Source organism: Lemur catta, chromosome 7 (assembly GCF_020740605.2).
Source record: "Lemur catta isolate mLemCat1 chromosome 7, mLemCat1.pri, whole genome shotgun sequence".
NCBI lineage: Eukaryota > Metazoa > Chordata > Mammalia > Primates > Lemuridae > Lemur > Lemur catta.
In genome coordinates this window covers 95,195,084-95,267,172 of record NC_059134.1, presented here as the reverse complement: position 1 = coordinate 95,267,172, position 72,089 = coordinate 95,195,084, and the positions used below count along the sequence as shown (strand labels likewise).

The 72,089-nt window shown below is 36.7% G+C and overlaps 4 protein-coding genes across 4 annotated transcripts; 3 read left to right on the top strand and 1 right to left on the bottom strand.

Moving 5' to 3' along the window:
• The first annotated feature begins 13,361 nt into the window (after positions 1–13,361).
• On the top strand, positions 13,362–14,297 carry LOC123641795 (olfactory receptor 4C15-like). Its single transcript, XM_045556732.1, has one exon. The coding sequence runs from the start codon at positions 13,362–13,364 to the stop codon at positions 14,295–14,297; it is 936 nt and encodes a 311-aa protein (XP_045412688.1).
• Positions 14,298–38,626: 24,329 nt separating this feature from the next.
• LOC123641794 (olfactory receptor 4C15-like) lies at positions 38,627–39,562 on the top strand. The gene has a single exon (XM_045556731.1). The coding sequence runs from the start codon at positions 38,627–38,629 to the stop codon at positions 39,560–39,562; it is 936 nt and encodes a 311-aa protein (XP_045412687.1).
• An 11,175-nt stretch (positions 39,563–50,737) lies between these two features.
• LOC123641793 (olfactory receptor 4C15-like) lies at positions 50,738–51,673 on the bottom strand. The gene has a single exon (XM_045556730.1). The coding sequence runs from the start codon at positions 51,671–51,673 to the stop codon at positions 50,738–50,740; it is 936 nt and encodes a 311-aa protein (XP_045412686.1).
• A 15,982-nt stretch (positions 51,674–67,655) lies between these two features.
• LOC123641792 (olfactory receptor 4C15-like) lies at positions 67,656–68,591 on the top strand. The gene has a single exon (XM_045556729.1). The coding sequence runs from the start codon at positions 67,656–67,658 to the stop codon at positions 68,589–68,591; it is 936 nt and encodes a 311-aa protein (XP_045412685.1).
• The last annotated feature ends 3,498 nt before the right edge of the window (positions 68,592–72,089 follow it).

The window sequence follows — 72,089 nt, the reverse complement described above, 5'->3', positions numbered from 1 at the left end:
GTAAGGTATATGGAAAGAAATTGGGAATCATTACTCCATGGTAAACCAAAGGAAATATTTCTCAAGTAAACCACTTATGTGACTTATAATATTTCTAAATTGAAAACATGTTATTTAAGTATCATGGAGTGAGAAGTAATTTAGTTTTTATTTTTTTCTGGCTGAGGTCCATTTTTTAATCCTTAGTAACGGCAGCTACCCTGTAGCTGGATGACACGATTTTTGATAATCCTCTGAAAGGTGAAGGGAGCACCAGACTACATGTCAGAAAAACTCAGTACTGATATTTCTAGGTGGCCAAAATGAGTACCAGTCCCTTTTCTTCCTCTGTGTGATCAGGCAGTGGGATCATGTGTCACTGAAGAACAGAGCTTAGCTGTGCAACAAATCTTTGAATGGATAAGACCATGATCTGGATTTGTGCTTGTGGTGCATCAGCTTGGCCTGGCTCCAGTGGAGCTCTGCCCCTGGGAAAACCCAATCACTGCAGGGTGGATGGGAATTCCATGGTACTGTGATGAGCTCCTCAGTCATTAGAGACACAGCCTCAAAGGGATGCGGTTGGAATGATGTAAGTCTGCACATTGTGGAATTCTGTGCTGTTTGAAAAGGGCGCTTTGCCCTCTTATAGCCCAGGTCCATTACCCAAAGGAGAACATCTTATTAACGATGTTTCTTCTAAAAGGTGGAATTTAAGCTCAAAATACAGCCAAATGGCAGGCACAGTCCCATGAATGATTTTGTAAACAGCTTAGTTGGCTATCATTTTACGCAACTTTTCCTATGGAAATGAAATTTAAGTTCCTCTGCCAACCACAAAGGTTGTTTCTTATTTAAGTCCTGAGACATTTGGCACATGTGTTTTCAATGTTTTGTTAAAATCATTAGAAACTCTAACATTCATCGGGGATCAAGGAGGTGAGGGGTTGGAGGGGATCGGTAAATTCACACCTAATGGGTGCAGTGTGCATTGTCTGGGGAATGGGCATATTTGTAGCTTTGATTCGGGTGGTGCACAATATTCTGAAATTAAAAAAATAAATACATAAAAGAAGCCAAAATATATACTTTTTATGAATTATATAAACCGGTAATACTAGGAAAGATTTTTAAAATTATCATTACCATGATATGGATAACTGTATATAGGCATATTTCTATATAGATCTTATTCTGATTTTAATTTAGATTTATCTTAAGATCGATAATACACATATTGTTTCTGCTATCACACAATTTTATGAATAACTGAATTAAGGTAAATTAAAATTTTTCACCTTATCATTTGGTACATATAATCAAGACTGATAATATTTAGTATTAGTAAGTCTGTGTGGACAATTACTCTTTAATATACTACAGATGGGAATAAAATCTGGTACAGATTTTTGTTTTTATTAAGCATGTGAATTGTTTTTACTTCATGATGACATTTCTAGGAATTTCTCCAACAAATATTTAAATCAGTGCAAAGACATTGAAACAACCCAATTTCCTCTCAATACATGAGTGGATTAATAAAATGTGGTATAGGTATACCATACTATGGTATACTGCTCAGCTATAAAAAGTGATGAACTAATACCTCTTGTACTAATCTGGATGGAACTGGAACCCATTCTTCTAAATGAAGTATCAAAAGAATGGAAAAACAAAGACAAGTGCTCACCATTATATTGTAACTGATGGATCAACACTTATGTGCACATATAGAAATAACATTCATCTGGGATGGGGCAGGTGGGAGTGGGGAGGAGGGGATGGGTAAATTCATACCTAACAGGTATGGTATGTGCTGTCTAGACAATGGACACCCTTGTAGCTTTGTCTGGGCCAGTGCAAAGGCAATTTATGTGACCAAAATGTTTGTACCCCCATAATATTCTGAAATTAAAAAAAAAAATCTGTGAGTAAAGATGTCTGTAAAGTAATGTGCATTGCAGCATCATTTTGTATGGCAGCATATTGGAAACAGCATAAATGTCAAGCAAAAATAGGCTGGTTAAAGGAATTATGATGCAACCATAAAATGGTATAATATGTGGCAATTCAAAAGAAAGAAATTTATAAATTCTCTCATGAGATAATGCCCATGAAACTATTAGATTAGAATTTCAGACTGGTTGCAGTGGCTCAGGCCAATAATTCCAGCATTTTGGGAGGCCAAGGAGAAAGGATCACTTGAGCCCAGGAGTTTGTTACCAGCCTGGACAACACAGCAATACCCCATCTCTGCAAAAAAAATAAAAAGAAAGAAAGAAAAGAAAAGAAGAAAATAATGAGACAGGTGTGGTGGCATGTGCCTATAGTCCTAGCTGCTGAGGGGGCTGAGGTAGGAGGATTGTTTGAGCCCAGTGAGCTATGATCATGCCACTGCAATCCAGCCTGGGTGACACAGTGAGACCCTGTCACTGAAAGAAATAAAAATGAAATTTTATTCATCATATTTTCTATACTTTTATATAAAGTAAAATACATAAATGACTGTACATATAAAATATATATACAAATGACCTTCTAAAGACTATGTGCTAAAGTGTTTTTTATTTTTTAATTTTTAATTGACAATATTTATATATATGTATGGGCTACAGTGTGATGTTTTCAGGTATGTATAATTGCATAATGATTAAATCAAGCTAATTTTATCCATCACTAGTGCTTATGGTTGGCAGCAATCCTTTGACTTTAACTTTTTGTCACTATATATATGAAATTTTTCATGGGCTGTGCTTTACTTTCCTAATTTATAAAAATAACAGTGAAAATCCTTATGTTTTATTTAGCCGATTTTGCTTTTGGTTAGAACTGCAGGCTGTTCTAGGAAATGGTTTTGGAAGACTTGTCTTTTAAAGTCAATTCAAAATGTTACATCCTGCTGTGTGTTGCGGAGTATTAAGCTGATATCCTGCTGACCAGGTGAGCACTTAGTAGCAGTGTTCATAAGCACATGTCTGTGGGATCCATGCAAAGGTCGGGGGCCGGTTTGAAGGTAGTTTGTGCTCAGTATCATTCTCCACGTCCTGGGAAAAGAAATGGGGATACTGATCTAAGCCTTTTACATTGATAAAACCATTTAATCCTTACAAAAACATTTGGAGATAGGTAACATTAGTTTTGCATTTTGTAGAAAATGAAACTGGGCACAGAAAGGTTGTCTGTCATGTAATCGCTACTCAGACGTAAGAACTCACTGTAATGTGGAAAATCAGGAATATTACCCGGGTAAAGATATCTCTTATTGCCAGTCTACTTGGGTGCATGTACACAAGGCATCTTGCACATAGAGCCAGTAGGGGTGTATGTGACTAACTTTATGAGATATAAGCAACATGAAAAACATTACAATGTTTAATAAATATTTAAATATAATTTAAGTTACTATATTATTATATTTTAATATCTATGAGTTTAAACATTAAAATTTAAACCATAATGCTAGGCATTTAATATGTTTAATATGTACTCTGAGAAAAGCAACTGAGATTACGAGAGTGTCTATCCTCTAGTTAATTACATCCTGGGAAGATCTGTCACATAATCTAAGTTTTTGTGATGTCAAAGTCCATAGGTTTCAACTATGTACACCTTGCTTTTCTGTCTTCATGCCTTGCTAATGCTGTTGCCCTTCTTGCTCATTTTATATGTAGCAAATTTATAAATTTAGAATTTTCTAAACTCTCTCTCATGTCCAGATCTAGCTAATTTCATATTCTTTGAAATCTGTGGAGCATACTGATATTTTTCCATGCTGGAACTTGTATCATAAATGCATTGTTTCATATGTGCTCATTTTGTCTCCTTGATTATGGATAGGGAACTTCCTTACACACCACACATTCTCAGACATGTTATTAAACTAGTAAATTGCTGTCTAGGACACCAATGACCCCTGTATCGTTAAATTCTATACTCATTGATTGTTTCTCATTTTATGAAATCCAGTAGCAAGTTTTAACCCAGTTTTCATGGACATACTCTCCTAACATGACCAAGATTCTCAAATTAATATCTCCAGCCCAGATTTTTTTGAGGTTAAGATCTGGAAATCCAAATTCTTTCACGCCACTGCCACCTGAATGACTAATAAATTTCTTATACCAAACAAGTCTAAACATATACTCTTGGTTCTGCCCCCGTTTCCAAACCTACTCTCTCACAACACTTGCTAGCTCAGCTGATGACACATTTGATCTCTGTATCTCATACCCCATATCCAGTCTATTAGGAAATCCTACTGACTCAACCTTCATGTATATCCCAAATTCAATCACTTCTAGTCACTCTAGAGTTGTCACCTAGTTCCAAGCTGCCATCATCTTTCACCTGGATTATTTTGGTTGCCTCTCACCTACTTTCCCTACTTTTATCTCGGTATCCCCTGCTCCAATATTTGATCCTAATTGGCATTCTCTCTTAATTCCATTGGATATGGTAACACTTTGTGCTTCTGTGTTGGTCTTAAGCCATCTGTGACAAGGGACATGACTTGCATGAGTCGAATCACTTTTCTTTATCCTCAGTCTGATGTTTCATCTATCCTCCCTCCTGGTGGTGAGTGGAAGAGAGATTTGACATGAACAAGAAAAGAATTACTCACATTTTCCTGTATACTTTATTCATCAGATTTGTCTCTGTGATCATTATTAAGAGAGTATCTTTGAGAGAGTCACTAGAAGCCAGTATTCATGGGAAGCCCAATAAAAAATAAAGCATTATGACTAATGAAGGAAAATACCATTAAATGAATAGTACTAAGGAATTGCAGAGTCATTATTTCAACAGAAGCAGAATCTGAGGACAACAAGGAGAGATAGTTTCTGGACCTGAATAGAAAGACAGATTGGACACCACACAAATGCCTAGGTGCCTCCTTTCTGCTCACAGTTGTAAATCTCAATCAATAAATCACTACATCTGAAACTGACTCATTACTCTTCAAATTGTTTATTTTTTACATCAAATTGATTATGTAAACAGAACTACAGTAAAAAAATATTAGACAGACTCTGCATACCCCAGGAGAGGTCTTAATATTACAGATAATAATTTTGTGATGAATTAATACCTGCCCATCCCTTCCTCCCCAATGACAAAACACTTTTTCACATAAATTGATAAGCCAATGCTCAAATGTACGTGGATGTGGGCCTGTGTTGAATACTAGCCTTTGGTAATTAGAGAATATGAGAAGCATAAAGATGGCAGACTAGACCCAATGGATAGCAGAACATTTCTTAAGACTTCAGTTTGTAAAAGTTTTGGTAAGGGCTGAGTAACAAAAAATTATAAGTTACAGAAGAATTTGCCCAGAAATTGAGACATCTATCTTTGGAAACTTAGTATAAATTTTGTAATTTAATAAATGTTGAAAATGGAATTTTAATCAGTAGGATGAGTAGAATATTGGATAAATTCTGGAAGGGCAAATTACTAAGCCCCTACCAGCTGATTCTCCTCCTTGGCTCTGGCTCTCTCTGTCTCTTTCTGTTTTCTGATGTAAATTTGAAAAAAAAATTAAGCCTATTTTTTTCACAATAATACAAAAATAATATTTCTTCTATTATCTGCCCTACTTTGTCTTTTTTGTGTGTCTTTTATTTTTATTCTTTTTTTATATTTCAGAATATTATGCGGCACAAAAGTTTTGGTTACATAAATTCCTTTAGTACTGTTTGAGTCAAAGTTATAAGTGTTCCCATCCCCAAGATAGTGTGCATTGTACCCATTAGGTGGGAATTTACCCATCCCCTCCCCCTTCCTCCCTCCTGCTTTGTTTCTGATGCATGTTATTTCCATATGTGCACATAAGTGTTAATCAATTAGTTCCAATTTAATGGTGAATACATGTGCTGTTTGTTTTTTCCACTCTTGATACCTCACTTACAAGAATGGACCCAAGTTCCATCCAAGTTAATACAAGAAGTATTAGTCCATTACTTTTTATGGCTGAGTAGTACTCCATGGTATACTTATACCACGCTTTATTAATCCACTCATGTATGGATGGGCACTTGGGTTATTTCTGCATCTTTACAATTGTGAATTGTGCTGCTATAAACATATAAGTACAGTTGTCTTTTAACAGAAACAAATAATAAGCCAAAAAAGGCATAGAATGAAATAGAAGATGCTAACTGTGGCTTGAAATGAGAACCAGGGTCCCCAAATGAATTTCTGAAGTCTTGTTGCTGAGTGATATTTATAAAATACCACCCTGACTAGGACTGTGGTCCATATAAGGTGATCTTTCTGTGTCAGGACACACATATACAATTTCATTTAAAAGAAAATAACACATTTGTCTTAATTCCACAGACAATTGATGTGATGGTGTTTCTGGGCTTTAACTCACTTCAATTTTGCATTTTTCTGTGGGATATAAATAGACATATAAATAGGTGGGGTAAAATGTTTGAAGACTGTATATGGCAATAAATTGGTGTGGTTCCTGGGACAGATGAGCTAAGTTAAAGTTGTCCTTCAGGTTTCAGTCTCAATGCTACATTTTTTTCTTAAACAGACATGACATATCTTCTTCTCAAATAAAATAAATAGAGAAAAAATCCATTAATCTCTACAAATGGTGCTTTTAGTTTTAAAGTCTTGGAATCTCAAGATCAGTTTCTGAGAGGAAAAAAGAAAATTTTGATTAACCTATGAATCTTTGCATACTTACACATAAACTGTTCCTCTTAAATAAACAGTCATTGCTACCCTAGTCCCAAAACAATGTACATTGTCCTTATGGATTGATGCTGTCTTATCCCAGAACTCGGCTCTTTTATTTAGTAAGTACAATTGCCCTAACTCTGCAGAGACACTACATATTCCATCACAGTATACACAGTGACCTAGTCCTGAACATCAAGGAAAATGAAAGCATCTTCAAAAAGAAACCCAGGAGAACTTAAAAAAGAAAAAAGGAAAAAAAAACTCTCTAATTCATCAGAGACATAAAAGTTTTCCAACCACTTGAGCAAGACAATCCACATAAAATTGTATTTGGAAAATCATACTCATGGGAAATTTCCAAACCCTGTGGGAGAAGCTGAGCAGCAATTCTACAGACTCCTGACCTCTCAGGGAAAAGTCTTTCAATTGCAATGGGAAACCACGGTGAAACTTTTGTTTATTTATTTTTCCTTAAACCATGTAGAAGATGGCACTTAGTAATCAGCAAGGGACATTCTCTACCTCCTCTGGCAGAGATGCTCTTCCTGTCTCTCTTAGATGTAGAAGGAAGGGTTGGAAACAACCTTCATGTCTTGGCCAGCCATGAAATGCATTTTTCTCCATGGAAAATGGGAGATGACCGTCACCAAAGTTTTCAATGAACGGATAAATGGTGAGTTTATAATTCACATTTTTGCATTTTCAGAGAGGATTTCAAATTGTGACATAATGCTTCAAAGTGTGGGTGTTGTAATCTGGCTATAAAGTGTAATGTAATCCATGAGCCTATCACTTAAGAACTATGCACACTTGGGCTAGTTACATAACATTTCTGGCTCTTAGACTTAAGGAGGATAATAACATTACCAAGCTGAAAGGATGTGGAAACAAATAAAATAATACATGTGGAGTCCATAGAACAGCACTTGATACATAAGGTGTCCAATGAACAACAGCTGTTAGAATGCAAATTCTTGTTTGCTTAATGGGGGAGGGTGGCAGGAGCTCCTAATTACTTCAAGTCTAATGAAATTAGACCTATCATATCTTCAGATCTATCTTCAGCCTTTCATATTCAAGTTAAATCTGAATAACTTAGAAATGCAACAAGTGCGTATTTTTGTCCTTCTTCCCCAATAGCATTTTATTTATTCTTGCTGAAATATTATCATTTATCATTTATCCTCTGTTGCTCTCCCCATCCTGATGTTTCAGATTAAAAAGAAGAATTTTCTGAGGCTACTTAAACACTGATGTAACATGGTAAGTTCAAGTGCTGCCATTTACAGAGTTATTGATATAGAATACAGCAGAGTGGTCTCCAGTTCCATTCAGGTTAGTAAAAAAGTATTAGTTCAGTATTTTTTTTTTTATGACTGGGGAGTACTGTATAGTACACATATACCACATTTTATTAATCCACTCATGTATTGGTGGGCATTTGGGTTATTTCCACATCTTTGAGATTGTGAATTCTGCTGCTGTAAACATTCAAGTGCAAGTGTCTTATAACCAAAATGTTTGTACCCCTGTAATGCTCTGAAATAAAAAAAAAAAAGAATACAGCATTTACTATTTCCACAATGACACCCTAACAAATAGCACAGGCAAGGACATTAAGTATAAGAAATCATGACTCTTATCACAGAGTGCAGTCTTCTGATACTAAATATGTCCACTTTGTTTTCCCTAAGCACATTTGAGGTTACAGATAGATTAGGTACCTGCCTCAACATTGTTCAGGAAAAATGAAAGTAAGTTAGGGATAGTTGTCATGTCTTTGGCCCTTCCTTAAAATGAGCTCAATCACTGAGACAGTGCAAAAAAAAAGAAGGTCCAGGCATCCATCAGGAAGGACACCAGTGGAGCAGAGAAAGTTTTTTATTTCCAAATTCTAGAAACTGTAAGACTATAAAAGTTGAAAGATTTAGGTAAATTTATAGAGCAACATTGAGGGGACAGAAAGGATCCGAAAATCTGAAATTGGAGGAGAACATATTTCTCAGATTTCCAGGGAAAGGAATATACTTTGCTAGATAGGCATGGAATAAATCTTTTATTGCTGAATAATAATCCTGGATCAAAAATATGGTGGATTTAAGGGACTTAACAGGGAGGATAATTACAATAGGATTTTCATTTATTCTTTTTCTTTGTAATAACAATATTTATTCCAAAAAAAAGTATGCAAATGTGACTGAAATGCTCACATATGTACATAAAATACATCTAAAATTTACTGCTTGAAATATAACATAAACATTACTACTTATTCCTGTTATAATTCTGAATGTTATGTCTATTTCAACCTTGAAATAGATTCCATTGTTTTGGGAATGAATGATGCTAGATTTAGTTTTGTTGCAGAAACTGATTGGAAGGAAATAGTAGGCAATGTGGATAGTGGGCATGAGGAGGTCAACTTCCCAAGGTCACAGCTGTAAAAGATGCTTTGAGTGGACCTGAGCAATCTGAGCTGCAGCCTCAGCTTATTGAGGGTGTGGCTGTCAGGAAAGGAAAGACCATGGTAGGTTCTAGGAGAAATATGGGCAGAATAAGCTGCTAACTATAGAACAATTTGAATTTAACATCAATATCACAATGAGTACATAAAGGACAGGGAGAGCTGACCACATGGTATGGCTGTTTATGAACAGTACACAAGGATTTATAATTTTAATGTAAGATTTTGTGTAATGTTAGCACATTCGTTCCATCTTTGCAAATGAATTATCGCCAATCTCCACCTCCATGTTCTAAACTATGTAGATGGTAAAAAATATGCCATTGTGTGTTTTAAACTTGTTTAATTTTAAATATCCTAATAATAATATATACATTGGAAATAAAAAGTCACTATAATTTTTATGTTTCCTTCTAGATTATAAAATTATATTTAAAATATCTGTATAAATGAGCAGAGTTATTACAATTTTTATTCTGTTTTTCTCACTCATATTGCAAAGATGCTTCATCTTCTATATCCTCATATTATTAGTGTTTCATTTAAACCACCATGTGATATTAATTTCTAATAGCCTCATTTAGATAAACTTCCTATCATTGAATATTTTAGTTGTTTCTGAAGTTTCACTATTATAAATGACATGCACATGGCACAATCTTTCATTATAAAACTTCCTCATTTCATTTCGCCTTCAGGATAAATTTTCAGAGTTGGGGTTACTCGTATAAAAAACACAAACATGTTGATGATTCTGAAATTATTTAATAATATTTTTTTCAAAAGGATTACATGCATAAAGCAGTTTCATTGCAATTTTAGAATGGGTATAATTGAAAAATAGCATGATGTAAAATACATATATTCTTATGACTGATTCAATTTTCAAAACCACTTTATGTCTGTAGGGAAATTGTACTTAAAAATAATACTGACATCAATATTTGATTTCTACTTTATGAAACACATTAATAATCATTGCCTGTATTACTTTCATGAGTCAAGCAGCTTGAACAAGTGTGACTATTTTACAGCAGAGGAGGCTGAGGCATCATGGTTTTCTCAATGACACATGGCTAGTGCAGGATGAAGCTGGGATTGCTAGCTTTTTAATAGCACAAATTGAACAATTTCTTTTGTTTTTAATTAACTTTTTCTTGGGAGTAATTGTAGATTAACAGAAAAGTTGCTAAGATACCATGGAGAGTTCCTGTATACTACTCACTTAGTTTCCCTTACTATTACCATCTTACATTACCATGTGTATGTTTGTCCAGACTATTAAATGAACGTTGACATATTACTATCAACTAAATATCATTTTTTATTCACATTGCACTAATTTGTCAATTTCTGTCCTTTTTCTGCTCCAGTATTCAATCTGGGACAACATAGTGCCTTTTGGACAATTAGCTTCTAAGCAATTTAAAATCATAAATCTTGTGATCATAAACAATGGGCACACTATAGTTTCCATTTTCAAAGTTTTAACATTTAAAATAGCCCTTTCATCTGACAAAAAGAAGGGGTCCTATATATCTAATGAATATTTTAAATCTAAAATGGTATTGCTCTTAGAAAACCCTGGATAAAGGAAGTGGAGAGATTAAGAATTATGTAATTATTCGATTAATATAGAGCTTCACTTCCTTTCCACCACACATCCAATTAAGTTTGTTTATTTTTTTAATTTTTTTTATTTCAGCATATTATGGGGGTACAAATGTTTAGGTTGCATATATTGCTTCTGTCCCACCGAGTCAGAGCTTGAACCATGTCCATCCCCCAGACCGTGCACACTGCACCCATTAAGTTTTGTACAATGAAGCTATCTGAAATACAAGTGGATGCTACTGGGTCTGAGAGCCACAATAATTTGTTCAGGAATTACTAAGGAAGTTTAAAAGTATTGTACATATTATAAATATCATTTCAGTACTGACACTGACCAAACACCATATATTACATTTGTAACTTAAAAAAAGGATGAGTAAAAACCATGTTGGTCATGGTAAAGTAGGAATTAAGACTGAAGATGTTATAACCTCTGTTTTGTGTCAACAACTCTGAGAGCTTGTTCTTGCCACTCATTGTGACTTTCCATGCTTGTTACTGCATCAATGTTTTTGTGTGTGTTGCCTTATCTGATTCTCAATAGAACCCTATCAATAGAAATTATTCTTGCATCCATTTACAGAAGTGGCAACTGAGGCTTTGAGAATTTGAAGAATTGTAAATAACATGCTCCACCCCAGTAGCAGATCCTGGATTTGAACCCAGGTCTCTGTGAGTCTGGCCCTAATGTCCTTACTCAGTTCACTACATTGTCTTTCCTGTTTTGTTCCTAGGCTAAACTGAGCACTGTTGGGTCATATATTGATATTTTTTGCTTTTTGATAAGTGTGCGTTGACTGATCCAATGACCTTACTGGGTTTGGTTGAACTATTATTTTCTTGGCAACAACTTCTAACTGGATATGGGGTTCAGCATGCAGATATCAGCAAGAATGACCCTAGAAACATAAAGAAAATGGTTGTTTTAAAGTAAGCCAAAGGACAGATATTAACATACACAATTGTGCATTTGTTAGTTTTATTAACATTTGATTCTTTCTGTTAACTCTAAGTGGCATTCAAAAAGAAAAATCACCTTATGTGTAAGCCTCACAATAAATCCCATATTTCTTTTATTCACCGATTTTTCAGCAAAAACATATATGTGTACATATACAATATTAACACCTGCAGACATACATATGTTCTATTTGACTGATACATTTCAGTTACACGTATAGATGAGGATCCACTCATCCTGTGAAGCTGTGTCTACCTGAGGAAAATGAAGTCTAAGGTTGGATAATTATCTGGATGACTCATTCCAAAGCTTTCTGTGGGTAAGGTCGATGACTTTGTAAGTGATGTACTAATAACTACAATTGATAAGGGCACCTTATCATAAGCAACATTTTCACATTTTTAAACATGATTCACACTATAATCCTGGAAGATGAGCAGGTGAGCTATTACTATATACACACAACGCTGCTTTACAATAATATCAAATAAATTTGAAACATCTATATCCTTAGTAGTTACACTTGATCACACCTGGCCATATTCTGTAAAAAATTGGCAAATAATTAATAAAGCCTCAAGACTCTGTCTTATAAGCAACTTGTTCTATTCCTTGCCTATATGGTGTCTGTCAATTTGTACATGTAAGTGCTTGTAGAAAGGTCACCCATGCTCTGAAGTTCTTGCTGAAACAAAAATCCCACTCCTTTCCCTGTTGATCCAGTGGGTGCTGGAGCCAGAAGTTCTGTTTTCAAACCCCAGATCAAGCATCTGTTGTTTGCTTGAACTTTACCTCTTTAAGCATGAGTTTCCCACCAATCAAACAGGGACAATAGGACCTATCAGAAACTGTGTTCTAGGCAGTGGGTCCTGACACCCATCTTACTCCACATAGTTACCATGACAACACTCTGGAATTGGCATTATTATTTCTATAAACTTCCCATTTTAAAATGACAGATTAAAAATAAACTCAGTACATACTTGTTATGTATGACGTTACAGCCTGGTATTTTCCCAAGATCATTCTCTTTTATGAAGAATGAAATAATTCATTTAAAGTCCCTACACAGTTCAGACATTCAAAGAAATATATGAGGAATAGGCATGATTTTCAAGAAACTTTTAAACTACAAGCTATTTCTTCTTCTATTTGTAGGTGAGGCAGTCTCCAGGTTAGGATGTCATGCTGGTCACCCCTGCTCCCATTCAATGCCAATGGCAGGCATCACCAATAAATTACAGTCCTCTTATCCTCATAACTTGGAGGTGGCTTCAGAATGCTTCTCAACAATTCACTCCAGGAAGCCACCAGTAAATGATCATAGCTGGCACTTGAGATGAAAACTATTTCTCTTCTCTACCATATGTGGATGCTTTCCATACCCCATATTGAAACTCTGCTTCTTAAGGCATTTGATAATTTATCTCCAACCCAATTCTGCCTCACCTTTCACTACTACCTTCAACAATTTCGAGTTTTGTGTTCGCAGTGATAACACAAGCACTAAGATAATTTTGTATATAGATGTGCCACCTTATTGATCACTATGATGCTATAAATCGAACTGAAGCATTTTTTCTTTATCATGACTACAGATTCTACATGATCACCACTGTTGGAAGTTTTACCTTTTACTTGAAAATCATGCAAAACCAAAGCTTTGTTACTGAGTTTGTCCTTCTGGGGCTTTCACAGAATCCAATTGTTCAGAAAATATTATTTGTTGTATTTTTGTCTGTCTACATTGCAACAGTCGGGAGTAACACGCTAATTTTAGTAACCATCCTCAACAACCCTGCACTACTGGGGTCCCCCATGTACTTCTTCTTGGCTTTCCTGTCCTTCATAGATGCATGCTACTCCTCCACCTTAATGCCAAAGATGATCATGGACTTCCTCTCTGAGAGGAAAACCATCACATTTGAAGGCTGCATGATACAGCTTTTTGCTTCACACTTCCTTAGTGGAGCAGAGGTGATTGTCCTCACAGCCATGGCCTATGATCGGTATGTGGCCATTTGCAAACCTTTGCATTACTCTTCCATCATGAACCGCAGGCTCTGTGGCATTCTGATTGGGGTGGCCTGGACAGGGGGCTTCTCGCATTCCACAATACAAATTCTCTTTACTTTCCACTTGCCCTTCTGTGGTCCCAATGTCATTGATCACTTCTTGTGTGATTTGCATCCATTATTGGAGCTTGCCTGCACCGACATTCCCATCTTTGGCTTTTTTGCATTGGCCAACAGTGGTTTCTTCTGCATCATAATCTTCTCCTTGTTGCTTGTCTCCTATGGTATCATCTTGTTCTCCCTGAGAACTCATAGTTCCGAAGGACGGAAAAAAGCTCTGTCCACCTGTGGATCTCACATTGCTGTTGTGGTTTTGTTCTTTGTCCCGTGCATTTATACATATTCACGACCTCCATCTACTTTCTCCTCTGACAAAATGGTGGCAATAGTTTACACCATCCTAACTCCCTTGTTCAATCCTCTGATTTATACCTTCAGGAATAAGGAGGTAAAAAATGCCATGAGGAAAGTATGGAAGAGATTGATGGTGGTTCCTGATGGAAAATAAATTATTAAACTCTTTTAATAAAATCAAGGTTAAGAGAAAAAAATCAAAATACTCTTGAACAAAATCTTTATGGACTATACATTCTACAGAAAAAGGTAACATAATGTTATAACAAAAATAATTAATGGAGGGTCAAAAAATTATATGTTTACCCTCTGATCACTCATCAACTCTGAATTGACAGCCCAATATCCACATATATATATATATATATATATGTTAAGACCATTCAAATTTATATTTACTTAGAATCTAATAATCAAAAATTTTCAATTACATATCCATTATTTCAAGCTTTCTCTATCAGTACTCAATTCTAACAATTCTTTAACCCCATCACAACCTACAAACCATTACTTCTGTCAACTCTTTACATGACCCCAGGCATATTCCTGCCTAAGAAACTGTGTAAAATAATTCTCCATGTCTCAATTATTCCTCCCCCATGTATGTGCATGTCTTACCCTCTCACTTCCCTTGGTTGATTATTCAAATGTATCTTCTCAGTAATGCATTTTCTGACTACCTCACAATATAGCAAATCTCATCCACTAACTTTTTGTGACTCCTTTTCCTACATTTCTGCTTAATTTTTCGCTCTAACACTTATCATTACCTAGCAAGTCATGCAGTTTATGCATTTTATTTATTGTTTATACACTAGAAACTAATATTTACAAGGGTAAGGATTTTCATCTTTCTCCAAAACTTTACTGTGGGATCTTAAATTCAGATGATTAGGAAAAAAAACATTTTACTGTTAAATCACCAATGCCTAAAACAGTCTAGCACATAGTAAGTGGTAAATATATATGTTTTGAATTAACAAATGAACAATAATAAAAATATATAAGTGGGCTTCTTCTCCTGGGTGTAATGCAATAACTCGTGGCCAAAAATACTATTGCCGTGAACAACTAGACATGCCAGACACAATATAGGAATCACCTAAATGAGGTACTGGAGACATGCTGAGGAAACCAAAGCTGAAAGGGATATTACTGGAGAGACAAGATCCTCAATAAAGTGTGTTGAATTTTGTGGCCACTTTTATCCTGGGAGCATGTCTTGATTCTTGGCATAGGCCCAAGGTGGAGAGTCTGGGCTCTGCACAGGTAGAGGGTTCCTGCTGGAGGTGGGGTAGGGAAGAGACACCAACAAAGCTTTTGGAGGAAATTTGGAGAGCCTGAATCAGGAGGCAGTATATTTTCCCCAGTTTTAGGGATGAATAGGATTGTTATGAATTGAATTGCATCCCCCCAAAAAATGTTGAAGTCCTAACCTCCAGTACCTGTGAATGTGAACTTATTGGGAAATAAAGTCTTTACAGATGATCAAGTTAGGATGAGATTATTAGGGTGAAACCTAATCGAACATAACTGAGTCCTTATAAAAATGAGAAAGAAAAAATCATACACAGAGGGAGAATGTCACATGAAGAGGTAGTCAGAGAGACTGGGTTATTCATCTACAAGCTAAAGAATTTCAAAGACTGTCAGGAAGTCATCAGAAGGTAAGAGAGAGGAATGGAACAGATTCTCCCTCTTAGTCCTCAGAAGGAACCACATAATGAAATGAAATAATAACAAGCAGAAGGCAAAAAAAACAGAATGTAAAAATGAGGAGAACATGAACAAAGTCAAAACCTGGCTCTTTGAATAGATAAATAAAACTGATAAATACGCACCACTGTGGTAGTAGTTACATGGGTGTATAGGTTTGTCAAAACTCCCCTCCTATACATTTTTAAATGCCACATTTTATTGTGTATAAATTATATCTTAATAGATGGATTTAAAATAAAAACATGTAAAAACAACCATTATCTTCTTTCCATTCCCTTTCTCTCTTTTCTCCTCTTCCCTTTATTGAGTTACTGATTTCAAAATATTATAGAAATTATAGAAGTTTTATTAGTTGTTTTCATTGTAATTACTCATAATGTATTTTATCAATATCATTAGTATTAATAAAAAATTTTATTAATAATTTATTGTCATGATTATTAAATATTATATTTAACTGCAATATTTTCCAGAAGAGGAAATTAAGAGAAGTTAAGAAAATTGCTTAAAGTCATACAAATACAAATGATGGATTTACAATTCAATTCTATTGGTATTAACGTTTATTTGAGCCTTTATCTGGGCCATTCAAAAAGATTTGACAGAAAGGAGAAAGCTTTAGGTAACTTTCAGTAGTCTACACCTGAATATGACTCTGAAGGCATGCTTGAGGGAGCAGTTGGTCACTGTAGTGATTGGTGTCCCTTAGCACAGGGAGGAGGAGAGGCAGGCTCTGAGGACAGAATCTGCCTGTTGACAGCCTTGCTTGGGATTCATTGGCCCCTGGTTTGCTGTGGTCTTAGATTAACTGTGCTAAATAGCTCACTTAGCAAATCCTTCAAGGTTGGGTGGGAAGGGATGTGATCTTTCTCCCACTGTAGGCTGGGCCTTTGTGAACTTTTATGTAATCTCTATAAATATTTGGTGGAGAAAATATATATGTGTAATTCATGTGTTCTGCCAGAGAATATTTTGTTTTAATAGAGCTGAGGTTAGAGATGTTTCTATGCAGAATAGTGGAATATTTTCTTTTTATTTTAGAAAGTTCTAGAAGCAGAAGTAAGAAACTTTCTGCTGGTATTTTAGACTCATTTTGAGAGTCTAACTTGGGCCTTTTTAGGAAAGGTTGACTGTGGAGTATCTCCTCTCCCTGTAGGTTCTGCAGCAGGGCAAACAAATCTAAAGTAAAATTTATACCTTGTAGATGCACTGCATATGATTATCTTCAAAATAAATCAGAATTGAAAAAGAGATCACCGTGAGCTTTCTATAGGATGTCATCTCTTTTTTTTTTAATAAGAAAAAACATAAGTATTCAAGCCCAACTAAATTCTTTCTTCTCTTTTGTGTCCAACTCAGGACAACTTAGGGTAGTTTTCATCTAGTTCTATCTCCTAAGAAACCTGAAATTCCAGGGACATATTTCCCCCAATGATGAAAAGACTCTAATCTTTCAGGATTCCCCAGTTTATACTGGCTTTGGCTTGATGCAGCAACATCTCAGGCCACTTCTGATAGAAAAAGAAGACACAGTGAGAGGGACGGAGATATAGTATCCAGTACTTGCAGAATTCTTACTTGCCAAGTTTAAGGTCAGGACAAGGGTAGGGATGCATGCTGATTATACACAATCAGGATGTATTGATACTCGAGGATGCTCATGTTGGCTGTCCACGACCTCCTATGTCATTTTTGTGGAGTTGAGGTAAGAAATAATAGATGGGTGGAGGGACAAGAGGCAAAAATTTTTAGTGAAATCTTAGGAGAAACTAATTTTTATCTCTAACATGGTTTTTAGCTCATCTTTGTATTAATACATGTGCTTTTCTCTGTCTCATCTCCTGATTTCACTTCCCTCTCTGGCCCTTGCTCACAATAAAATTTTTTTCCCTTTCAGCTCTGAATCCTGGTATTATTCTAACCTTTCTCCTACTCACTATTATTTTTCAGATATGCATATAAAATGCTTCTCTCTTTGACACATCCTGAAGACAGCATCCATTTGATAGCCAAGACATGTACCGATATGTCAGTAGTTTCCTTCTTCACCTGTTTATGGTTTCTTGGCTTTGTGCTGACTCCACTTGCATGGTTGGAGTCTGATGCCTGCATGGCAGTGTGGGTGGGGTGTGAGAGAGAGATTGCTGTGGGTCACACAGGCTTGGTCTCTGGTCCTGTATTCTCACTAAGTGCTCACTGCTGTACTCTCCCTCCCAGCTTAGCCTAAAATGTGCAAAGCGGAGCCATGCCAACGTGCCTATGAGATACTGTAAAATCAAATGAACAAAAGATGTTGAAGGAAAAGTGAGAGAAGGATATACATATGAAACTCATGATGAAACACACACACACACACTCATTTTAACAGTGGAAGTCCATTAATAGTGAGAGAGCTCTTTGGGAAATCTGAGATGTTTTCACTGAGCAATTGGTACTTGAACTCGGTACTCCGTGCACAGGTAGAAACGAAGAGTTGAGGTTATAGCAGAGGACAGGTCATTCAGCCTCTGCGAGATATGGAATATTCAGGGAGTGAGATGTCTAGGTGTATTTATGAGGCACAGAGAATGTCAGGCATGGCTGGAGCACTGGGAGGACAAGTGGAAGGCAAGTGAGGGCACCAAGTCGCGGCTTTGAAAGGTGCACTGAGCATCTCAGCCATTGCATTTGGAAACTGGAGTGATCATTTCTTATATTTATGAATCATCATGTTTTTAAAATGCCAACTTTTCCTTTTCAAGTGCTAGAAAGGACGTAAAAAGGGGGAGAAGACAGTAAGAGTGAGAAGAGGACACACCTGAATTTGGGTCCTTCTTCCTGTTTAAAGAGACAGAATAGCCATCCCAATAAAGGTCCGTGAGAATCCACTTCAAGGAATCTAAGGTTGGCCATTTGTAACATTGGCATTCATGAAATCTCAGCCTGAATCTTGGTATGTGTGAGCTAATCATTCTCATAATGAAAACTCACTTAGGTATCTCACCCAATATGAGATATTATTTTTCTTCCACTGAATTGTGGGAGACATTTGATCTACAATTTGATAAGTACTGAATATTGTGCAAAATGAATTATGCTGTATGTCATAGAAATATAAAAATGATCCTGTTATACCTGAGGGAAGATGTTTAACTTTGCTCTTTGCCACGTTTTTCCATCCTTCACAGAGAGTAGTTGAGGGTGGTTGCTTCTGATCCAGCCTAAGAAAGGAAGGGGCCAGTCTGAAGCCTCTGAAGAGTCCTGTTTGGGAAGCCTGAAGGAACCACAGGGGTGTTTGGTTCCCATTGAGTTCCTAGGTGCAGGGAACAGAAAGACTGATGTCTTCAGTGGGACTCAGGCATCTTAAAGGAGGTAGGCTCCTCACTACAGATAAGCTCTGATCCAGTTGTACTCAATTTGGTTTTTAAAAAGACCACATTCTGTTAAACAATTATGAGTATTTTTTGTTCTTAGGTCATGAATAAATCTTAATAAAAGCTGCTCTCATATTTTTATGGCTCCAGATTTTATACTTTGCCCATGAAAAGTCATTAAAACTTCACAACCTGGTTTTCATGGCCTTTGGAAGGGAGGACAACCTACTATTTCAAGCTTTTCTAGGATGACTCTGGAGTCTGACTAACTAGAGGTTGCATACGGATCTTCTGCTTGCCTGATAATTCCCTTTCCCTCTGATTTCCATTAAAACTTGGCTTCTTTTATCTCATTCTAAGTGGCTTCACTGGTCTGATTTTCTTATCTCTGGATCCCAACCTGTTTGACAAGTGAGACTTATTTTATTTCTCTTTTCCTCTCATCATGGGTCCCATATGTTCAAAAGATTATGTACTTTTATGCATTTTTTTATATTTACTAAAGATATTGGGCACTGTCATTCCTAGCTTCTAATCACTATGAAAAAAAACTAGTATTATCCACAGTGGTGGTGCCTTGCAACTCTGCTGCGGAACTTTCTCATCATGGTGACTATTAAAACAAGCCAGACTCTTGGGAGTCCCAGGTACTTTTCTTTTTATTATTTTTTTATTTTTATTTTTTATTTCAGGATATTATGGGTGAACAAATATTTTGGTTACATGTTATGACTTTGCCTCACCTAAGCCAGGATTAGAGGTGCACCCTTCCACCATACAATGCTCACCACATCCATTACTTGTGAGTTTACCCACCCCCAAATCCCAACCCCCAGTGAATATTACTACCATATGAGCACCTTAGTGTTGACCAGTTAGTACTAATTTGATGGCGAGTATGTGTGGTGCTTATTCTTCCATTTTTGTGATACCTCACTTCAGAGGATGGGCTCAAGCTCTATGAGGTACTTTTACATATTTCACCTGATGCAAGCTACTTGCTTCTCTACAACCACAGCCACCAGGTTGATTGTGGATGCCCTTTCTCAGAAGAAGACCACTTCCTACAATGAGTGCATAACTCAGGTCATTGCAGCCCATTTCTCTGGATGCATGGAGATCTTCATGCTCATTCTCACGGTCTTTGATTGCTATGCAGCTATTTGTAAGCCCCTGAGATACACAACCATTATGAGCTGGCATGTCTGGTGTATTGATGATTTTGGCCTAGAGAGGGTCTTGTGTTCATTCTTCAGCACAGATTTTCCTGGCTTTGAGATTGCCCTTCTGTGGCCAAAATGAGATTGATCACTATTTCTATAATTTGCATCCCTGTTGAGACTTGCCTGCATGGACACTATGACAAATTTGCTCCTTGTGTCTAATAACGGGGCCATATGCATGGTCAGTTTCATAATTCTGCTGATCTCCTATATTGTAATTTTATACTCTCTGAGAAACCACAGTGCAGAAGACAGCCGAAAAGTGCTTTCCACATGCACTTCCCACCTTATTGTTGTTGTCCTATTTTTTGATCCATATATATTTATATACACACACCCACCAATAACTTTTCCAATAGATAAGATGGTGGCTGTGTTTCATACAATTGGCACACCCTTACTCAACCCTCTGGTCTATACACTGAGGAAGGCAGAAGTGAAAAATGCCATGAAAAAATTACAGTGTAGAAAAGTATGACATCAGCTGATAAATAATATATGAAGATGCTAATGCCTATTTCTTTGACCATTTAGTTTTGTTGCATGTACTGAAAAAAAATATTCTTGTCAGTAAATAAACAATCAAGACATGCATGCAGATATGTATGTGTGCATGTCTGTGCATTTGTGTGTATTTGTATGTGTAAATATATATGTATATATGTATATACCTTGTTCCGAGAAGATTGCACTAGACTATGATGGCTTAAAGCTCATAATCATTTTATCCAATCTATGATGGCCCTGACTTAGATTCTATCCATATCTAGCCATCATTGCATGGTAACTTAGTTTCCTGTACAAGTTTTCCTTCGGGAAGAAATGTACTAATGGTAGAATGAATGTATGTGTGTACACCAATTCTTTTCGAGCTTTTATTCTAGTCCTTTATGAATGTGATCATAAGAGGTAATTCACTCTGGACACACAGAATCAAAGTAATTTTCTTGCCAACCTGAGAATTAGAGAGGATACTCCCAGAAAATTCTGCTGTGGAAGTATGTGCTTAATCCTGCCTCACTGGAAATATCTACCTACATTAATAGACCCTAAAACTCCAACAAAAGCTGAAGTATTCAGAGAAAACCTACTGGGAAACCTCTCAAAATTCTTTGGTAAGAAATAGGTATTGTTTTAGCCCATTTGGGGCTGCTATAACAAAATACAAGTAACCAAGTATCTTATAAACAACAGATGTTTATTTCCTAAAAATCTGGAGGCTGGGAAGTCCAAAGTCAATGTGATACCAGACTCTGTGTCTAGTGAGGGACCCTCCTTCCCATTTCACAGGCTGCAGTCTTCTTGCTATAACCTTGCCTGGTTTAAAGGGAAAGGATCTCTCCGGGGCCTATTTTATGAGGGCACTAATTGCCTCCCTATCTCCTGATACAATTACCACAGTGGTTAGAATTTCAACATATGAATTTGTGGGGGAGCAGAAACATTTAGAATACAGCAGGCATAGAGTAATTTCAACACACTTTGTAACTCTACAGCTATTGTGTCTAGTCAACACCCTACATTTAAAACTTTGTTATACATAAAATTTTAATTCATGAATAACATAGCAACAGTGGAATTCAACAGAATTTATTTTCATTTAGAACGGGATTGTACTTTACTCTAATTGGAGAATCATTTGTTGGCACTGACATAAAAGAAACACTTTTATAGACAAAAGTTAATGTGATTAAACTTATATGTTTTTTCCATTTCTGAGGTACCTCATTTAGGATAATGGGCACAAAGAGATATAAAGGGCATTGGAAACCAAGACAGGGAGAGAGTGGCAAGGGAATGAGGGTTAAAAAATCACCTCTTGGGTACAATAAGCACTATCCTGGTGACAGGCACACTAAAAGACCTGACTTAAGCATTATACATGGTCTCCATTTAACAAAAACATTTGTATCCCCTTAATATTTTGAAACCAAAAAACCCTTATCTGTAAATAAGGAAAGCTTCAGAGTGAAATGAAACTTCAATTGACTCTTCAAAGTGGGTGAACTGGGCAGAGACTGACTTTAGAAAGAGGTACTGAGGAAAAGGGGGGAGGAGAATCACTCCAAGTATAGGAACAGGACAAAGAAAGGAGGTCTGCAAATCAGTATTTGGTGGGTCAATGGAAAAAAGAAGTCACTAAGTGATCTCATAAGAGATCCAAGACAGCTCCTATAAAATCGTTTTGTGATATATATTGTCAGGGGAGCCATTTTCAGTTCTCCCACCTCTACATTCAGGTCTGAGGCTTCTTTTTTATTCCTCCTCAATTGCCTCTACCCTTCCCATCCTCTGGTAACCAACATTCGACTTTCTGTCTCCAAGAAATCAATGTTTGGAAGAGGGAGAGAAGATGGCGGAGTGGAGGTGACCTCCTGGATTTGTGCTCCCGGAGAGGAAGGCGTGGATCTCCACCTGCCACAACACTGGAGGATTGCTCCTCCACAGGAAGGGTGGGGTGAACCCACGGAGAATCACCGTGGGACACAGGGAACAGGAAAAAACAGAGGCGAGTGGGAAATCAGACCGAGATAATTTGGAGAGTGCAGGACGGAAAACAGACAGCGGAGTGCGGGACGGCCGTACCTGCCTCACCGGACAGTGGGGCGGGTTCAGCCCCACAGCAAAGCGGCTTGATCTCCCCACTGACCCCCACATCCACTCGGTCAAGGATCTGACTGAAATCGGTGCAGAATCACCGCGGGAGACGTGGAGCTCCGAGGACAGGTGACATAGGCGGGCGAGAGCTTGGACTCTGGCGGGTCTCCGGCGCCCTATCTCTTAACGGGACAGACGCGGGCCTGCGCCGAGGCGAGGGGCCGCGAGCGTGAAATATTAAAGCGAGATTTTTTCTTTCTTTCTTTCTTTTTTTTTTTATTTCTCTCTTTCTTTCTTTCTTTCTTTCTCTTTTCTTTCTTGTTTTCTCTTTATTCTCCTTGTTATTCATATTGTTTCTCTCTCTCTGTCTTTTTTTTTTTTTCTTTTTTTTTCTTTTTTTCTTTTTTCCTTTCTGGTGGCCCTCCAGCCCAGGAGCTACTGTATACTCCTGAGTGCTCCAGACCCCCAGCTCTGATTCCTATTGGTCCCTGAATATTGCCCCCCAGTACCAGTGAACAGCGGGTGGGCAGCAGCAGTTGTGCGGGCCAAGGTCTAACTGCTGCAGAGCCATAGGGTGCCAGGCGGCTCCCCAGGAGGCTCCATCCCCTGATCCATAGACCCTCTCCAGGTCCCCTTCCCAGGTGTGAACACTGAGTGCTTCCCCAGACTCAAGAGTGTGGAGCCTGGACCTTGGGAACACTGGGACAGTGTAGACCCTTGCCCATGGGAGCTGCAGCAGCTGGGGCACTGAGGGAGTGAGGGCACTGCCTCCTCGGCCTAGCCAGTGTCTTTCCTGCAGAAAGAGACAGAAACCACACACCCAGAGGAAGAACCAAAAGTCAGGGGGGGAAGAAGAAGGAAGAGGAAGAGAGAGGAAGGGAAGAAAAAAGAAAGAAAGAAAAAAAGGAAGAAGGAAGGGAAAGAAAAAGAGAGGGAGAAGAGGCTTTCTGCTTGCAAATAGTGTGAATCCTGCCTACTAACTGAAAGTCCACAACACAGTGATTTAACTTGCCAAACTGGTCTTAGGTCAAGCCAACCCTCTGGGGGTGGACCCATCAGAAGCAGTCCCCCAACTGAGATAGAAAAAAGAAACTCTAAACAGCACACAACAGTCTCCCCCTATAGATAAAGGAAGCAACATTCCTAGACTGTTCCACAGCCTAAGAACAGAGTACAAGATGTGCTGTTAACTAGACTAAAGCTGTGAGAAAAGATCTAACGATAGAGCCAGATGGGAAGGGCTCAGCGGAAAAATATGGGGAGCATAAAAAACCAAACGGAAACCTCGCCCCCAAAGAGAAATACCAACTCTCCTCCAATTGGCACAAGCCAGTTTCAGAATACCAACATGTTACCAGAAGAATTTCAGTCTTGGGTTATAAACAAGCTGAATGATATACAAGAAAAAATTGATATCCACCGCAAAGAAACCGCAAAAAAATTCCAGGATTTGGAAGAAAAATTCACTAAAGAAATAGACGTATTGAAGAAAAACCAAACTGAACTCCTAGAAATGAGGGATTTATTCAGGGAGCTACAAAACACAGTGGAAAGTCTCAAGAACAGGGTAGATCAAATAGAAGACAGAATCTCAGAAATCGAAGATAACTCTTTCCAATTAAATAAGACAGTCACAGAGATAGAGCAAAGAAATAAGAAAAAAGATCAGAGTCTTCAAGAAATGTGGGATTATGTGAAGAAACCTAACGTGAGAGTTATAGGCATCCCTGAAGGTGAAGAAGATAATAAGCAAGGGCTGGATAAACTATTTGAAGACATAATAGAAGAAAATTTCCCAGGCCTTGCTAAAACTTTAGATATACAGGTTCAAGAAGCTCAAAGAACCCCTGGTAGATTCATAGCAAATAGGAAAACACCACGCCACGTAGTCGTCAGACTGACCAAAATATCCACTAAAGAGACCCTTCTTCGAGCTGTAAGGAGAAAGAAACAAGTAACATACAAAGGGAGACCCATTAGAATTACGCCAGATTTCTCAAATGAAACTTTACAAGCAAGAAGAAGTTGGGGCCCCATTCTCACTCTTCTGAAACAGAATAATGCCCAGCCTAGAATCTTGTACCCAGCTAAGCTAAGCTTTCTATATGAAGGAGAAATTAAGACATTCTCAGATAAACAAGGACTGAGGGAATTCACCAAGACAAGACCACCCCTTCAAGAAGTACTCAAAAGAGAGTTACACACGGATCATCACAACAAAGGCCCACTAATGTAAAACCACCCAAGAACTAAAGATCAAATTCTAGCCACCACAATGGCTCAAGAGAGAAAACATAGAAAAGAAGTTCTACCCAATAAGATAAACAGAAATCTGTCCCAATTATCAGTTCTCTCACTAAATGTCAATGGCCTGAATTCCCCACTCAAGAGACATAGACTGGGCCAATGGATAAAAAAACACAAACCAAGTATCTGCTGCCTTCAGGAAACACACTTAACCGGCAAAGATGCATTTAGACTGAAAATAAAAGGATGGAACTTGATATTTCAAGCAAATGGTAGCCAAAAGAAAGCCGGTGTGGCAGTTTTAATTTCCAATAACTTAGTCTTTAAACCAACAAAAGTAATAAAAGACAAAGACGGTTACTACATACTGGTGAAAGGCACAATTCAACAAGAAGACATAACCATACTTAATATATATACACCCAATCTAGGTGCACCCAGATTCATAAAGCAAATCCTACTCGATCTAAACCAAATGATAGACAACAACACTTTAATAGTTGGAGACTTTAACACCCCACTGACAGCACAGGACAGATCCTCCAAGCAGAAAATAAGCAAAGACATAGTAGACTTAAACAGAAGGCTAGAACAAATGGGCCTGACTGACATCTACAGGACATTCTACCCTAAATCCACTGAATACACATTCTTCTCATCGGCTCACGGAACATTCTCTAAGATTGACCATATCCTAGGCCATAAAGCAAGTCTTAAAAAAATTAAAAAAATAGAAATCATACCCTGCATCTTCTCAGATCACAATGGAATAAAAGTAATAATGAACCCTAACAGGAACTCTCATTCCTACTCAAGGTCATGGAAGCTAAACAACCTTCTTCTGAATAACAATTTTGTAAAGGAAGAAATTAAGTCAGAAATCAAAACATTCTTTGAATTAAATGACAAAGGTGACACAACTTATCAAAATCTATGGGATGCAGCTAAAGCAGTCCTGAGAGGAAAATTCATTTCCATAAATGCCTATTTCAAAAAGACAGACAACTTACAAATAGACAACTTAATGAATAGACTCAAAGAGCTGGAGAAAGAAGAACAGACTGACCCCAAACCCAGCAGAAGGTGAGAAATTGTTAAGATCAAATCAGAATTAAATGAAAAAGACAACAAAAATACTATAAGGGAAATTAATAAAACAAAAAGTTGGTTCTTTGAAAAGATAAATAAAATAGACACACCACTGGCTAGACTAACCAAGAGCAGAAAAGAAAAATCTTTAATAACTTCCATCAGGAACATAAAAGGAGAAATCACAACCGAAGCCACAGAGATCCATGACATTATCCATGAATATTACAAAAATCTTTATGCACACAAATTGGAAAATGAGGAGGAAATGGACAAATTTTTAGAAACACACAGCCTTCCCAAGCTCAATCAGGAAGAAATAGAATTCCTGAATAGACCAATATCAAGAACTAAAATTGAAACAGCAATAAAAAACCTTCCCAAAAAGAAAAGCCCTGGTCCAGATGGGTTCACACCTGAATTTTACCATACATACAAAGATGAACTGGTGCCCATCCTACATAAACTATTCTTCAATATTGAGAAGGATGGAATTCTCCCCAACACATTCTACCAAGCCAATATAACATTGATACCAAAACCAGGAAAGGATGCAACAAAAAAAGAAAACTACAGACCAATTTCTCTCATGAACGTAGATGCAAAAATTCTCAATAAAATCCTAGCAAATCGTATCCAAGTGCTGATTAAAAAAATAATTCATCACGACCAAGTAGGCTTCATCCCAGAGATGCAGGGGTGGTTCAACATACGAAAATCTATAAATGTAATTAACCACATAAATAGAAGCAAAAATAAAGACCATATGATCCTCTCAATAGATGCAGAAAAAGCATTTGACAAAATTCAACACCCTTTTATGATAAAAACACTTAACAACATAGGCATAAATGGGACCTACCTAAAAATAATACAAGCCATATATGACAAACCCACAGCCAACATCATACTGAATGGGGAAAAATTGAAAGCATTCCCACTCAGAACTGGAACCAGACAAGGCTGCCCACTGTCCCCATTACTTTTCAACATTGTATTGGAAGTCCTTGCGAGAGCTATCAGACAAGAGAGCAGAATCAAAGGTGTCCAAATAGGGACAGAAGAGATCAAACTCTCACTTTTCGCTGATGATATGATGTTGTATCTGGAAAACCCCAAGGACTCAACCAAGAGACTCCTGGAATTAATTAACGAATTCAGTAATGTCTCAGGTTACAAAGTCAATACACACAAATCAGAGGCATTCATATATGCCAATACCATTCAATCGGAGAACCAAATTAAGGACTCAATACCTTTCAAAATAGCAACAAAGAAAATAAAATATCTAGGAATATATTTAACTAAAGAGGTAAAGGACCTCTATAAAGAGAACTATGAAACGCTAAGGAAGGAAATTCCAGAACACGTAAATAAGTGGAAATCCATACCATGCTCATGGATTGGAAGAATTAACATCGTTAAAATGTCTATACTACCCAAAGTAATCTATAGATTCAATGCAATTCCTATTAAATTACCAACATCATTTTTCACAGATTTAGAAAAAATAATTATACACTTTGTATGGAAACAGAGAAGACCCCGTATAGCAAAAGCAATCTTAAGCAATAAAAACAAAATGGGAGGTATTGATTTGCCAGACTTCAAACTATACTACAAAGCTGTGGTGCTTAAAACTGCTTGGTATTGGCACAAGGGCAGGGACACAGACCAGTGGAACAGAACAGAAAACCCAAATTTAAAACCATCCTCATATAATCATCTAATCTTTGACAAAATAGACAAAAACATACTCTGGGGACAAGAGTCCCTATTCAATAAATGGTGCTGGGAAAACTGGATAGCCACATGTAGAAGACTGAAACAGGACCCACAGATTTCACCTCTCACAAAAATCAAATCACGGTGGATAACAGATTTAAACCTTAAATGGGAAACGATTAGAATTCTAGAAGAAAATGTAGGAAAGACTCTCACAGACGTTGGTCTAGGCAAAGAATTTATGAAGAAAACCCCTAAGGCAATTGCAGCAACAACAAAAATAAACGAATGGGACCTGATTAAATTAAAAAGCTTCTGCACAGCCAAAGAAACAGTCACGAAAATAAACAGACAGCCTACAGAATGGGAAAAAATTTTCGCATACTACACATTAGATAAAAGACTGATAACAAGAATCTATTTAGAACTCAGGAAAATCAGCAAGAAAAAATCAAACAATCCTATCAAAAAATGGGCAAAGGACATGAATAGAAATTTTTCAAAAGAAGACATAAGAATGGCCAAAAAACGTATCAAAAAATGCTCAACATCCCTAATCATCAGGGAAATGCAAATCAAAACCACAATGAGATACCACTTAACTCCGGTGAGAATGGCCTTTATCAAAAAATCCCAAAACAACACGTGTTGGCGTGGATGCGGAGAGACAGGAACACTCATACACTGCTGGTGGGAATGCAAACTAGTGCAACCCCTATGGAAAGCAATATGGAGATACCTTAAACAGATTCAAGTAGACCTACCATTTGATCCAGCAATTCCATTATTGGGCATATACCCAGAAGAACAAAAGTCATTCTTTAACAAAGACACCTGTACCCGAATGTTTACAGCAGCACAATTCACAATCGCAAAGATGTGGAAACAACCCAAGTGCCCATCAATCCACGAATGGATTAGTAAACTGTGGTATATGTATACCATGGAGTACTACTCAGCTATAAGAAATAACGATGATACGACATCTCTTTGGTTCTCCTGGAGAGAGCTGGAACCCATTATACTAAGTGAAGTATCCAAAGAATGGAAAAACAAGCATCACATGTACTCACCAGAAAACTGGTTTCCCTGATCATCACCTAAATGTACCTCAGGGAAGGATACCAATTGGATATCAGACTCGGATGGGGGGGTGAGGGGAGGGGATGGGTGTATGCCTACATGACGAGTGCGTTGCGCACCCTCTGGGGAATGGTCATGCTTGAGGGTGCAGACCCGGGGAGGTGGGGGGGGAGGGGATCGAGGTATGAATACATGGTGAGTGCCAGGCGCACTGTCTGGAGAGTGGGAGCGGACGCGCTTGGGACTCTGACTCGGGGGGATGGGCGGGACAGGGCCAATGTATATGACCTGAACTTATGTACCCCCATGATGAGCTGAAATAAAAAAAAAAAAAAGAAATCAATGGTTTTTAGTATTTAGCTCCCACAAATGAGTGACAACATGTGTGATTTGTCTATCTGTGCTTAGTTTATTTCACTTAACCTGATGTTCTCCAGTTCCACCTATCATGTTGGAAATGGCAGGATTTCAGTTTTTTCTGTGGCTACATAATATTCCATTGTCTATATGTACCACAATTTCTTTATCTATTCATCCACTGATGGACACTTAAGTTGATTCCATATCTTGGCTATTGTGAATAGTGCTACAATAAACATGGGAGTGCAGGTATCTTTTCAATATACTGAATTCCCATCCTTTGGATATATACCCTGAAGGGGGATTGGTGAGTCATATGGTAGTTCTATTTTTGGTTTTTTGAGGAACCTCCATAGCTGTTCTCCATAGTGATTGCACTAATTTACATTCCCACCAACAGTGTACAATGCTTCTGTCTTTGCCACATCCTCGGCAGAATTTGTTATTGACTGTCTTTTTGATAAAAGCCATTTTAATGGGGTGAGATCATATCTCAATGCAGTTTTGATTTGCATTTATCTGATGACTAATGAGGCTGAGCATTTTTCATATGCTTTTTGGCCATTTGAATGTCTCCTTTTGACAAATTTCTATTCAGAGCTTTCCCATTTTTAATCAGATATTTGCTTTTTTCTATTGACATTTTAGAGCTCCTTATATGTTCTAGGAAATTTTCTCTAGGTATAAGATCCTATCTTCTGCAAACACACATAATTTGACTTCTTCATTTCCCATTTGGATGTCCTTCCTTTCTTTGTGTAGTCTGATTGCTCTAGCTAGAGCTTCCAGTGCTGTGAAAGTGGGCATCCTTGTCTTTTTTCAGATCTTAGCAAGGCTTACCATTTTTCCCTCTTCAGTATGATACTAGCTGTGGGTCTGTCATTGACGGCTTATATCATGTTGACGTAAGTGGCTTCTGCACTCAGTTTTTGAAAGTTTTCATCCAAAAGAATATTACATTTTACTGATTTCCTTTTCAACATCAATTGAAATGATCATATGGTTTTTGTCCTTCTTCCTCTTGATAAGATGTATCATATTGATTTGTGTATGTTGAACCATCCTTGCATACCTGGGATGAAATCCACTTGATCATGATGAATAACCTTTTTAATGTGCTATTAAATTCGATTTCCTAGTATTTTGTTGAGGATTTTTGCACCTATGTTCATTAGAAATATTGGCCTGACAATTTTCTTTTTATGTCATGGCTTTGGTTTTGGTAACAGGGTTATATGGGGCTCATAGAATGAGTGTGGGAGGAGATTATCCCCTCCTCCTCAATATTTTGGAATACTTTAAGTAGGATTGTTATTAGTTCTTCTTGGAGTGCTTGGGAGAATTCGGCAGTGAAGCCATAGGGTTCTGGATATTTCTCTTGGGAGACATTTTATTACTGCTTCTATCTTGTTATTTCTTATTGGTTTATTCAGGTTTTAATTTCTTTCTGGTTCACTCTTGGTAGTTTGTATGTGTCTAGGAATTTAACCATTTGTGCTAGGTTCTGTAATTTATTGCCATATAGTTGTTCATAGTACTCTCTAATGATCCTTTGGATTTTTGGATTTTGCAGTATGAGTTGTGATACCAACTGATGAAGACAACTTTAAATCAGTAGGAAAGACTAGAATATTGGATAAATTCTGGAAAGGAAAATTGCTCTCCCACATTTGCCATTTCTTCTCCTTGGGTGTGGCTCCCTCTGTCTCTGTCTTTCTCTTTTCTGATTTAAACTTTAAAAATAATTTACCCTATTTTTTTCATAACTGTGCAAAAATAATGCTTCTTATATTATCAAACTTACTCCATATTTATAGTCATATTTTTATTTTATTCCACTCTGTTCCTCTAACAAAACAAATAATAAAGGATTAAGCAAAGTAGGGCATGGAATGAAGGAGAAGACGCTAACTGTGGCTTGGAGTGAGAACCAGGGTTTCAGAATTAATTGGTCCAGTCCATTGCTGAGTGATATTTATAAAATATGACCCTAACTAGAACTGTGGTCCATATAAGGTGATTCTTCTGTACCAAGACATGCATATAAAATCTCAATGAAAAGAAAACAACACTTCTTTCTTAATTCCACTGACAGTTTAAGTGATGGTGCTTCTGGGCCATGACTTTTCTGATAAATAATGTCAGTTTGGCATTTTTCTATGAGGTGAAAATAAACATGTAAGTAGGCAGGATAAATGTTTAGAGAATGTATCAAGCAACAAATTGTTTGGTGTCATGCCTCTCTGAAGGGACATGAGCTAAGTTCAAGCTGTCCCTCAGGCCCCAGTCTCAATGCTATGATTTCTTAGACTAACCAGACCTACCCTAATTTCTTTTCAAATAATATGAAAACAGAAAAATTCCTTTACTTTCTAGAAATTGTACTTTTACTTTTAAAGTCATGGAACATCAAGGTCAGATTCTGACAGGAAAAAAATAACATTTTGATTAATCTATGAATCTTTACATACTTACATATGAAATGTTATTCTCTAATAAGCACTCATTGCTACCCTAATCCCAAAACAGTGTATGTTGTTCTTATGGATTGATACTGTCTTATCCCAGAACTCAGCTCTTTTACTTAGTAAGTGCACAGGAATTTCCCCTAAATCTGTGATTCCATCGCAGTATATATAGTACTCTATTCCTGAACAGGAAGGAAAATCAAAGCATCTTCTTATAGAAACCCAGAAGTTCAAAAAGAAAAAAGAAAAAATACCCTCTAATTGATCAGGAACATAAAAGTTTTGCAAAGACTGAGCAACTCAAAGCACATATAATAAAACTGTGTCTTAGAAAATCGTACTGATGGGAAGTTCCCAAATCCTGGGGGAGATGAGAAGCAATTTTATAAGTTCTTGACCCCTCAGGGAAATTTCTTAAATTCCAGTAGGAAACCAAGGAGGAAACTATTTATGTTTTATTTTTTTTTCCTGAGACTATGATAAATACAGCACTTGTTAAGCAATAGGAGACATTCTCTACCTGTCTGCCAGAGATGGTCCTCCTCTCTCTCTTAGATGTACAAGGAAGGGTTGGAAACAACCTTCCAATTTTGCGAGCCACCAAATGGACATTTCTGCTAGAGATGGGAGATTACCATCACCAGAATTTGCAAGGAACTGAAAAATGGTGAGATTTATAATTCTCATTTTTGGATTTTCGGGGAGGATTTCAAATTGTGACACAGTGCTTCAAAGTGTGGGTGTTGTGGTCCGGCTATGAAGTTTAATGCAATGCGTGAGCCTATCACTTAACACTGTGTACGCTTGGGCTAGTTACATAACCTTTCTGGCTCTTAGATGCCTCATACTTAATGAGGATAATATTAATAATATTACCAAGCTGAAAATATTTGGAAACAAATAAAATAATGCATGTGGAGTCCATAGAACTGCACTTGATACATAATAAGTTTCCAATAAACAGCAGCTATTAGAAAGCAAATTGGTGTTCATTTTGGGAGAGAGGCGGTAGGAGCACCTAATTAATTCACGTCTAATGAAATTAGACCTATCTTCAGCCTTTCATGGGCAAGTTAAATCCAAATAACTTAGAAAAGCAACAAGTGCATATTTTTGTTCTTGCTATCTAATAGCATCTTATTTATTCTTTCTAAAATATTCTCATTTATCATGTATGCTCTGATGCTCTCCCCATCCTGATGTTTTATATTAAAAAGCAGATTTTTCTGCTGTTTAAAGGCTAAATAAAGAACACTGACATAATATGGTAAATTCAAGGACTGCTGTACCGTATACAGGGTAACTGATGTAGAATAAAGCACTTACTCTTCCCACCCCACCCTAACAAATGGCACAGGGAAGGACATGAAGGGTAAGAAAGCTGCCTCACATCACAGAGTAGAGTCTTCTGATTTTAACTACATCCACCTTATTTTCCTAAGCGCATTTGATGTGACAAATACCATTAGGTTCCTGCCTCAGAATAGTTCAGGAAAATTTAAATTGCTTTAGTGCTCATTGTCCTGACCTTATCTCACCCCTAAAATGAGCTACACCACTAAGACAACATAAGACAACAGAAGAAAAGAAGGTTCAGGCATGGATCAGAAAAGATACCAGTAGAAACAGACAAAGGGGTTTTTTTGTCTGTCTGTTTGTTTTTCAAATTCCAGAAATAGTAAGAGTATAAAAGTTGAGAGATTTAGGGAAATCAGCAGAGCAATGTAGAGAGAGGAGAAAAGGATCTGAAATTCTGACATTTGAAGAGACCATCCCAGGTTTCCAGGGAAAGGAATGTTCTTTGCTAGACAGGGAAGGAATAAATCTTTTATTGCTGAATAATAATCCTGGATCAAAAATATGGTGGATTTAAGAAACTTAACAGGGAGGATAATTACAAATAGGATTTCAATTTATTCTTTTCCTTTGTAATAACAATATTTGGGAAAATGTATGGAAATGTGACTGATATGCACACATATGTACATATAAATGCATCCAAAATTTACAGCTTGAAATATAACTACAAAACATTACTGGCTGGGTGCGGTGGCTCATGGCTCTAATACTAGCACTCTGGGAGGCCGAGGCAGGAGGATTGCTTGAGCTCAGGAGATCGAGACCAGCCTGAGCAAGAATGAGACCCTGTCTCTACTAAAAACAGAAAAATTAGCCTGGTGTTGTGGCCCACGCCTGTAGTTGCAGCTACTCAGAGGCTGAGACAAGAGGACCACTTGAGCCCAGGAGTTTGAGGTTGCAATGAGCTATGATCATGCCACTGCACTCTACCCAGGATGACATAGTGAGACTCTCTGTCAAAAAAAAAAAAAAAATTACTTGTAATGACAATGTTGCTACTAATTCCTCTTATAATTCTGATGTTATGTATATTTCAACCTTGAAACAGAAATTCTATTATTTTCAGAACGAATGGTGCTATGATTAGTTTTATTGCAAAAACTGATGGGAAGGAAAGAGTAGGCAATGTGGATAGTGGGAATGAGGAGGTCAACTTCCCCAGGTCACAGCTGCAAGAGATGCTGCAAGGGGGACCTGAGCAATCTGAGGTGCAGATCCAGAATATTAAGGATGTGGCCATTAGGAAAGAGCAGGAGAAATATGGACAGAATAAGCTGCTACCTAGAGAAGAATGTGAATTTAACATTGATATCAAAGTGAGCGCTTAGAGGACAGGGAGGGCTGGCCCCATGGTATGGCTATTTATGGAAAGTATATAAGAGTTTATAATTTTAATGTAAGATTCTGTGTAATCTTAGCATGTTAATTCCATCTATGCAAATGAATTATCCCTGAACCCCACCTCCTCTGTCTGAACTGTTTAGATGATAAAAAATATGGTATTGTGGTTTTTAAACTTGATGTTTACTTTTAAATATTCTAATAATAATATATATTGCAAATAAAAAGTCACTATAACTTTTATGATTCCTTCTAGATTATAAAATTATATTTAAAATATCTGTACAAATGAACAGAATAATTACAACATTTCCTGTTTTTCTCACTCATATTATAAAAATGCTTCTCCTATGTCCTCATAGTATTAGTGTTTTATATATATAGCACCATGGGCTATTAAATTATGATAGCCTGGTTTACATAAACTTCTTCTTGTCATTGAATATTTTAGATATTTCTCAATTTTCACTATTATAAATGACATGGTACCATCTTTCATTATAAAACTTTCTCATCTCATTTCAGCTTCAGGATAAATGTTCACAATTTTCACAATTGGGGTTACTAGTACAAACACAAATATGTTTATAAATCTGAAATTATTTACTAATATGTTTTCTAAAAGGATTATATGAATGAAGCAGTTTCATTGCAATTTTAGAATGGGTATAATTAAAAATTAGCATGATTTTAAAAACATATATTATATTCCTAAGACAGATTCAATTTTCTAGATCGCTTTATTCCATAGGTAGATGCTGCTTAAAATTAATGCTGACATCAATATTTGATTTCCACTTGCAAAATACATTAATAATAACTGTTTATTTTACTTTCATGGGTCAGGCAGCTTGAACAAGTGTTACTATCTCTTTTATAGCAGAGGTGGCTGAGGCACAGTGATTTGTTCAATGGCACGTGGCCAGTACTTGATGAAGCTGGGATTGCTTGAGTTTTGCTAGCACAAATTGAACAATTTTTACTTTTTAATTAACTTTTCATTTGGAATAATTTTAGATTAACAGAAAAGTTACGAAGAGAGTATAGCAACTTTATTCAGTTTCCCTTAGTCTTATCAACTTACATTACCATGGCTACATTTGTCAAGACTATTAAATGTACGTTGATATATTATTCTTAATGATACATCACATTATATTCACGGTTCACTGATTTGTCCACTACTGTCCTTTTTCTGTGCTAGGATTCAATCTAGGACGACACATTGCATTTAGGGAAATTATCTTTCAAATGATTTAAAATCATAACTCCTGTGGTCACAAACTGTGAGGACAATATAGTCTCCATTGTCAAAGCTTTAACACTAACTTTGGAAATTTCTTTGCTGAGAGAAGAAGGGGTGGGTTTGTAATATCTAAAGAATATTTTAATTCTAAAATGGTATTGCTCTTAGACTACTCAGGATAAAGGAAATGGAGCAATTAAGAATTGCATAATTATCAAATTAATACAGAGTCTTCTGTTCCTTTCCACCACCCACCCAATTAGGTTTTCTTTGTGCAATGAAGCTGTCTGAACAGGAGTGGATGCTGGTGGGTCTGAGAGGCACAGTCAATTTATTCAGGAATTACGAAGGATGTTTAAAAGTGTTGTACATTTAAAAAATGTCACTTCTGTACTGAGACCGATCATACAAAATATTTCACACTTGCCAGTTAATAACAAGATATGTAAAAACCATGTTGGTCATGGTAAAGCAGAAATTAGCGGTAAAGATGTTATCATTTCTGCTTTGTGTCAATGACTCTTGGAGCTTATTCTCACCACTCATCATGACCTTCCATTCTTGTTAATGCATCAATGTTTTTGTGTGTGTTGCCTTATCTGATTCTCACAAGAACCCTATCAATAGACATTTTTCTTGTACCCATTTACAGAAGTGGCAACTGAGGCTTTGAGAATTTGAAGAATTTTCAGTAACATGTTCCACCCCAGTGGAAGATCCCAGATTTAAACCCATGTCTATGTCAGTCTGTATGTGATGTTATTACTCTTTTCACTTCATTGTCTTTCAGCTTTGGTCCTAGGCTAAGCTGAGCACTGCTGGGTCATATGGTGATATTTTTTGCTTTGTGATAATTGGGTGTTGACTGATCCAATGACCTTACAGGGTTTGGTTGAACTCTTGATTTCTTGGCAACAACTTCTAACTGGATATGGGGTTCATCATGTAGACACTGGTAGCAATGACCCTATAGACATAATGGAAATGGTTGTTTTAAAGTAAGCCAAAGGACAGATATTAACATACACAATTGTGTATTTCTTAGTTGTATTAACATTTGATTGTTTCTGTTAACTCTAAGTGGCATTCATAAAAATCAACTTGTTTGCAAGTCTCACAATAATTCCTGTTTTTCTTTCATTCATTTATTTTTCAGCAAAAATATGTGTGTGTACATATACAAATATTAACACATGCAGACATCCATATGTGCTATTTGACTGATACATTTCAGTTACATATATAGATGAGGATCCAATCATCCTCTGAAGCTGTGTCTACCTGTGGAAAATGAAGTCAAAAGTTGGATAATTATCTGGATGACTGATTCCTTCTGTGGGTAAGGTGAATGGCTTTGTAAGTGAAATAATAGTAACTACAATGGGTAAGGTCATGATATCATAAGGAACATTTTCAAATTTGACCCTCTTTATAATCCTGGGAGATGAGCAGGTAAGCTATTAATATATACATATCTCTCTGCTTTATGATAATGTCAAATACATTTGAAACGTGTATATCCTTTGTAGTTATACTGGATCAGACCTGACCACATTATGTAAATAATGGACAAATAATTAATAAAGCCTCAAGACTCTGTCCTGTATGCAACTTGTTTCTCTTCCTTGCCTGTGTGGTGGCTGCCAATTTGTACATTTAAGTGCTTGTAGAAAGGTCACCCCTACTCTGATGTTCTTATTGAAAAAAGAAAATCTCACTCTTCTCCCTGTTGATGCAGTAGGTGCTGGAGCCAGAGGTTCTGTGGTCAAAGCCCAGATCAAGCATCTGTTGTTTGCTGGAACTTAACCTCTTTAAGCATGAATTTCCTACCAATCAACAGGGACAACAGAACTATCACAGACTGTGTTTTAGGCAGTGGGTCCTGAGACCCACCTATTTCACTTAGTCACCGTGAAGACACTCTGATATAGGTATTATTTTTTGAAACTTCTTTTCTCATTTTAAAATGACAGATTAAAAATAAACTGAATACTGAGTAGACACTTGTTATGTATTAAGTTTACAGCTAGGCATTTGCCACCAATCATTCTCTTTTATGAAGAATGAAGTAATTCATTTAAAGTTCTAATACAGTTCAGACTTTCAAACAAATATTTGAGGACTAGCCATTATTTTCAAGAGGCTTTTAAACTACATGCTATTTCTTCTTCTATTTGTAGATAAGGCAGTCTCCAGGTTAGGATGCCATGCTGGTCACATCTGCTCCCATTCCATGCCAATGGCAGGCATCACTAATAAATTACTGTCCTCCTTTCCTAATAACTTGGAGGTGGCTTCAGAATGCTTCTCAATAATTCACTCCAGGAAGCCACTAGTAAATAATCAAAGCTGGTACGTGAGATGAAAACTATTTCTCTTTTCTACCATATGTAGATTCTTTCCTTCCCAATATGAACCTATGGCTCTCTTAAAGCATTCAGAAATTTATCTCCACCTCAATTCTGCCTGACCTTTCACTACTACCTTCAACAATTTCAAGTTTTGTGTTCTCAGTGACGACACCAGTCACCCACATAATTTTGTATGTGGATGCTCCAAACTTGTTGATGACCATAATACTACAAATTGAACTGAAGCAAATTTTTCTTTATCATGACTGCAGATTCTACATGATCACCACTGTTAGAGATTTCACTGTTTCTTTGGAAATTATGCACAACCAAAGCTTTGTAACTGAGTTTGTCCTCCTGGGCCTTTCACAGAATCCAAATGTTCAGAAAATATTATTTGTTGTATTTTTGTTTGTCTACATTGCAACAGTTGGGAGCAACACCCTAATTGTAGTAACCATCCTCAGCACCCCCGCTCTACTGGGGTCCCCCATGTACTTCTTCTTGGCTTTCCTGTCCTTCCTCGATGCATGCTTCTCCTCTGTCTTCATGCCAAAGTTGATCATGGACTCCCTCTATGAGAGGAAAACCATCTCCTTTGAAGGCTGCATGATGCAGCTTTTTGCTGAACACTTCTTTAGTGGGGCAGAGGTGATTGTCCTCACAGCCATGGCCTATGATCGGTATGTGGCCATTTGCAAGCCTTTGCATTACTCTTCCATCATGAACCGGAAGCTCTGTGGCATTCTTATTGCGGTAGCCTGGACAGGTGGCTTCTCGCATTCCATGATACAAATTCTCTTTACTTTCCAATTGCCCTTCTGTGGTCCCAATGTCATTGATCACTTCAGTTGTGACTTTCAGCCGTTACTGGATCTTGCTTGCACTGACACTCACATATTTGGACTTTTTGTAGTCGTCAACAGTGGGGTTTTCTGCATCATAATCTTCTCCTTGTTGCTTGTCTCCTATGTTATCATCTTGTTCTCTCTGAGAACTCATAGTTCCAAAGGACGGAGAAAAGCTCTGTCTACCTGTGGATCTCACATTACTGTTGTTGTGTTGTTCTTTGTCCCGTGCATATTTGTCTATGCACGACCTCCATCTGCTTTCTCCTCTGACAAAATGGTGGCAGTAGTTTATGGCATCCTAGCCCCCTTGCTCAATCCTCTGATTTATACCTCCAGGAATAAGGAAGTCAAAAATGCCATAAGGAAAGTATGGAAAAAATTGTTGGTAGTTTCCGATGGAAAGTAAAATATTAAACTTTTTTTTATAAAATGAGTGTTAAGGGTAAATAAGTCAAAATAATATTGGACAAAAACTTTATTGGATATACATTGAGTATCTTTGGTGGGACACCTTTTATTACTGCATCTATCTTGTTACTTTTTATTGGTTTATTCAGGTTTTGGATTTCTTTCTGTTTGTATGTGTCTAGCAATTTATCCATGTATTCTATGTTTTCCAATCTACAGGAATATAACTGCTCATAGTAGTCTGTAAAGATCCTTTGAATTTCTGCAGTCTCAGTTGTGATATCTCCTTTTTCTTTTTCTTTCTGTTTAAATAATTTTTTATTTCAAAATATTATGGGGGTACAAATTATATTTGTTACATGAGTCATTTTTGTAATGCTTGAGTCCTGGTGATAGGTGTGCCTGTCACCCAAATAGTGTTCATAGTACCCTTTATGTTGGTTTGTTCCCCTCCCCTCCTCCACTCTCTCCCCTGGCTGCTTTCTACTGAGTTTTACTTTCCTCTGTGCATTTGAATGCTCATCAGTTAGTTGTTCCAATTTAATAGTGAGTACATGTTGTAGGGACCGTCCCTGGGCAAGAATTGGCTTGAGCCCAGAGTCAGCGAAGCTGTACATGCTTCTTGGGTCCAAAGGTCAATACGTCCAGAACACTCCTTGACGCCAGAAGTCAATGGGTCCGGAAGTGGCCTATTGAATGCTGAATGCTCCCTGGAGCTAGTGGTAAATGGCCTATTGAACAGACAAACTGTTCCCTATGGAAAATAGCCAAGCATCTTAGGTCCTGCACACAAGCCAAAGCATGTCTCATTGTAATGAGGTCCAAAGGTTAACATGCAAATGTCTACCTTCCTTGAGCAATGTCCATAAGAAATGGAACATATCACCTCAGGACTCTAAAGATAGTCACGTACCAGAAAGTAGCTGTTGGACAAAAGGAATATAAAAATAAAGCCACTGATGCTTTTTGGCGCTGCAGTCTTGTACCGTCTTTGTGTGTCTGTGTGTTTCTTTCTGTGTTCATCCCCCATTCTGTCATAGGGCCGCTACACATGTGGTGTTTGTTTTTCCATTCTTGCAATACTTCACTTAGGAGAATGGTCTCCCATCAATTCATGAGTAGATTAATAAAATGTAGTGTATGTATACCATGGAGTATTAAAAAAGATGAATGAATATCTCCTTTATCATCTCTTACTTTATTTATTTGGGTCTTCTCTATTCTTTTCTTAGTCTGGCTAAAGGGGTGTCTATTTAGTTTATCTTTTCAAAAACACAACTTTTTGTTTCATTGATCTTTTTTGTATTTTTTTTATTTCACTTATTTCTGCTCTGACCTTTATTATTTTTTTCCCTCTATTAATTTTGGGTTTGGTTTGCTCCTCTTTTTCTAGCTCTTTGTGATGCATCATTAGTTTCTTTATTTGAAGCTTTTCTACTTTTTTAACGTAGGCACTTATTGCTGTAAACTTTTCTCTCCTTATTGTTTTGCTATATCCCATATGTTGTGTTTTCATTTCCTTTTGTTTTGAGACATTTTAAAATTTCCTTCTTCATCCCTTTATTCACCCAGTGGTCATTAAAGACCATATGGTTTAATTTCCATGTGTTTGAATATTTACCAGTGTTCCTCTTGTTATTAATTTCTAGTTTTATTCCATAATGGTAAGGAAAAATGCTTGATATAATTTCAAATTTTTTGAATTATTTGAGACTTGTTTTGTGGTCTGCCCTTGAGAATGATCCATGAGCTGAGGAGAACAATGTGAATTCTGCAGGTGTTGGATGTAATATCCTGTAAATACCTATTAGGTCCATTTGGTCTATAGTACAGATGAAGTCCAACGTTTCATTGTTGATGTTCTGTCTGGATGGTCTGTCCAATGCTGAAAGTGGAGTGTTGAGATCTCCAACAATTATTGTTTTAGAGTCTACCTCTTTCTTTAGCTCTGATAGTATTTGCTCTATATATCTGGGTGCTCCAGTGTTGGGTGCATATGTTTAAAATTATTATATGCTGTTGCTGAATTGACCCCTTTATCGTTATATAATGACCTTCTTTGTCTCTTTTTATAGTTTGTGTCTTGAAATCTATTTTATCTGATAGAAGTATAGCTACTCCTATTCTTTTTTGATTTCCTTTGCATGCAATATCTTTTTCCATCCCTTTATTTTCAGTCTGTATGTGTGTTTGTAGGTGAAGCATGTTTCTTGCAGACAACATATAGTTGGCTCTTGTTGTTTTATACCTTCAGCCACTCTATGTCTTGGGATTGGAGAGTTTAGTCCATTTCCATTCAATGTTATTGACAGGTAAAGACTTACTACTGCCATGTTGTGATTTGAATTCGGGTTGTTTTGTGGTCCTCTTTTTCTTTCTTACTTGCTGCCATTTTCCTTTGTTAAAGTGATCTTTCTGGTACTGTGTTTTAATTTCTTACTCTTAATTTTTTGGGTATCTGTCTTAGGTTTTTTGATTTTAGTCAGTTTGACTATGGCCAGACTGATGACTATGTGCCTTGACAATGCCCCATTTGCCATGACTCTTCCTTGTGTTTGATGACCTTTTTGTATCTGAATGTCTAAATCTCTATCAATACCATAGAAGTTTTCCTCCATTATTCCCTCAAATAGGTTTTACATGTTCTTTTCTTTTTCCTTTTCTCCCTCAGGGATACCTATGAGTCTTATATTTGTTTGCTTTACATAATCCCATATTTCTTGGACAGATTGTTCTTACTTCTTGATTCTTGTTTTCTTCATTTTTGACTGACTGGGTTGATTTGAAAGTCTTGTCTTCAAGATCTGAAATTCTTTCTTTTGCTTTTTCTAGTCTGTTTTAAAACTTTCCACTGTATATTGACATTCCCTAAGGGAATCTTTCATATCCAGGAATTCTGTTATTTTTTTTTTCAGATTATTTATCTTTTTAATGAATTTTTCACTCATGTTCCCAATTATGTTTTTGGTTTGTGTTGTTTACTACTTTCTCATCAATTCCATTGATCTTACCCAGGGAGAGGTCACTTAAAGGCATGCTTGAGTTTTGCTCTGGAAGATTGATCAGACAGGAGGGGGTGGACACACTGTGAGTCTGTAACAGTGACGTTCCTCTGCATCTCCCCATAGCCCTGTGGTTGTCACAGTCCAAACATGTGCTGGAGGATATTCATGTTGGACAGGTGGGCTGGTCTCTAGGACACTGCTGAATTATCACTGACTTGGGGTGGGGGGCAAAAGCAATATATGTAACCTAAACATTTGTATCCCCATAATATGCAGAAATAAAAAAGTTTCTATAAATGTAAAACTGTTATAAAAAATAATGTTTATTAAAAATATTTTAAATCTGTAAAAGAAAAAGAAAAAACAAAAAGAAAGATATTTAAATAATTTTAAATCAAGATGAATAGTAGTGGCTAGTACACATAAGAATTCTAATCTTTATATGAGAATGAGGAAAAGAATATAAAACATTATACATGATAAATCATATTTTTAAAAATCATGCATATTACATAATACAAAGAATAAGAAGAAAAATACAAGGAAAAATAAATTATTAATAACTAAAGTAATATATCAGATTTACATCCAGGCAACAACTTGGTTTTTCCAGGTAGGATTGGAGCAGAAGTGCCCAACCAATTTCCACTGTGATATGACAGCACATGTTATTATGGGTTCCCATAATCTAATGCGGGAAGCTCTGATCTCAAATTCCCAGAGGCCTGGGCCACCATACAGTGTGCCCCACAGAGCTGATTTCAGACATCACTGGGATGAGTTAACTTATCCAGACACCACTGATATTACAGTGGTCTCTCTACATACTCAGGTGTATTAGCACCTGTTTCTAATGCCATACAGCAAGAATAGAAATTTTGACAGTTATTAGTTCTTCAGTAGCTGAGGACCCTAGATAAATTTCAGTTGTGGACCTCCCTGCTAGGAAGTAATCTAGATCATTTTGAAAATGTTTGTGCGCACCAAAACTGTTACCTAGAGATTCCACTATCCCCAGGGCTGAAGAGCTTATTTTCCATCCCTCCAATGACTGTATTTTTAACATGATCCAGTGTCTTTCTTCTTAACTTGTCTTTGCCTTCTCCTTGTTTCCTGCTCTATCCTGGACGCTTTACTTCAACATCTCACTGGAGAAATTCAACTAGATCCTTTCTATCAGCCATCTCCTTTATAAAGTCCAAACTAAGCAAAAAATGAAAATATTGTTAAAATATAAATTTCATACACACTGAGGATTTGTGCATATTTCTGAACACACACACACACACTATTACAGAACTATGCTAGCCCTATCAAATAACTTTATTAATTAGTGTAACTGAGTCCAAGCTCATCCCACTCACCACAGGACAGCCAACAAGTCGAGAGAGCAAGGCGTTGGACAAAGGAAAGTGACTTTTATTCAGAGAGCCAGCAAACCAAGAAGATGGTAGACTAACGAACCAAGAACCATCTTAAGTTAGTATGAACTTTAGGCTCCTTTTTACTTTAAGGACAGGGGAAGAGGTGGGTTGGGCTGCGAGTGGTAATGGAGAACTGCAGACACCTGTGCAACAGTGAGGGCGTGAGGAGGTTGTAAAACTCCTTTGCTCTTGGTCAGTAAACTTTGGAGGATGAAGGTCAGGATACAACTCTTTCATATAGTGTTGTTACTCATATGATGCTTTCCTTACCACACTGGGGGTTACTTTTCACAAAAGGAGGGTTGTCACCTTTCCTTTAGCCTATGTGCAGAGCTAAGCGGAAGCTTTTAACCTGAGGTCAGAAGCAAAATGGACCTAATTATACTAAGCTTCCCTTTCACTGTTGCATTTGTTTGAGACAAGAGATAAGAAAGGATTTCACTCATCAGCAATGAGGTAATATGTTTAAAAAAAGCAAAGGAAGGAAAAACTTGCACAATTTCGATTTGCTTTGTAACACTATTCATGCTAGTTACTGAAGTGATTTTCTTTCACTTGCAGCTGTGGCCGTCATATCTGTGTTCACTTTTGCACAGGAATTTATTATTATAGCTATTTACACTATGAGAATGTCAGTTAATGTTTGACATGCAAAAAAAAAAAAAACAACACAACATGAAAAAAAAAAAACCAAATAAGGAGATAGTCTTTCCAAGTCACATCTGGAACATTCACCAATATTTGCGAGTGAATATATATTGACGATAAATCTGATTTACATGACTAATTTGTAATAGTGTCATTATGAAGATTAGGCATGATAATAATCTATGCAGTCACATCCCTGAAGGGCAGAGATGTCAGAAATGAAGATGGAAGCATTTGGCTCTTCAGTCTTTCCGTGATGGAGTCTAAGATGATCAATAATTTCTGGTGAATTTCAGAGCATCTCTTTTTAAAAGTAACACACAGTTTTGAGTGAGGATGTAGCTGTGCCCCTGCTCTGCGTGACAGGAAGGGGAGAAGAGAGATCTCAGGGAGATCCTCTGTGCAAAGACACAGTTGGCATGAATTCATAGATAGGAGAAAGGCACGAGGCCTCAGTCACAGTTCTTGACTGGGCAGGGCACTGGGGACAGAAACACTATGAAAGTGGATGATGTAATAAGTTATAGCATCACTCATTTTGTTGGGGATTTTGAGACCTGCTAATAAGGGCCATGTTTTGGTAGCTCAACAGTAGGATTCAGCTGTTAGGCTTCTTGCCAAAAAACCTTTGGCAGCTAGAAGAAGTTATCACTGGGTAATAGAAACTACAGTGCCTGCTAGCATGGAAGTGGTTTGGGCAAGAAACACTCTGAATAATTAAAGTATTGCATCAGCCTCAGAGACTAAGACACAATGTTGAAAGGAGATATTGATCACAGTTTGCCATATATCTCCAGGAATACACTTTCCCTCCCCACGTCCTGTGCCAGAGTAAGGGGCTGGAGTTTCAAAGAATCTATAAGCCAAGCTGATCTAAAGAAGGCATCAGTAAGAAAAAATCGAACAACCCTATCAAAAAGTGGGCAAAGGACATGAATAGAAATTTTTCAAAAGAAGATATAAAAATGGCTAACAAACATATGAAAAAATGCTCAACATCTGTAATCATCAGGGAAATGCAAATCAAAACCACAATGTGATATCATTTAACTTCAGTGAGAATGGCCTTTATCAAAAAGTCCCAAAACAATACATGTTGGCGTGGATGTGGAGAGACAGGAACACTCATACACTGCTGGTGGGACTGTAAACTAGTGCAACCCCTGTGGAAAACAATATAGAGATACCTTAAACAGATTCAAGTAGACCTACCATTCGATCCAGCAATCCCACTATTGGGCATCTACCCAGAAGAACAAAAATCATTCTATAAAAAAGACACCTGCACCCGAATGTTTAGCGCAGCACAATTCACAATTGCAAAGATGTGGAAACAACCCAAATGCCCATCAATTCATGAATGGATTAGCAAAATATGGTATATGTATACCATGGAATATTACTCAGCTATAAGAAATAACGGTGATATGGCATCTCTTTGGTTCTCCTGGAGAGAGTTGGAACCCATTCTATTAAGTGAAGTATCCCAAGAATGCAAAAATAAGCACCACATGTACTCACCAGCAAAATGGTTTCCCTGATCATCACCTAAGTGCACATTTGGGAATAACACCAATTAGGTATCGGACAGAGGTGGGGGCTGGGGGAAAGGGATGGGTGTATACCTGCTTGATGAGTGCAATGTGCACTGTCTGGGGAATGGACACGCTTGAAGTTCTGACTGGGGGGATGGGGGAGGGGGAGGGGATGGTTGCATACCTACATGATGAGTGCGATGTGCACTGTCTAGGGAATGGACACACTTGAAGCTCAGACTCGGGGGGATGGGAGGGCATGGGCAATATATATAACCTGAACTTTTGTACCCCCATAATGAGCTGAAATAATAAATAAATAAATAAATAAATAAATAAATAAACTTAATGTAATAAAACTTATATTCTAATAGAGAAAAAAATAAAATTAAATAAAAATTAAATAAAAAATTAAAAAAGAAGGCATCAGTGCTTTCACTTCAGCATAGTTCATGATCTCAAAAAATTACATGCTAAACAAATGTGAAATATGCCTATAAATATCTCTACATCATCAAATTAATCATTTGGGGGTTTAAATTATGAAATAGGATGAAGGTAAATGTATCTTTCATGAAGCAATCTTTTTGATCCCTTCACTTTAAGGAATTTCTTAAAGGTGAAAATACCTGAGGAGTCTGCCCTCAGAAGGTATCAGGTCCACCTAAGACTTACAGTTCTGGAAGTTCATTTATTCACTGAGATACCAAAAAAATCTGTTAAGAGTGTGAAGACAATATAACTCATTATCATTTCCCTAAGAAGAGATCTCATTCTACTTGGGTAGGCTTTCAAGCTCAAGCTATATTCCAGGAAACAGTGATCTCTAAGATACCATACAATATTCTTTTGCATGTCTGATGGCTCAGCTTCCTTTGGTGTTGGCTCCACTTTCATCAGGCTGTCTCCACTCATGGCAAGATTATGGGACAGGAGTTCTGGGCCATTCTTTTCCGAAACTCTATGAGGAAGCAGAGAAAGACTTTTCTTAATGATCTTCACAAAAGTATGGTGTTTGCATCTCATTTGCTACTAGATTTTATAACTATCACTCAACAACAGACTTGACCAATTCATTCTGGAACGCTTGTTCTCACTCCAAGCCACAGTTAGCATCTTCTGTTTCATTCCATTCCCTGCTTTGCTTAATCCTTTATTACTTGTTTCTCTTAGAGGCACGGGGTGGATTAATATAAAAATAAGATTGTATAAATGGAGTAGGGTAGACACTATAAGAAACATTGTTTTTTCATAGTTATGAAAAATAGGGTACATAATTTTTAAAGTTTAAATCAGAAAAGAAAAAGACAGAGACAGAGGGAGCCACAGCCAAGGAGAAGAAATGGCAGATGTGAGATAGGAATTTTCCTTTCCAGAACTTATCCAATATTCTAGTCTATCCTACTGATTTAATATTGTCTTCATCAGTTGATATTACAACTCATACTGCAAAATCCAAAAATACAAAGGATCATTAGAGAGTACTATGAACAACTATATGTTAATAAATTACAAAACCTAGCACAAATGGATAAATTCCTAGACACATACAAACTACCAAGAGTGAACCAGAAAGAAATTAAAACCTAAATAAACCAATAAGAAATAACAAGATAGAAGCAGTAATAAAAAGTCTACCAAAAGAAATACCCAGGACCCTATGTCTTCACTGCTGAATTCTCCCAGGCATTCCAAGAAGAATTAATACCAATCCTACTTAAACTATTCCAAAATGTTGAGTAGGAGGGGATCCTCCCAAACTCATTCTATGAGACATGTATAACCCTGATACCAAAAGTAAAGACACAACAAAAAAAGAAACCTATGCGCCAATATTTCTGATGAACATTGATGCTGTATGAGGTGGAAGTAGCAGTGAGAAGCAACCAGAACGAAGTCTCTTCTGCAGGCCGTCAGCATGAGAACTGTGGGAAAAGAAACATGCCTCACTTAAGTGGAAACTTGGAGAGGAGAAAGAGGAAAGCACTAAAAGAAAAGATATGTTCACGTAAGAGATTGGAATGGTAGAGGATTCTGCTTAGTATTGACCTGAGATCCCGAGCATCTAATGAAAGCAGATTTGGGGTGTGTGGAGGGGGATGAGATTTACGATGAACACAGGAAAGTTATAGTGCTGGAGGGATTCAAAACATAAACCTTCTCTTAAAATATGGCAATCCCTAGTTGGAGAAAAATTCATGCAATATCTTCAAATTCAGGGAACTCACAAATCTTCTGGTCTTGCCATGGAATGTTTTGGAAGAGCATAATCCACCATACTCTTAGCTATGAATATAGAATTTTTTTTACTGCTACTTAGAATAGTACTTGGCAATAATATGTTGCCAATAAATGTCAAATTTAATTTATTTTCAGTGAAAAATTTTTCTTTGGCTATTCCTGATGTTGGGTGCCTGTGATGGGGCTGATAATTATTCAGTAAAACCCATTCTCCTCTCCTGTGCAGTAAGAGATGGGTACTTGTCATGACCAACCAAGTACAGCCTACTTCACTCAGCACCCCCTGCATCCAGGTGTAGCTCTGTCACTAAATTTTTTTCTATTGAACATAAATAGAAGGGATATGTGTAACACACAGGGGAAAATCGAAAATGTTGCCCTCTGTGTTCCCCAAGTTTATTTTCCCTGTAAACTGAAAATAAAATCTTAAGATCATGGACCCACTTAACTTATTAGAATGAATTTCATCATGACTAGGTCAACTCAACAACAACAAAAAAATAAAATGGAAAGCTAAAGCAATAACTGTTTTGGGGAGAATTTTGCAAAATTCTGCTCATGAACTTGGAATGAAAAAGGCTAGCTACATGTCTTTCAGTATTTGCATTTTCATATGCTCAATATACTTTTTTCTTTTTTCGTTATATATTATTACCAGAGACCACAATGAGAAGCTGGGAGATCAAATAATTAAAATCTGTTTGAATTTTAGTGTTTCATGGGTCAGGCATGAATCTGTGTTGTTCACAACAATCTGGCCAGATTTTATTTTATAGTATACCAAATTTTCAATTCACAGATTTATAAATCAGTTGAGCCAATGATACCAAATCATCAATCTCTAGCTAGTTCTTAGGGATAAAGAAACTATTTAACAATAAGAACCTCTACGTGAAGGGAAAAAGACATTAAGAAGCTGCCCTTTCTACGATGACAGACAGATGATGGACAAGCCGGGGAAGGAAGCAGGAAAAGTTCCCCAGCATGTCCAAGCCCTTGTTGCACACTTGGTCTGCTGCAGTACACACAGTTATTCCGATAATGTTTTACACTCTAATCTTAATCCCTCATGGACTTCCCCATCAAGATCACTGAAATCTTGCCTGTACTCTGCCATATCTACTCTGAGAAAGAAAACTAATATCATACACTCTTCTCCCTTGGGACTGTCATGGACTATTAAGGGAAAAAGAAAAATATCACTCAGTGCCTTCGTCTATAATACTCGATTAATAGACATTTTATTAGTCTTGAAGTGATAGGAGAAATGTAAAAGTTTTGCTGCAAATAATTTTATTATAGAAGACACATGGAAACCTGAGACTCACGAACCTTAAGTACAGGAATGACTATAAGATGTGTCTACACTTGAATGAACTCTTCATTGATAATTATTCAAATACAATTATTTTCATTGGGTAGACAAAGTCAAGAAAATTCTAATCATCAAATAAAATGAAAAGTAATCCTCTTTTGAAATTCTCTTTTTGTTCTCTGGTGCCTCTGGTTTCTATTCCTCTGTAGGGGCGAAGTCAGCTCACTACATCTACAGCTTTAGTACTGGTTTGCTAGTAATGTGGTCTCTGAAGTGTTCCCTTAGATTGTACTTGAATAAGAGATAACCACTGCTGACTCCCTTGTGCAATCTGCTCCCTCTCTCTATCCCGTAGCTAGTTGGTAGAGTGTGGTTACCCTACACAAGAGGAACTCATCTGTAATCATGACTGGGCCAATCACATTTTGTTTCTCAAGAAATTCACCAAGTGACTCAAATTCTATAACGGTTGGTAGTGGACCCACATTAAATGATGGAGTCATGTGAAACAGAAACACATATAGTTGAGGTTCTGTGAATGCTCTGGTCTGTGTTCTACCTCAGTCTTGGCTGTTCTTTTCCACAAAGATACTAATATCAGTGTCCCAACATAACCTTCTTTTCAATTGGCATAGTTTCGGCAAATTTCTGTCCCTAATTTTTGACATATCGTTGTCTTCCTTCCAAAAAGGTTTTTCAATGCATGAAGTGAATGACAAGCAGTCTGATGAGGTAATTTATCTTATCATTCTTTTTTTACTATTAGATTCCAATTAAATATAAAATTCAACTCCTTTTAATTTACATATGTGATACTGGGCTGGCAGCTCAGAGTTGATGAGAATCAGAGGGTGAAAACATCATTTTCTGACCCACTTTAATGCTTTTGGTATAACATTATGCTGCCTCTTTCTATACAAAGTATATTCCTTAAATTTTTTCTCCAAGAATAATTTTTGACTTTTTTAGTCTTAAACTTGACTTGATAAAAAAAAGTTTCATATTTTATTTTCCATCAGAAACCACCACCAATCTCTTCCATACTTTCCTCATGGCATTTTTTACCTCCTTATTCCTGAAAGTATAAATCAGAGGATTGAGAAAGGGAGCTAGGATGGTGTAAATTATTGCCACCATTTTGTCAGAGGAGAAAGTAGATGGAGGTCGTGAGTATACCAATATGCACGGGACAAAGAACAAAATCACAACAGTAATGTGAGAGCCACACGTAGAGAGAGCTTTTCTCCGCCCTTCGGAACTATGAGTTCTCAGAGAGAACAAGATGACACCATAGGAGACAAGCAACCAGGAGAATATTATGATGCAGAAAAACCCACTGTTGGCCACCACAAAAAAGCCAAAGATGTGAGTGTCGGTGCAGGCAAGCTCCAGTAATGGATATAAGTCACACAAGAAGTGATCAATGACATTGGGACCACAGAAAGGCAATTGGAAGATAAAGAGTATTTGTATTATGGAATGCAAGAAACCCCCTGCCCAGGCTACCTTCATCAGAATGCCACAGAACCTTTGGTTCATGATGGAAGAGTAATGCAAAGGCTTGCAAATGGCCACATACCGATCATAGGCCATGGCTGTGAGGACAATCAACTCTGTCCCACTAAAGAAGTGTTCAGCAAAAAGCTGTATCATGCAGCCTTGAAAGGAGATGGTTTTGTTCTCATAGAGGGAGTCCACGATCATCTTTGGGGTAAAGACGGAGGAGAAGCATGCATCTAGGAAGGACAGGAAAGCCAAGAAGAAGTACATGGGGGACCCCAGTAGTGCAGGGCTGCTGAGGATGGTTACTACAATTAGTGTATTGCCCCCAAGTATTGCAATGTACAGAAACAAAAATACAACAAATAATATTTTCTGAATTTTTGGATTCTCTGAAAGCCCCAGGAGGATGAACTCAGTTACAAAGCTTTGGTTTTGCATGCTTTCCAAGGAAAAGGTGACACCTCCAATGGTTACTATCATGTAGCATCTGCAGCTATGATAAAGAAAAATTCGCTTCAGTTCAATTTATAGTATTATAGTCATTCATAAGTTGGCTCATCCATGTACAAAATTATCTTAAGTGCTTCTGTTGTCACTGAGAACACAAAATTAGGAATAATTGAATGTAGTTTTGAAACATCAGGCACAATTGGGTTGGAGAAAAATTATCAAATGCCTTAAAAAAGGCCAAGTTTCAATATGGAGGAGGGGAAGCATCTACATGTGGTAGAGAAGAGAAATAGTTTTCACCTCAAGTGCCAGCTTTGACATTAACTGGTGGCTTCCTGGAGTGAATTGTTGAGAAGCATTCTGAAGCAACCTCCAAGTTATGAGGAAAGGAGGACTGTAATTTATTAGTGATGCCTGCCATTGGCATGGAATGGGAGCAGGGGTGACCAGCATGACATCCTAACCTGAAGACTGCCTCACCTACAAATAGAAGAAGAAATAACATGTAGTTTAAAAGCCACTTGAAAATCACAGCTACTCCTCATATATTTCTTTGAAAGTCTGAACTGTATTGGGCCTTTAAATGAATTTAGTCATTTTTTATAATAGAATGATCGATTCAAATTTCCTAGATATAAACTTAATACATAACAAGTACACACTAAGTATTGACTTTTTTTTAATCTGTCATTTGAAATGAGAAGTTTTTAAAAATAATAATGCCAATACCAGAGTGTTGTCATGGTGACTATGTGAAGTAAGGTGGGTCTCAAGACCCACTGCCTAGAACACAGTCTGTGATAGTCCTATTGTCCCTGTTTGATTGGTGGGAAATTCATGATTAAAGAGGCTAAGTTGAAGCACACAACAGATGCTTAATCTGGGATTTGAACACAGAACCTCTGACTCCAACACCCACTGGATCAAGAGGGAAAGCAGTGGGATTTTTCTTTTCAGCAAGAACTTCAGAGCAGAGGTTACCTTTCTACAAACACTTACAAGTAAAAATTGGCAGCCACCACATAGGCAAGGAAGAGAAACAAGTTGCTTATAAGACAGAGTCTTGAGGCTTTTAACTATTTGCCAATTATTTACACAATGTGGTCAGGTCTGATCAAGTATAACTACTAAGAATATAAATGTTTCAAATTTATTTGATATTGTCGTAAAGCAGAGAAGTGTGTATATATTAATAGCTTACCTGCTCATCAGGCCTATAATGAGGGGTAAATTTGAAAATGTGAAAATGTTGCTAATGATAACAAGCCCTTATCACTTGTAGTTACTACTAACTCAGTTACAAAGCCATCCACATTACCCACAGAAGGAATCAGTCATCTCGATATTATCCAACTTTTGACTTCATTTTCTACATGTAGGTACAGCTTCACAGGACGACTGTATCCTCATCTGTATGTATAACTGAAATGCATCAGGCAAATAGCACATACATATGTCTGCAGGTGTTAATATTTGTATATGTATACATATATGTTAGTTAAAAAATAGGTGAATAAAAAAATGGGATTTATTGTGAGACTTGTAAACAAGCTGATTTTTATGAATGTCACTTGGAGTTAACAGAAACAATCAAATGTTAATAAAACTAACAAATACACAATTATATATGTTAATATCTCTCTTTTGGCTTTAAAACAACCACTTCCATTATGTTTCTAGGGTCATTCTTGCTGCTGTCTGCATGATGAACCCCATATCCAGTTATAAGTTATTGCCAAGAAAACAATAGTTCAACCAAAGCCAGTAAGGTCATTGAATCAGTCAACACCCACTTATTACAAAGCAAAAAATATCAATATATGACCCAGGAGAGCTCAGCTTAGCCTTGGACCAAAGCAGGAAAGACAATGGAGTGAAATGAGTAAGAACCTCAGCTCCAGACTCATATATACCTGGGTTCAAATCCAGGATCTTCTCCTGGGGTGGAGCATGTTACTGAAAATTCTTCAAATTTTCAAAGCCTCAGCTGCCACCTCCGTAAATGGGTACAAGAAAGATTTCTATTGATAGGGTTCTTCTGAGAATCAGATAAGGCAACACACACAAAAACATTGATGCAGTAACAAGCACGGAAGGTCATGATGAGTGGTGAGAACAAGTCATTGACACAGAACAGAAGTTATAATGTCTTCAGTCTTAATTCGTACTTCACCATGACCAAGACGGTTTTTACTTATTCTTTTTTTTAAGTTACAAATGTAATATATTTTGTTTGGTCAGTGTCAGTAATTAAATGATATTTTTAATATGTACAACATTTTTAAACATCCTTAGTAATTCCTGAATAAATTACTGTGGTTCTGAGACTCAGTAGCATCCACTTGTATTTCAGACAGCTTCATTGTACAAAACCTAATTGGGTGGGTGGTGGAAAGGAAGACAAGGATCTATAATAATCAAATAATTAAATACTTCTTAATTGTTCCAATTCCTTTATCCAGGTTGTTCTAAGAGCAATACCATTTAGAATTAATATATTCATTAGATATAAACAAAACAATCCCTTGTTTTTTTTCAGATGAAAGGGATTTTTTAAATTAGTGTTAAAACTTTAAAAATGGAGACTGTAGTGTCCTCATGGTTTATGATCACAAGATTTAGGATTTTAAATCATTTAAAAGATAATTGCCCTAAATGAAATAGGTTGTCTTGGATTGAATCCTGGAATGGAAAAAGAACAGTATTGGGAAATTAGTGAAATGTTAATAAAATCTGATATTTAGTTAACAGTAATATACCAATGTTCATTTAACAGTCTTGACAAACATACCCATGGTAATACAAGATGGCAATAGTAAGAGAAACTGAGTAGTATACAGAAACTCTCCATACTATCCTAGCAAGTTTCCTGTTAATCTAAAGTTACTCTCAAGAAAAAGTTAGTTAAAAACGAAAGAAGTTGTTCAATTTGTGCTAGTAAAAAGCTAGTAATCCCAGCTTCATCATGCTCTGGCCATGTGTCATTGAACAAGGCACTATACCTGGATGGAACTGGAGGACACTCTGCTGTATTTTATATCAATAACTCTGTAAATGGCAGCACTTGAACTTACCATGTTACATCATTGTTCTTTAAACAGCCTCAGAAAATTCTGCTTCTCAATCTAAAACATCAGGATGGGGAGAGTATCAGAGGATAAATGACAATATTTTGGAAAGAACAAGTAAAATGCTATTGGAGAGCAAGGACAAAAAATATGCACTTGTTGTATTTGTAAGTTATTCAGGTTTAACTTGAACATGCAAGGCTGAAGATAGGTCTATTTACATTAGACTTGAAGTAATTAGGTGCTCCCACCCTCCTCCCCCAATAAGCAAACAACATTTTGCATCCTACCAGCTGCTGTTTATTGGACACTTGTTATGTGTCAAGTGCTGTTCTATCGACTCCACATGTATTATTTATTTGTTTCCAATCCTTTCAGCTTGGTAATATTATAATCCTCATTAAGTGTGAGGAGTCTAAGAGCCAGAAAGGTTGTGTAACTAGCCCAAGTGTCCACAGTTCTGAAGTGATAGGCTCATGCACTGCATTAAACTTTATAGCCTGACCACAGCACCCACACTTGGAAGCACTGCATCACAATTTAAAATCCTCTCTGAAAATGCAAAAATGTGAATTATAAATCTCACCATTTATCAGTTCCTTGAAAATTCTGGAGATAGTAATCTCCCAATCTCCATGGAGAAAAGTCCATTCAGGGGCTGGCCAAACCGTGAAAGTTGTTGCCAACCCTTCCTTCTACATCTGAGACCGGAAGAGTATATCTGGCAGACAAGGTAGAGAATGTCCCCTACTGCTTACTAATTGCATCTTCTAAATAGCAGAACTTTCCTCCTTGTTTTCCAATTGCAATTTAAAGACATTTCCCTGAGAGGTCATGAGCCTGTAGAATTCCTTCTCAGCTTCCCTCAGGGTTTGGAAATTTCCCATGAGTATGGTATTCCAAGCACAATTTTATGTAGCTTGACTTGCTCAAGTGTTTGAAAGACCTTTATGTCTCTGATCAATTAGAGATGTGTGTCTTTTTTTCTTTTTTTTAACTTCTCCTGGGTTTCTATTTGAAGATGCTTTCATTTTCCTTCATGTTCAGGAATAAAACACTATGTATACTGTGATAGAATGTGTAGTGTCTCTTTGCAGAATTAGGGAAAACTCCCTGTGTACTTACTAAATAAAAGGGCTGAGTTCAGGCATAAGACAGCATCAATTCATAAGGACAACATGTATTGTTTTGGGACTAGGGTAGCAATGAGCACTTATTAAACAATAACATTTTATGTATAACTATGCAAAGATCATAGGTTAATCAAAATTTTATTTTATCTGTCAAAAACTGATCTTCAGATTCCAAGACTTCAAAACTAAGAGCACAATTTCTAGAGTTTAAAGGAATTCTTGACTTTTTATTTTATTTGAGAAGAAGATAGATCACGTCTGTTTACTCTGAGAAAAATGTAGCGTTGAGACTGAAGTTTGAGGGACAACTTGAACTTAGCTCATCAGATCCAGGGACCATAGCAATTTGTTTTACTTACACAGTCTTTAAATATTTTATTCTACCTATTTATATGTCTATTCCCATCCCACAGGACAATGCAAAATGGAGTGAGTCAAGGCCCAGAAGCACGATCAATTCAATTGTTAAGAGAGAAGTGTTATTTTCTTTTAATTGAAATGTTATATGTGTGTCCTGACACAGAAGAAGCACCTGATAGGAACCACGGTCCTAGTCAGGGTGATATTTTATAAATATCGCTCGGCAACAAGACTTCCCCAATCCCTTCTGGAACCTGCTTCTCACTCCAGGCCACAGTTAGCATCTCCCACTTTATTCCACGCCCTTCTATGCTCCATCCTTTATTGTTACTTTCTGTTAGAGGAACACAGTGGAATAACATAAAAATTAGACTGTAAAGATGAAGTGGGGCAGATAATACAAGAAATATTATTTATGCACACTTATTTAAAAAATAGGGTCAATTATTTTTAAAGTTTAAATCAGAAAAGAGCAAGACAGAAACAGGGAGCCACAGCCGAGGCTAAGAAACGACATGTAGGGGAGGAGAGTAATTTGCCCTTCCAGAATTTATTCAATACTCTACTCCTCATATTGATTTAAAATTCTGACTTCATCATTTATTAAATAACAAAATTTATACTAAGTTTTCAAAGATACATGGCTCAATTTCTCGTCAAGTTCTTCTGTTCCTTGGAATTCTTTATTATTCGGCCCTTGACAAAATTTTCACAAACCAGAGCCTTAAGAAATCTTCTGATATCCTGTGGATCTTCTCTTCCATCTCTGTGCTTCTCACATTCTCTAATACCACAGGCTGCTATTGAACATAAGAACACATCCATGCAAATTTTATACTGGCTTATCAATTTATGTGAAATTGGATATGGTAACACTTTGTGTTCCTGTGTTGGTCTTAAGCCATCTGTGACAAGGGACGTGCCTTGCATGAGTCGAACCACTTTTCTTTATCCTCAGTCTGGTCTTTCATCTGTCCTCCTCCTAGTACTGGTGTGGAACAGAGGTTAGACATGAACAAGGAAAGAATTATTCACATTTTCCTGTATACTTTGTTCATCAGATTTGTGTCTGTGATCATTATTAAGAGAGTATCTTTGAGAGACTCATTGGAAGCCAGTATTCATGGGAATCTCAATAAAAAATAAAGCATTATGAGTAATGAAGTAAAATAGAGTTAAATAAATAGTACTAAGGAATTGCAGAGTCATAATTTCAACATAAGCAGGATCTGAAGAGAACAACAAGACAGAGTTCCTGGACCTGAATAGAAAGACAGATGCCTGGACACCAGAAGAATCTCCATGTGCTCTGATTGGAGACCATACAAATAGCTAAATGCCTCCTTTCTGCTCACGGTTCTAAATCTCCATCAGTAAATCACTGCATCTGACGCTGACTCATTACTCTTCAGTCAAATCATTTATTTTTTTACATCAAAATAATCATGTAAATAGACCTACAGTAAAAAATATTAGGCTGACTCTGCACACCCCAGCAGAGGTCTTAATTTAGAGATAATAATTTTGTGATGAATTAGTACCTAGACATCCCTTCCGCCCCAATGACAAAACATTTTTCACATAAATTGATAAGCCAATTTTAAAATGTACATGGATGTGTGTCTGTGTTGAATACCGGCCTTCGGTAATTAGAGAATGTGAGAAGCATAAAGATAGATGACTAGATCCAGTGGATATCAGAACATTTCTTAAGGCTCCGGTTTGTTTCTTCTCCTTGCCAGTGGCTGGCTCTCTCTGTCTCTTTCTCTTTTCTGATATAAACTTTAAAAACAATTTAGTCTATTTTTTTCATAATGGTGCAAAAATAATATTTCTTATACTATCTGCCCTACTTTGTCTTTTTTTGCATTTCTTTTATTTTTATTATTTTTTTCTTTTTGTATTTCAGAATATTATGGGGGTACAAACGTTTGGGTTACATAAATTGCTTTTGTACCATTTCAGTCAAAGTTATAAGAGTGCCCATCCCCCAGATAGTGTGCATTGTACAGGTTAGGTGTGAATCTACCCATCCCCTCCCCCTTCCTCCCTTCTGCTTTTTTACTGATGAATGTTATTTCCATATGTGCACATAAGTGTTCATCTACCAGTTCCAATTTAATGGTAAGTACATGTGCTGTTTGTTTTTTCCATTCTTGTGATACTTCACTTAGAAGAATGGACTACAGTTCCATCCAAGTTTATACAAGAAGTAATAGTTCATCATTTTTTATGGCTGAGTAGTACTCCATGGTCTACATATACCACATTTTATTAATCCACTCATGTACTGATGGGCTTTTGGGTTATTTCCACATCTTCGCAATTGTGAATTTTGCTGCTATAAACATACAAGTACAGGTGTCTTTTAACAGAAACACATAATAAGCTAAGAAAGGGATAGAATGAAGTAGAAGATGCTAACTGTGGCTTCAAGTCAGAACCAGAGTCCCATAATGAATTGGTCGTGTGTGTTGCTGAGTGATATTTCTAAAATAGCACCCTGACTAGGACTGTTGTCCATATAAGGTGATTCTTCTGTGTCAGGAAACACATATTTCAATTAAAACAAAATAATGCTTTTGTCTAAATTCCACAGACAATTAAAGTGATAGCGTTTCTGGGCCTTAACTCACTACAATTTTGCATTTTTCTATGGGTTGTAAATAGACATATAAATACATAGGGTAAAATACTTGGAGACTGCAAAAAGCAACAAATTGTTTGGTGTGGTTCCTGGGCCTGATGAGCTAAGTTCAAGTTGTCCTTCAGGTTTCAGTCTCAATGCTACATTGTTTCTTAAACAGACATGACACATCTTCTTTTCAAATAAAATAGAGAAAAAATCCTTTAATCTCTACAAATGGTGCTTTTAGTTTTAAAGTCTTGGAATCTCAAAATCAGTTTCTGAGAGGAAAAGATAAAATTTCGATGACCCTCTGAATCTTTGCATACTTACACATAAAATGTTATCCTTCAATAAGCACTCACTGCTACCCTAGTCCCAAAACAATGTACGTTGTCCTTATGGATTGATGCTGTCTTATCCCAGAACTCAGCTCTTTTATTTAGTAAGTACAATTGCCCTGATTCTGCAGAGACACTGCATATTCCATCACAGTATACACAGTGTCCTTTTTCTAAACATGAAGGAAAATGAAAGCATCTTGAAAAAGAAACCAAGGAGAACTTAAAAAAGAACAAAAGCCTCTAATTCATTAGAGACATAAAAGTTTTCCAAACCCTTCAGCAAGTGAATTCACATAAAATTGTGATTGGCAAATCTTACTCATGGGAAATTTCGAACCCTGGGGAAAGCTGAGAAGCAATTCTACAGACTCATGACCTCTCAGGGAAACGTCTTTAAATTGCAATGGGAAACCAAGGATGAAATTTTTGTTTGTTTATTTTTCCTTGAACCATGTAGAAGATGGCACTTGGTAAGCAGCAAGGGACATTCTCTACTTCCTCTGGCAGAGATGCTCTTCCTGTCTCTCTTTGATGTAGAAAGAAGGGTTTGAAACAACCTTCACATTTCGTCCAGCCACCAAATGCATTTTTCTCCACGGAGAATAGTAGATTACTATCATCAGAATTTTCAATGAACTGATAAATGAGATTTATAATTCACATTTTTGCATTTTCAGAGAGGATTACAAATTGTGATGTACTGCTTCAAAGTGTGGGTATTGTAATCTGGCTATAAAGTGTAATGCAATCCATGAGCCTATCACTTAAGAACTGTGCACACTTGGGCTAGTTACATAACCTTTCTGGATCTTAGACTGCTCATACTTAAGGAGGATAATAACATTACCAAGCTGAAAGGATGTGGAAACAAATAAAATAATACATGTGGAGTCCATAGAACAGCACTTGATACATAAGGTGTCCAATGAACAACAGCTGTTAGAATGCAAATTCTTGTTTGCTTAATGGGGGAGGGTGGTAGGAGCTCCTAATTACTTCAAGTCTAATGAAATTAGACCTATCATATCTTCAGATCTATCTTCAGCCTTTCATATTCAAGTTAAATCTGAATAACTTAGAAATGCAACAAGTGCGTATTTTTGTCCTTCTTCCCCAATAGCATTTTATTTGTTCTTGCTGAAATATTATCATTTATCATTTATCCTCTGTTGCTCTCCCCATCCTGATGTTTCAGATTAAAAAGAAGAATTTTCTGAGGCTACTTAAACACTGATGTAACATGGTAAGTTCAAGTGCTGCCATTTACAGAGTTATTGATATAGAATACAGCAGAGTGGTCTCCAGTTCCATTCAGGTTAGTAAAAAAGTATTAGTTCAGTATTTTTTTTTTTTATGACTGGGGAGTACTGTGCAGTATACATATACCACATTTTATTAATCCACTCATGTATTGGTGGGCATTTGGGTTATTTCCACATCTTTGAGATTGTGAATTCTGCTGCTGTAAACGTTTAAGTGTAAGTGTCTTATAACCAAAATGTTTGTACCCTGGTAATGCTCTGAAATAAAAAAATAAAAGAATACAGCATTTACTGTTTCCACAATGACACCCTAACAAATAGCACAGGGAAGGACATTAAGTGTAAGAAATCATGACTCTCATCACAGAGTGTAGTCTTCTGATTTTAAATATGTCCACTTCATTTTCCCTAAGCACATTTGATGTCACAAATAGCATTATGTCCCTGCCTCAGCATTATTCAGGAAAATTTAAATTGCTTTAGTGCTAGTTGTCATGGCTTTGGCTGTTCCTTAAAATGAGCTCAATCACTGACACAATGGAAAAAAAGAAGGTCCACACATCCGTCAGGAAGGACCCCAGTGGAACAGAGAAAGTTTTTATTTCCAAATTCCAGAATCAGTAAGAGTATAAACTTTGAGAGATTTATGAAAATTTATAGAGCAACATTGAGGGGAGAGAAAAGGATCTGAAATTCTGAAATTGAAGAAGAACATATTTCTCAGGTTTCCAGGGAAAGGAATGTGCTTTGCTTGACAGGCATGGAACAAATCTTTTATCGCTGAATAATAATCCAGGATCAAAACTATGGTGGATTTAAGAAACTTAACAGGGAGGGTATTTACAAATTTTAGTTTATACTTTTTCTTTGTAATAACAATATTTATTTGAAAAAAGCATGCAAATGTGACTGATATGTCCACATAGGTACGAAAAATTCATCTAAAATCTACTGCTTGAAATGTAACTATAAAACATTACTTTTAAGGAAAACCTTACTACTAATTGCTCTTACCATTCTGAATGTTATGTATATTTGAAAATTGAAACAGAAATTTCATTATTTTTGGAGTGAATGATGCTAGATTTAGTTTTGTTACAAAACCTGATGGGAAGGAAATAGTAGGTAATGTAGACAGTGAGCATGAGGAGGTCAACTTCCCAAGGTCACAGCTCTAAAAGATGCTGTGAACGGGACCTAAGCAATCTGAGCTGCAGCCCCAGCATATTAAGGGTGTGGCTGTCAGGAAAGGAAAGCCCATGGAAGCTTCTGGAGAAATATGGGCAGAATAAGCTGCTAACCATAGCACAATTTGATTTTAACATCAATATCAAAATGAGTACATAAAGGGCAGGGAGAGCTGGTCCCATGGTACGGCCATTTATGAAGAGTATACAAGAGTTTATAATTTTAATGTAAGATTCCTTGTTATGTTAGCATGTTAGTTCCATCTATGCAAATGAATTATCCCCAAACCCCACCTCCATTTTCTGAACTGTTTAGATGGTAAAAAAATATGGCATTGTGGGCTTTAAACTTGTTTAATTTTAAATATCCTAACAATAATAATAATATATACATTGCAAATAAAAAGTCACTATAATTTTTATGTTTCCTTCTAGATTATAAAATTATATTTTAAATATCTGTATAAATGAGCAGAGTTATGACAATTTTAATTCTGTTTTTCTCGCTTGTATTGTAAAGATGCTTCACCTTCTATATCCCCTTATTTTTAGTGTTTTGTTTAAAGCACCATGTGATATTAATTTGTAATAGCCTGATTTATATAAACTTCTATCATTGAATATTTTACTTTTTTCTCAAGTTTCACTATTGTAAATGACACGGCACAATCTTTCATTATAAAACTTCCTCATTTCATTTCGCCTTCAAAATAAATTTTTAGAGTTGGAGTTCCTTGTATAAAAAACACAAACATGTTGATGATTCCAAAATTATTTACTAATATTTTTTTCAAAAGGATTACATGGACAAAGTAGTTTCATTACAATTTTAGAATGGGTAAAATTGAAAAATAGCATGATGTAAAACACACATATTCTTATGACTGATTCAATTTTCCAAATCATTTTATGTCTGTAGGGAAATGCTGCTTAAACATAATGCGACATCAATATTTGATTTCTACTTTGCAAAACACATTAATAATAATTGTCTGATTTACTTTCATGGGTCAGGCAGCTTGAACAAGCATGACCATCTATTTTACAGTAGAGGAGGCTGAGGCATGGTGGTTTGTTCAATGACACATGGCTAGTGCAGGATGAAGCTGGGATTGCTAGTGTTTTACTAGCGCAAATTGAACACTGTCTTTTGTATTTAATTAACTTTTTCTTGGGAGTAATTGTAGATTAACAGAAAAGTTGCTAAGATAGTATGGAGAGTTCCTGTGTACTACTCACTTAGTTTCCCTTACTATTACCATCTTACATTACCATGTGTATGTTTGTCAAGACTATTAAATGAAAATTGATATATTACTGTTAACTAAATATCATATTTTATTCACATTGCATTAATTTGTCAATCTGTGTCCTTTTTCTGTTCCAGTATTCAATCTGTGACAAAATAGTGCCTTTTAGACAATTACCTTTTAATTGATTTAAAATCATAAATCTTGTGATCATAAACCATGAGCACACTATAGTCTCCATTTTCAAAGGTTTTTTTCCTCAAAGTTTTAATACTAACCTAAAATATATTTTTCATCTGAAAAAAGAAAGGGGTTGTTTATATCTAATGAATATTTTAATTCTAAAATGGTATTGCTCTTAGAAAACCCTGCATTAAGGAAGTGGAGAGATTAACAATTATATAATGATTTGATTAATATCAATCTCCTCTTCCTTTTCACCACTCAGCCAATTAGGTTTGTTTTGTTTTGTTTTTTATTTTATTCTTTTAATTGTTTTTATTTCAGCATATTACAGGGATGCAAATGTTTAGATTATGTATACTGCCCTTGCCCCATCCAAGTCAGAGCTTCAAGTGTGTCCAACCTCGAGAGAGTGTGCACTGCACCCATTACGTGTGTATATACCCATCGCCTCCTACCCCTCCATCTGCGCAACACCTGATGAATCCTATTACTATATATGCACTTAAATGTTGATCAGTTAATAGCAATTTTATGGTGAGTACATGTGGTGCTTGTTTTTCCATTCTTGGGATACTTCCCTTACTAGAATGGGTTCCAGCTCTATGCAGGATAATACAAGAGGTGTTAGATCACCATTCTTTTTTGTGGCTGAGTAGAACTCCATGGTATACCTATACCACATTTTATTAGTCCATTCATGTATTGATGGGCACTTGGGTTGTTTCCACATCTTTGCAATTGTGATTTGTGCTGCTATAAGCATTCTAGTGCAGATGTCTTTTATATAGGATGTCTTTTGTTCTTTGGGGTAGATGTCCAGTAATGGGATTGCTGGATCAAATGGTAGTTCTACTTGTAGCTCTTTGAGGTATCTCCATATTCCTTTCCACAGAGGTTGTACTAGTTTGCAGTCCCACCAGCAATGTAAGAGTGTTCCTATCTTTCCACATCCATGCCAACATTTATTGTTTTGGGACTTTTTGATAAAGGCCATTCTCACTGAGGATGAGTGATATCTCACTGTGGTTTGGATTTGCATTTCCCTGATGATTACAGATGTTGAACATTTTTTCATGTTTATTAGCCATTAGTCTATCTTCTTTTGAAAAGTTTCTGTTCATGGCCTTTGCCCACCTTTTGATAGGGTTGTTTGATTTTTTTTCTTGTTGTTTTTCCTGAGTTCTATATAGATTCTAGTTATCAGCCCTTTATCAGATGTGTAACATGCAAATATTTTCTCCCGTTCTGTAGGTTGTCTGCTTGCTCATGTGATAGTTTCCTTGGCTGTGCAGAAGCTTTTTAATTTGATCAGATCCCATTTATTTATCTTTTTTGTTACTATGATTGCCTTTCGGGTCTTTTTCATAAATTCTTTGCCTAGGCCAATGTCTATAAGAGTTTTTCCAACATTTTCTTCTAGAATTCTTATAGTTTCACACCTTAGGTTTAAGTCTATTATCCACCATGAGTTGATTTTTGTGAGAGGTGAAAGGTGCAGATCCTATTTCACTCTTCTACATGTGGCTATCCAGTTTTCTCAACACCATTTATTGAATAAGGAATCTTTTCCCCAGTGTATGTTTTTCTCTGCTTTGTCAAAGATTAGATGGCTATATGAGGATGGTTTTATTGTTTTATATTTCAGCATATTGCAGGGGTACAAATGTTTAGGTTGTATATATTGCCTTTGCCCCACCTGAATCAGAGCTTGAACCATGTCCATCCCCCAGATTGTGCGCTCTGCACCCATTAGGTTTTGTACAATGAAGCTATCTGAAATACAAGTGGATGCTCATGAGTCTCAGAGGCACAATAATTTATGCACAAATTACTAAGGAAGTTTAAAAGTATTATACATATTAAAAATATCATTTCGGTACTGATACTGAGCAAACAACATATATTACATTTGTAACTTAAAAAAAAGGATGAGTAAAAACATCTTGGTCATGGTAAAGTACCAATTAAGACTGAAGATGTTATAATTTCTGTTCTGTGTCAGTGACTCTGGGAGCTTGTTCTCACCACTCATCATGACCTTCCAAGCTTGTTACTGTGTCAGTGTTTTTGTGTGTGTTGCCTTATCTGATTATCACAAAACCCTATCAATAGACATTCTTCTTATAACCATTTACAGAAGTGACAGCTGAGGCTTTCAGAATTTGAAGAATTTTCAGTAACATGTTCCACCCCAGTAGCAGATCTTGGATTTGAAACCAGGTCTATATGAGTCTGGACCTGATGTTCTTACTCAGTTCACTTCATTGTCATTCCTGCTTTGGTCCAAGGCTAAGCTGAGCACTGCTGGGTCATATATTGATAGTTTTTGCTTTGTAATAGGTGGGTGTTGACTGATCCCATGACCTTCTAGGCTTTGGTTGAATTCTTGTTTCCTTGGCAACAATTTATAACTGGATATGGGGTTCATCATGCAGACACCGGTAGGAATGTCCTTGGAAACACAATGGAAATGGTTGTTTTAAAGTAAGCCAAAGCTATAAGAAACAATGGTGATGTAGCACCTCTTATATTTTCCTGGATAGAGCTGGAACCCATTCTACTAAGTGAAGTATCCCAAGAATGGAAAAATAAGCACTACATGTACTCACCATCAAATTGGTTCCACTGATCAACACCTAAGAGCACATACAGGAATAATATTCAGCAGGTGTTGGGCAGATGAGAGAGGGGAGGAGGGGATGGTATATACATACATGAGTGCGATGAGCACTGTCTGCAGGATGCACACGCTTGAAGCTCTGACTCAGGGTCGGGGGGCAAGGGCAATATACATAACCTAAACATTTGTACCCACATAATATGCTGAAATAAATACATATATAAAAGTAAATAAAAATTTTTAAAAAGTAAGCCAAAGGACAGATATTAACATACGCAATTGTGTATTTGTTAGTTTTACTAATGTTTGATTCTTTTGGTTAACTCAAATTGCCATTCATAAAAAATCAGCTTATTTGTAAGTCTCACAATAAATCCCATTTTTCTTTTATTTACCTATTTTTTAACAACCATATATATGTAAACATATACAAATGTTAACACACACAGACATATATATGTGCTATTTCATGGATGCATTTCAGTTACACATATAGATGAGGATACAATCATCCTGTGAGGCTGTGTCTACCCGTGGAAAATGAAGTCAAAAGTTGAATAATTACCTGGATGATTCATTCCAAAGCTTTCTGTGGGTAAGGTGGATGGCTTTTTAACTGAGTTACTAGTAACTACAATTGATATGGGCATGTTATCATAAGAAACATTTTCACATTTTCAAATTTGCTCCACATTATAATCCTGGGAGATGAGCAGGCAAGCTATTAATATATACACAGCTCTCTGCTTTACAATGGTATCAAATAAATTTTAAACATGTATATCCTTACTAGTTATACTTGATCAGACCTGACCATATTGTGTAAACAATTGGCAAATAATTAATAAACCCTCAAGACTATGTCTTTAAACACCTTGTTTCTCTTCCTTGCCTATGTCGTGGCTGCCAATTTGTATCTGTAAGTGTTTTTAGAAAGATCACCCCTGGTCTGAAGTTCTTGCTGAAAAGAAAAATCCCACTCCTTCCCCTGTTGATCCAGTGAATGCTGGAGAAAGAGGTTCTATGTTCAAACCCCAGATCAAGCATCTGTTGTTTGCTGGAACTTAACCTCTTTAAGCATGAGTTTTCCACCAATCAAACAGGGACAATAGAACCTATCACAGACTGTGTTCTAAGGCAGTGGGTCCTGAGACCCACCTTACTACACTTAGTCACCATGACAACACTCTGGTATTGGCATTATTATTTTTATAAACTTCTCATTTCAAATGACAGATTAAAAATAAACTCAACGCTTAGTACATACTTGTTATGTATTAAGTGTACAGCCTGGTATTTTCCACAGATCATTATCTTTGATGAAGAATGAATTAATACATTTAAAGGCCCGACACAGTTCAGACATTCAAAGAAAATTATTTGAGGAGTAACCATAATTTTCAAGTGGCTTTGAAACAGCACATTATTTCATCTTCTAGATAGATAAGGCAATCTCCAGATTAGGATGGTTGCTGGTTAACCCTGCCACCATTCCATGCTAATGGCAGGCATGGCCGATAAATTACAGTCCTCTTATCCTCATAACTTGGAGGTGGCTTCAGAAACCTTCTTAATAATTCACTCCAGGAAGCCACTAGTAAATGATCAATGCTGGTACTTGAGATGAAAACTATTTCTCTTCTCTACCACATGTGGATGTTTTCCTTCCCCCATATTGAAACTCTGGCTCTTTAAGCCATTCAATAATTTATCTCCAGCCCAATTCTGCCTGACTTTTCCCTAGTACCTTCATTAATTTTGAGTTTTCTGTTCTCAGTCACGACATAAGCATTCAGATAATTTTGTATGTGAATGCTTCAAACTTGTTGATGAGTATAATACTACAAATTGAACTGAAGCAAATTTTTCTTTATCATAACTGCAGATTCTACATGCTGACCACTGTTGGAGCTGTCACCTTTTCCTTGAAAATTATGCAAAACCAAAGCTTTGTAACTGAGTTTGTCCTCCTGGGCCTTTCACAGAATCCAAATGTTCAGAAAATATTATTTGTTGTATTTTCATTTGTCTACATTGCAACAGTCGGGAGTAACACACTAATTGTAGTAACCATCCTCAGCAGCCCTGCACTACTGGGGTCCCCTATGTACTTCTTCTTGGCTTTCCTGTCCTTCCTAGACGCATGCTACTCCTCCACCTTCATGCCAAAGATGATCGCGGACTTCCTCTCTGAGAGGAAAACCATCACATTTGAAGGCTGCATGATACAGCTTTTTGTTTCACACTTCTTTGCTGGGGCAGAGGTGATTGTCCTCACAGCCATGGCCTATGATCGGTATGTGGCCATTTGCAAACCTTTGCATTACTCTTCCATTGTGAACCGGAGGCTCTGTGGAATTCTGATCGGAGTAGCCTGGATAGGGGGCTTCTCACATTCCACAATACAAATTCTCTTTACTTTCCAGTTGCCTTTCTGTGGTCCCAATGTCATTGATCACTTCTTGTGTGACTTATATCCATTACTGGAGCTTGCCTGCACTGACACTCACATTTTTGGCCTTTTTGTGGTCGTCAACAGTGGCTTTATCTGTATCATAATCTTCTCCTTGTTGCTTGTCTCCTACAGTGTCATCTTGCTCTCTCTGAGAACTCATAGTTCTGAAGGACGGAGAAAAGCTCTGTCTACCTGTGGATCTCACATTGCTGTTGTGGTTTTGTTCTTTGTCCCGTGCATCTTTGTATACGCACGACCTCCATCTACTTTCTCCTCTGACAAAATGGTGGCAGTAGTTTATGCCATCCTGACTCCCTTGCTCAATCCTTTGATTTATACTTTCAGGAATAAGGAAGTGAAAAACGCCATGAGGAAAGTATGGAACAGATTGGTGGTGGTTTCTGATGGAAAATAAATTATTAAATTTTTTTAATAAAATCAAGGTTAAGAGGAAAAAAGTCAAAACACTCCTGGACAAAATCTTTATGGACTATACATCCTACAGAAAAAGGTAACATAGTGTTATAACAAAAGGAATTAATGGAGAGTCAAAAAATTATATTTTTATCCTCTGATCACTCATCAACTCTGAATTGACAGCCCAGTATCTACATATGTATATTAAGAGCGTTCAAATTTATATTTACTTAGAATCTAATAATCTAAAATTTTCAATCACATATCCATTATTTCAAGCTTCTTCTATCAGTGCTCAATTCTAACAATTCTTTAACCCCATCACAACCTACAAACCATTGCCCCTGTCAACTCTTTACATGACCCCACACATACTCCTGCCTAAAAAACTATGTAAAATAATTCTCAGTGTCTCAATTATTCCTCCTCCAGTTATGTGTATGTCTTACCCTCTCACTTCCCTTGATTGATTATTCAAATGTATCTTCTCAGTAATGCATTTTCTGACCACCTTACAATATAGCAAATCTCATCCACTAACATTTTGTGACTACTATTCCTACATTTCTGTGTAATTTTTCCATTTAACACTTATCATTACCTAGCATGTTATACAGTTTAGTTATTCATTTTGTTTATTGTTTATACACTAGAAAATAATTTATACAAGGGTAAAGATTTTTATCTTTCTCAAAAACATTACTATGTGATCTTAGATTCAGATGCTTAGAAACAAAAACAATTTTACTGTTAAATCACCAGTGCCTAGAACAGTCTGGCAGGTAGTAAGTGGTAACTATATAAGTGTTGAATTAACAAATGAACAATAATAAAAACATATAAATGGGCTTCTGCTCCTGGGTGTAATACAATAACTCGTGGCCAAAACTACCATTGCTGTGAACAACTAGAAATGCCAGACACAATATAGGAATCACCTGAATGAGGTACTGGAAATCTACTGAGAAAACCAAAGCTGAAAGGGATATTACTAGAGAGACAAGATCCTCAATAAAGTGTGTTGAATTTTGTGGCCACTTTTACCTTGGGAGCATGTCTTGATTCTTGATATGGGCCCAAGGTGCAGCGCCTGGGCTTTGCATAGGTGGAGGGTCCCTGCTGGAGGTGGGGTAGGGAAGAGACACCAACAAAGCTTTTGGAGGAAACTTAGAGAGCCTGAATCAGGAGGCAGTACTTTTTCCCCAGTTTAAGGGCTGAATAGGATCATTGTGAATTGAATTGCATCCCCACAAAAAATGTTGAAGTCCTAGCCTCCAGTACCTGTGAATGTGACCTTATTTGGAAATAAAATCTTTGCAGATGATCAAGTTAAGATGAGGTTATTAGGGTGAAACCTAATCCAACATAACTGCATCCTTATAAAAATGAGAAACAGAAAAACAGGCAGACAGGGTGAATGTCACATGAAGAGGAAGGCAGAGAGACTGGGTTATTAATCTACAAGCTAAAGAATTTCAAAGATTGTCAGCAAGTCATCAGAAGCTAGGAGAGAGCAACAGAACAGATTCTTCCTCTTAGTCCTCAGAAGGAATCACATAATGAAATGAAATAATGACAAGCAGAAGGCAAAAAAACAGAATGTAAAAATGCGGGGAACATATACAAAGTCAAAACCTTGTTCTTTGAATAGATAAATAAAGGTGATAAATCTCTGCCATTGTGGTAGTAGTTACATGGGTGTATACATTTGTCAAAACTCCCCTACTATACATTTTAAAAGGACACATTTTATTGTATGTAAATTATACCTTAAGAGGTAGATTTAAAATAAAAACATGTAAAAACAACCATTGTCTTCTTTCCATTCCCTTTCTCTCTTATCTCCTCTTCCCTTTACTGACTTACTGATTTCAAAATATTATGTAAATTACAGAAGTTTTATTAGTTGTTTTCACTGTAATTACTCATAATGTATTTTAGGAATATCATTAGTATTAATAAAATTATTGATTATTAATAATTTATTGTCTTGATTATTAAATATTATATATAATAGTAATGTTTTCCAGAGGAGGAAATTAAGAGAAGTTAAGAAGCTTGCCTAAAGTCATAGAAATACAAATGGTGGATTTACAATTCAATTTTATTGGTATTAACATCTATTTGAGTCTTTATCTGGGCCATTCTAAAAGATTTGGCAGAAAGGAGGAAGCTTTTGGTAACTTTCAGTAGTCTACACCTGAATGTGACTCTGAGGGCACGCCTGAGGGAGCAGCTGGTCACTGTAGTGGGAGGTGTCCCTTAGCTCAGGGAGGAGGGGAGGCAGGCTCTGAGGACAGAATCTTTACTTCAATTTGAGAATCATTTATTGTCACTCATATAAAATAAAGACTAATATAAATGAAAGTTAGTATGATTAAACTTATATGTTTTTCCATTTCTAAAATACCTCACTTAATATAATGGGCACAAAGAAATGTAAAGGACATTGGAAACCAAGACAGGGAGAGGATGGCAAGGGTACGAGTATTAAAAAGTCACCTATTGGGTATAATAAACACTGTCCTGGTGACAGGCACACTAAGAGCCCTGACTTAAGCATTATACATGGTCTCCATTTAACAAAAACATTTTTATCCCCTTAATATTTTCAAGTAAAAAACCCTTATCTGTAAACCGGGAAAACTTCAAAAGTAAATTGAAGTTTTACTGAAGTTTACTGAAAAAAACTTCCAAAGTAAATTGAAACTTCAATTGACTCTTCAAAGTTAGTGAACTAGGCAGAGACTGACTATGGAAAGATGTAGTGAGGAAAGGGGGAACAAGAATCACTCCAAGGATAAGAGCATGAAAAAAAAAGTTCTGAAAATCAGTATTTGCTTGCATCAATGGAAAAAAGAAGTCACTAAGTGCTCTCATAAGAGATCTGAGACAGCTCCCATAAAATTCCTTTGTGATCTATATAGTCAGGGGAGCCATTTTCAGTTTCCCCATCTCTACATTCAAGTGCGAGGCTTCTTTTTTATTCCTCCTCACTTCCCACTACCCTTCCCAGCCTCTGGGAAATAAGCTTTGCTTATTTCTTTTCTTTTCTTTTTCTTTTTTTTTTTTTTACAGTATTAAAACATTTTTTTATTTGATGAATAAATGAGGAGAAGAGAAATATATTTTAGCACTTAGATATATAGATTATTTCCAAAATAGTTTAACACTTAACTATTAGTTAGTATAATACACTAACTATCAGTTAGTTGTATTATAATCAGTTTTCCTTGAAGTAGGCATTGTTCCCAGCTACAGCCAGTTCTCCTTTTGCCACAATAACATGGGACCATAAAAATGGTGATGCAAAGCAAGCTTAATAATCAATGGGGAAAAATGTGATTGTTCCATGACCTTTAAAAATCTGTCAAAATATTAAAAACTAGCAGTTATAAATGTAGAAGAAAATGCAAAAAAGTTTAAAAATACTTAGTATGTTGTAATTTAAAATGTTAGAAACATTGAGAATTAAACTGTTTCACTGTAAAAACTA

Coding starts and splice junctions, on each gene's coding strand:
- LOC123641795 (XM_045556732.1), top strand. CDS start 13,362: ATGCAAAACCAAAGCTTTGTTACTGAGTTTGTCCTTCTGGGGCTTTCA.
- LOC123641794 (XM_045556731.1), top strand. CDS start 38,627: ATGCACAACCAAAGCTTTGTAACTGAGTTTGTCCTCCTGGGCCTTTCA.
- LOC123641793 (XM_045556730.1), bottom strand. CDS start 51,673: ATGCAAAACCAAAGCTTTGTAACTGAGTTCATCCTCCTGGGGCTTTCA.
- LOC123641792 (XM_045556729.1), top strand. CDS start 67,656: ATGCAAAACCAAAGCTTTGTAACTGAGTTTGTCCTCCTGGGCCTTTCA.